The sequence below is a fragment of the Callospermophilus lateralis genome, chromosome 5, assembly GCF_048772815.1.
Source record: "Callospermophilus lateralis isolate mCalLat2 chromosome 5, mCalLat2.hap1, whole genome shotgun sequence".
NCBI lineage: Eukaryota > Metazoa > Chordata > Mammalia > Rodentia > Sciuridae > Callospermophilus > Callospermophilus lateralis.
Genome location: NC_135309.1, coordinates 39,258,171 through 39,330,259, shown reverse-complemented (window position 1 = coordinate 39,330,259; position 72,089 = coordinate 39,258,171). Strand labels below are relative to the sequence as shown.

Below are 72,089 nucleotides of genomic sequence, written 5' to 3'. Positions count from 1 at the left end.
AAAATATATTCCCATTCATTGAGCTCTCTCATAACACTCTTAATTGTTTCCTCTTTTTAATTTAATGCCATCCCATTTATTGATTTTTTATATTTTATTTCTTATACTTTAGGAGTCTTCTGTTAAGGATGTCAGTTTCTGTGCCAAAATGCTGAAGGGTTGGGCCTACATTTTCTTCTACCAATATTTTTGTTTTGTGATTTATCTTCCTACATATTTTTTTAAACTCATAGAACAATTTAATTATGAACTTTCTAAATTTCTTCTCTAAGATTTCCTCCACTCCACTGTGGTGTTAATGAAATCACTTGTTGAAGCTTTATGGACTGTTTGGGATGGTTTGTTCCCTTTTTACGTTATTTTTTGTCTACCCATCTATTGGTATAGCTTTCAATCATTCTTTTAAGCAATAAAAAGCAATCTTTTTAGTTTGTGCACTTCTTTCTCTTAAGAGCCCTGGATTGGGAGAATATCCAGATAATGATATTTTAAGTCAATTGTGACCTTCACTGCCTCCTTTCTGTGTTGTGAGCACACTGAAGCCAGAATTAAAAGGCAGTCAGTATAGACAGGTGAATCCAGTCAGGCTGGATCAAGGAGGCCAATTAGAGTGAGTCTGGGAAGACAGAGACTGCCCCAGAGGCATTGAAATGAGTTGAGAGCCCTTCCTCCACTCTTATCAAGATAACCTGCCCCTGCTCCAACCTGTTGCTAAGGTAATCTGTCCCAGAATTGTCCCTTCCTCCAGGGAGTTATAAAAGTTGTTCATGTGTCCTGGGCTGCTCCATCCACACACCCCCATCTGCTTCTCATCTTTGGCCATCCCACCTGAACATCTCCTGGGCCTAGTCATGTAAGCAGGAAGACGAAAGATAAGGGGAAGAGAACAGGAGAACAAAGGTCCCCAGAACTGTAATAGTGGCCATTCTATTCAGGGAGCTTCATTTACAAGTAAATCCCATGTTAAAGTGGGCATTGGTGTCAGTAGCTGATTAGAAGGTACCTTAGTACACCTGCACTACTAAAGGAATATTCCTTTTCAGACAAAGGGGACATCTATAGTCTTAATCCCTAACTCACACCAATTTGATGGACCTTGTCAAGAGTTAGTCTCAAGATTAGGGCAAAAACCACCAAACCATATGTCCTGACTCTAAGATGTAAGATGTCACTAAGGAACCTGGTAACAGCTGATAGGGACCTGAAGGGTGAGCAGAAGCTCCCAAAATTTAGTATAAACGATGGAGCAAATAAACAGACATTCAGGCCTGCTGACACTGATGCACACAAGCCTGAGAGCCTGATGAGGACCCAGACTGACATCCAACTCTCCTCATCATCTGCCTGATGCTCTGCATCATCCTCAACACTCTCAAGCGGCCTCTTGACCCTGTAAGGATGGCAACATCTCCTTAAGACCATCTTTTCAGCCAGCCTTTAGCTCCACACCAGGAGAAACCTCTATCAGTTCCTGATCCAGTTACTGCAGTGTGAGTGAGTGTGAATCTGCTGGACTGGAGACCTAATTTAAGACCTTAAGTCTAGCACTTAAACTTAGCATGCCAAGGGAATGTCTGTAATAGGTCTAATAGATTATGTATGTTTGCAGTATTTAGAATTAACTTAGAATTGTTTGCTTTGAATTGATCATGTCTATTGCAATGCCTAGCATTAAGGATTGCCATTTCTTGATTAAGAACCTATAGAGTGAAATTGTATTGAGTGATTTTGAATGAATAAAGTATTGAAAAGGACATTAGCGCATGGACATTTTTTCTCTCTGCCCTCAACTGTAGATGTTGCACTTTTGCCCACTGCAACACCAATCTGTAAAGCAGTATGGAGATTGCTTAGGAAACTTGGAATGGAACCACCATATGACCCAGGTATCGCACTCCTCAGTTTATACCCAAATGGAGTTAAGATCAGTATACTATAGTAACACATCCACATCAATATTTATAGCAGTACAATTCACAATAGGTAAATTGTGGAACCAACCTAGAATATCTTCAGTAAATGAACGCATAAAGAAACTGTGGTATACACACACAATGGAATATTACTCACCATTAAAAGAGAATAAAATTATGCCATTTGCATGTAAATGGATGGAGTTGGAGAATATATTCCAAAACAAATGCCAAATGTTTTCTCTGATATGAGGATGCTGATCCATAATGGGGATGGGGGGAAGGGGGTGGGTCATAGGAGGAAGGGAGAAACTTTAGATAAGACAAAGGAGAGTGGAGGTGAAGCAAGGGGATGGGGTTGCAAAGACAGGGAATGAAATGAACTCTGAAGTAATTTAAATAACACTTGTGGGAGTGCCATGCATTTCACTGCTTGTTGCTAGCTACTACTTAGCATGTGGATGTTTAAAAGGAAAGCCAATGGTTCTTTAATGTAATTTCAGATGTGCAGCTGTGTCAACCCTACCAAAAGTAAGTAATTATGGGAGGTTATAAAGGAAGTATTCTTACACATGCATGCCTACAATGACTATTACAAAAGTCTCTGAGGACTAGAGTAGTGCCTCAGTTGTAGAGCATTTCCTGGTGTGTAAGGCCCTGGATTCAATCCTCAGCACCACATATAAACAAACAAATAAAGTTAATAATAATAATAATAATAATAATAATAATAATAATAATAATAAAAAATGTATTATGTCTGACTACAATTAAATATATATGAATATATATATAATTATATACGAATATATATATATATATATACAATTATATATTTAATTGTAGTCAGACACAATACAATTATTATTATTAGTAGTAGTATACATATACAATAATATTATTATATATAAAATATTATTATTTTATATATATAATTATATATATATATATATATATATATATATATATATATATACACACACACACACACACACACATACTTAAAAATGTCTCTGATAGAGTCATGAGTTTGTCCTGAGTCAATTTGAGCCTGATCTCACAAACCTACAAAACTTTCTAACCTAAACTTTTCTTTGTTGGAAGGCATAACATTGGTATGGCAATTTCATTGCTTGATGTTGGTCCATTTAAATTTTCTATATCATCATTGTTCATTTTGAGTAAGTCATTGTCTAGAAATTTGTCAATATATTCTAGATTTTCTAGTTTATTGAAGTAGAAATTTTCATAGTAGTTTCTAATGTTTCTTTAGATTTCAGAAATGTCCACAGTGATATCCCCTCTAATTTCACCTCCAGTTTTGTTTCTGTCTTCTCTTTCTTTCTTGGTTATTTTGGCTAAGTGTTCATCAAACTTATCTTTTCAAAGAGCCAACTCTTTTTTGCCTTGAATCATTGTAGTGCTTTCTTGTCCTCAGTTTTTATCAATTTTGGCTCTGATCTTAATTACTTCTTGTCTTCACCTGATTTTGTAATTAGCTTTTTCATCCTTTTCTAGGGCCTTGAGGTGTAATGTTAGATTATTTATTTTGGATATTTCTATTTTTTAATGTAAAAACACAGTGCTATAAACTTTGCTCTTTCTGTCCCAGATATTTTGATATGTTGTATCTCTTGTCATTTGTTTCTGAAAATTTTTTAATTTCTCCCCTGATTTCTTTTGTGATCCATTCCTCATTCAAAAGTGTATTATTCAATTTTGAGGTGTTAAAAAGTTTTCTGTTTCTGTATTTTATATGGTGTTAATTTCCAATTTTATTCTTATGATCTGATAGCTTTGGAGGACTTATCTCTAGTTTTTTTTTGTATTTTCTAAGATTGCTTTGTGCCCTCCAATATAATAAATTTTGAGAAAGTTCCCTATGCTGCTAAGAAGAGCACAAATTCAGTTTTCAATAGGTAAAATTTTCCATAGATGTCTGCTAAGTTCATTTGATGAACAGTTTTTTAAGTTCGGAAGGGTTTATGTCTGGATGACCTGTCTAGTGGCGAGAGAGGTGTTAAAATCACTCAGTATTATTGCATTAGTGTCTATTTGATTCTTTATATTGAGTGAGTTTTGTTTTATGTACATAGATATTGTTGTTTGAGCCAGTAGTTACAATCATCATATCTTGTTGTTGAGTGATTTTCTTAATCAGTGTGAAGTGTGCTTCTATGTCTCTTCTGACTAATTTTGGCATGAAGTCAACTTTATCTGATAGTAGCTACCCCTGCTTACACTTGCATGGTGTATCATTTTCAATTTATTCATCTATAGTCTTTGGATGTCTTTGCCTGTAAGTTGAGTATCTTGTAAACCACATATGGTTGAGCTTGTTTTCTAATCTAATTTGCCAATCTATGTTTTTTTTGGAGAGTTTAGACCATTTACATTTAGTATTATTGTAGAGAGATGGTTTTTTCCTGCCAGTTTGATTTATTTCTAATGCTTAATGCAGATAATTCTCATTAATTGCATATTTTAGTATGATTCAATCCTATGCTGTTTTTTTCTTTTTATTTATTTATTCTGTCTGCATAAAATACATATTTGAGTATATTTTGTAGTATTTACTTAGTGTCTATAAATTCTTTTCATTTCTGTTTCTCATGGAAGTTTTTATTTCATCTTAAATTCTGAAGTTCAGTTTTGCTGAATAAAGTAATCTTGGTTGGCACCAGATATCTTTCAGAAACCACCTTACTTTTAGAGTCTGGGTTGAGAAATCTGTTGCAGTCCAAATTGATTTATCTCTCAATGTGACCTTCCATTTTCTCTTGTGGCTTTTAAAATTCTCTCCTTCTTATGTATACTAGATATTTTCATTATAATGTGTTTTGGAGGGAATAACTTTGATCTAGCCTGTTCATTACTCTAAATGCTTGTTGTGTTTGAATTTCTATCTTAAACTAAGGTTTGGAGAATTTTATATTATTTTATTGAAAATGTTGTGCATTTCTATAGTTTGTATTTTATTGCCTTCTTCTATACCAATAATTCTTACTTTTGGTCTCTGAATGTTATTCCAGATTTTAAAATATTCTTCTCACGGCTTCTTAACATGTTTTATTTATTGTCAATTTTAGTTTTAGGATATTATACTTTGAGACCTGAGAAAAAGTCATCAAAGTGTCCTAATCTATTGATAATGCTTTCCATCAAATTTTAATTTGTTTTTTTGTGTCTTTTATTTCCAAGAGTTCTTTTTGGTTCCTTTTTCAGAATTGCTAACTCTTAACCAAAATGGCTCTGAATCATCTTTCTGTGCCTTCCTGTGTGTCTTGAGTCTCTTCTCCCTTTAATAAAGACACAGCGTTATTGGATTAGGGCCTACTCTATTCTGGAAGGATCTCATCTTGCAAATTCTATTTGCAACAATTAAGGTCACATTCTGAGGCCCTTGGAAGGACACAAAGTTTGGCAGGACCCCATTCAATCCTGTACACATTTCTTCTAGAACTCCACTGGTGAGTGCTCTACCCAGATCTCTTCAGCCCTGCTACTCCAATGGGTCAATCACTGGCTGTGCCACAGAGCTCCTATAGAACAAAGTTGTCTTCCAAAATTCCATGCTGACCATCCTGACATTTGACCTAATTTTGTCATACATAAGCTTCCATGAAAGCCCTACCCAGATTAATACATGGAACATTCAGACATCCTGAGAGGAGAAAGGCTTTTGAGAATAGGCCAGGGTTTTCAGTTTCACCAAGTCAAGAATCCAAAGTATTACAGCATAAAGCATTTCATACATTAAAATGTCTTCCAAAAGGAGCCAAGTGAGGACATGGCAGGCGGGTGGCTGTCTGGAAGCCTGGAAAAGGGTCCTCACCAGAAATTTTGCCAGCCTGTTCATCATGGAATTGTACTTTCTAGAACTTTTAGAATTAAATGTCTGTTTTTGGTTTTTGTTTTTGTTTGTGGTACTGGGGAGTGAATCCAGGAGCTCTCAACCCCTGTGACACAAGCCCAGCACCTCTTTTATTTTATTTTGAAACATCCTCACTAAATTCCTGAGGCTGGCTTTGAACTCATGATTCTCCTGAGATGCTGGGATTACACGTATATGCCACCATGGCCAGATTCAGTGTCTGTTGTTTAAGCAACCCAGTCTGTACTATTCTGATATGGCAGCCTTAGACTAATACATTAGCACAGGAGCAAAGAAATATCCAAGAAATTTTAGGGGTGCACATATGGTTACCTATGTCCTCTCTAAATTCAAAAGTTTAATTCAATCACCCAAGGTGACAATATTAGATATTAGGGACTGTGGAGATGATCAGGCCTTGAGAGCAGAACCTTCATAATTGAGCTTAGTACCTTTATAAAAGAGACCACAGAGATCTTCCTAGTTCCCTCTGTCATATGAAATCACAGTGAGAAGTCACAACTATGAACAAGGAAATAGACCCTCACCAGACACAGAAATGCACAACTTCATTTGGACTTCTCATCTTTATTGTCTACACACACACACACACACACACACACACACACAGTTCCACTTTCTGTATTTTTGAAATCCATGCTTTACATCTTCTTTTTGCTCACTGAATATTTTAACTGTAATCTTTCTAAATAATTTCTCAACCATTTTCTCTATTGCAGTATCAATGTGATCATTTGTTGAAGTATTTACTGTTTGGGGTTGTTTGTTCCTTTCCTTTTTTGTACTGCTTATGTCCACCCATCTGCCAGCATGATTATAATCTCCACTTGTATGCAAGGGACTGTTTAGAGTTTCTATCCCGTAGAGTCCCAGGCTGAGTGAACATCCAAGGGTTGATACTTTCACTTGTGACTTCTGCTGTTTTCAGTATCAGCACCACTTTGAGAGAAGACACTAAAGTATTATCACGTTGAGCGAAGATACTAAACAGAGCAAAGCCACATATTTATCAACCTTAAGGAAAACAAAAACTTAAAAATGCTCTCTACAATCTCTAAGACAGGTATATTATCATAGGAATGTTCAAGAGTAGGTTGATAGATTGGTTATTAAATCTAGTAAAGTCACTACTATGTTATATAGGGGGAGAAAATTGGAGGAGAGAAAAATTGGGATTTGAGGCTGTTGCAGGTAAGATAAGAGGACAAAGAAGGACTAAGAAGAGCAAGTGTAAGTCTGGGCTTGGAAAATATAGAATTATTCCAGTTAATTCTCTGACAGCTTGGAACAAATGCAATTAAATGGGTTGAGAGTTCAGTATCAATAACTAGGGGAACAACTGTGAAATCAAAATGAAGAGTGACATATATATACACATACATTTACATATATATATCAATACGTGTGTGTGTGTGTGTTGATATATATATAAAACCCAAGGTGGCAATACACTCATTCATAATAATTTATGCCAATGGGGAGACAATACTTTGAGTCTTCCTTCTTCAAGATTTGGGAACTTTGGAAGATGCCTATCACTCTTCATGTTTTGTTCCTCCTAGAGGTATTGAGCACAGCAATCCCTGGTTGCTATTGATTTCCAAACACCCAGTTCTTTTTCATCAGTCCAGGGACCTGAGGCTGCATGCCTGCAGTGTTGTTTTGTTGTCTGTTGGTTATTTCTACTGGGTGCAGGAGCACAGGATGTGGGTTCAGCGTTGTCACACTGCTTATGGCAATGGACACCCAGTTCCTCCTAAGGGCCTTCTTTAAAGTGGCACAGAGTTTTGTAACTGTCTGAAAGTGTGGAATCTGTGATGGTGTGTTACTGTGGGTGGTGTGTGGTGCAGAAGCCTCCCTCCTGACTGTTGTAAATTGCTGGGATACCATTCCTGTAATATAGAGTCATTTGGCCTTCCTGTGTCTGAGTTCCCATTGCCCATGGTTGTTAAACACCAGAACATCCTCCCCTCTGCTGGGTCTTCCCTGGAGTGGTGCAATCAAGCACCTGGGGATTGCCTACAACCATGGGGCCCATGGGTCATCTGTGGAACTGACCCTATACCTAGGCTGATCTAGATTACTGTGGTACTGATTCTTTGACTGGGATAGAGAGACACTTGGCCCAAGAGAGCTCTTAATGCCTGTGAGTATGAAGAGTGAGCTCTGTTCCCCTCTGCTGACTGGGAAAAAGAGTCAGTTGGACAGCCTGCCCCTGGTCTCTTACTATTCACAGTTTTGAATTGCTGTGCTGCTTCCTTCTTCTGAGATATCCTTGATACTGTGCTATCCAAGCACCTTGAACCCTTCTGAAACCATGAGGCCTGCAGGTACAAGCTGTCTCTGGCCTCCTTGTCCTACAGAAGCCTCAGTTCTGGTGGGTACAGCACACTTGGTTTACTCATCACCATGATGGGGTGGGGTGTCAGTTGGCCCATCTCTGTCTGAGCTCCCACAGAGGCTGTGTTGAGTGCTGGGTCAGAGTTAGCAGTCCCTGAGAGCAATTAGCTCTTGGTCAGCTCCACTGCACTCCTCTTGTCCATGGTGAGGGAAAGGGGGTTTCAGTAACTTTCAGTTAGCAGTGATTCCTCCACAGGTAACTTCTAGACAGATTACTGGGGCAACCCATTTCAGAGGTATTCCCTCTAGTTTTATTTGTTGCTATCTGAAGGTGGAGTGGCGCTGTGTTGATGTAATTTCTTTTAGGGAGGTTGGCTAGCTATGAATTCTATAAAATGGCTGCCAGGCCTGGCTTGGCTTTCAGTCCACAGTTTGTTCTAAGCTACTTGATCCCTTTCACTGTCTTTGTTATTATGTCACATTTTAATTCAGCCTGCTTTTCTTTCCAGCTGTTGTTAAGGAAGTAAGCTCATGTGCTTTTCCTCTCCCTTTCTCTTGTTGTTACCCCTTCCCCCAACTCCACCCTGGTCAGGGTTATGGAACAAGGAATGTTGTCCTTATTTTCTGCTCCAGTAACGACACACCAGTCCCTCCAAGTGTCAAATTGTTCAATATTGAGTTTCAGAATATTTACTCTGTCTCCACCCCCTGGTCATTTGCTCTTTCCCTGCTTTCACTCAGGGCTATGGAGGTTCAGGGATTGCAGCCTAGCTCTGCTCTTCCAACTTTGCTCCTCCAAAGTTCTATCTCTATTTGAAGATATATTTAAATGTATGTTATGGGCATGAAATTGTGTCTCATTATTACTGTAATTTGCATTTAATTCATTATGAGTTGGACTCAACATTTTTTTCATGTGGTTTGTTTTAGAACTCATTTTCTTTTTTTAATTGTTCTTAGCTTTTATTTTCTGAATTCCTTTCTTATTATTCATCTCATTTTCTTCATGAATTATCTGCTCATGTACTTTTAGATTCCATTGGATATTTTCTCTTTTCTAAAAGATTTGTAGGATATTTATTATATACAATGCAAATATATTCTAAACTCTAGCCTTTTTTCTCACTTATGAAATATTTGTGTCCTATTACATGGTGCTCACCTATGTGCATTTACTATTTATTCACTTGTTTTATGGTTTGAGTCTTGACAAAAAAATATCTTTAGACTAGAGAGTAGATGGTTAATAGGCACAGATGTCCAGTTGTATAGGATGAATGATTTATATATTTTATAGCCCAGAACACATTTCTGGTTGTTTTGGTGCTCATTTCTTTTTTATCCTCCTCTCTCTTGCATGAAAATATCTCCTCCATGACACCAAGTCACATGACTAAGACTGGGTTCAGCTGACCAGATTTGGATGCCTGTTTTACTCAGTGCTATCCTAATGACTTTGACATTTTCTTCATGCAGGTAAATGACACTGATATCTGAAACTTCATATGTTCAATGAAGTACCTTTAACCATGATCTCCTTCTTTATGCCAAGCAATGGTAACCACTAGAATCCTGGAAGGTTAATCATTGTAAGAGAAATTAGAACACGTACTCAGATATGTGAGGAAGTGACCAGGGGCTATTTATTAGAAATGAAGTGGTGAACTCATGTCCTCCACATTTAAGGACAGTGCCATCTACATAACTCCACATTGGAAGACATTGACTTTGAAAAAGGCATTTTTCACAATTAATTTTCCCCTCACTCTCAGAGAAGTCCAGAACCCCTCCCCTACTCTGTTGTTTACATCTGGCCAGAACACATCCATTTCTCCAGGTTATTGTTGCAGGATGTTGTGATACAGATCAACAGTGACTCCCTTCAGCGCAATGATGGTAGATAATGAGCTACAAAGCAACTCATGAGATTCCCACTTGAAACTTCCCACAAAGGAAGGAGCTAAAACCCAGAGTCCCACCAACACTGTTTTCTAGTGACCGGCTAACTCTAAATAACAGAAAGTGTTTCAGGGAATAAAAGTTATCACAGAAAATGTTCTTTGGCCTCATTACCCCTCCTACCTGGAAATGCTATCTCTCCCTAGGACATTCCACAGAGCCCTCTTAACATCCTTGTTCCTTAGGGTATAGATCAGAGAGTTGAGCAAGGACTAATGACAGTTTAAAAAAAGGCAACAAACTTTCCTTCACTCTCAGAATAACTGCCCTTGGGCTGGAGATATGTGTACATGGCTGAGCCATAAAACAGACAAACCACCAGAAGATGGGAGCCACATGACCCAAAAGCCTTTATGCGCCCAGTCATTGACTTGATCCTCAGCACTGCCTGAGCAATGTGTGCATAGGATCCTAGAATTAGTGCTGCAGGAACAACCAAGATTATGGCTCCAGCCACAAAGAGATTGGCCTCTGTTCCTCCTGTGTCCTCACAAGCCAACTTCAGTAACACAGGCATCTCACAAAAGAAGTGGTTCAGGGAGTGAAGGCCACAGAGCGGCAGGGATGCCACAAGGCTGTCTGAATAAGAGCATTCAGGAGGCCTCTCACCCTGGAAGTGATAGTCAGAGACAGGCAGAGAAGGGGGTGCATGATGGTTGTGTAGTGGAGTGGATGACACATGGTAGCATAATGGTCAAAGGCCATCACCACCAGGAGCACACACTCAGTTCCACCCAAAGCAAGGGCAATGAAGAACTGGGTCACACACCCTCCATAGCTGATGGTCCTGTCAAGTCCAGAAAGATTGATCAGCAGCTGGGACACAGTGCTGGTGGTATAGCAGAGGTCCAGGAAGGAGAGGTGGCAGAGGAAGAAGTACATGGGCGTGTGCAGCCGAGGGTCCAGTTGTGAAAGTGTGATAATGGTGTTGTTGCTAAAGAGAGTCACAGAATAGAATTCTGAAATGAAAGTAAAAAAGGGGAGCTCCATGTGAGGCCAATCTGAGAAGCCCATCAAAATGAAGCCCTCTCCCAAAGTGGTATTGAAACTTCCCATAGCCTTTTACCTGCACAAATAACAGAAGACAATTCAAGGCTCTTGTTAAAAACATATTAAATTTTTATGTCACAATATTTCCTAACACCGTTTTCCTATTCCATGCATTTTGGTCCATTCTTCTTTTCCTAGCTCTTCTCTAAGGAAGATAGCACTGGATTAGAAGTGATAAGAACTTGATTTGAACTCTAGTTTTGCTGCTTGTTTGTTCTATGGCTATAGCAAAGGCCTTGTGTCTGAAGTTCCTTGTGTGAAATATCAAGGATGCATCACTCTCTCACTGCACTGAGGACCTACTGCAGTTATGTGGAATAAGCTTTTAAATTGCAGAATGTGGGTCTTGGGTTGTATCTCAGTTGTAGAGTGCTTGCATAGCACATGTGAGACCCTCAATTGGATCCCAGCAGCACATAAAAAGAAAGAAGTAAACTACAGATATTTTGTTCACATACAACTAAAGATTTAAAAAATTACATGTTAAATGTTTTTATATCCAATAATTTTCTGACATAATAGCTCACAATTCAGAGAAAAGGACATACTTAAAAGAATTCAGTGAATGTAAAACCAATCCTAAATAAAAAATATGCAAAGATGACTGTGCTACAGATAGCAAACAACTATTTCTGGAGAGTTGAAGGATGATATAACAGTTGTATTCTATATTGTTCTCCTTTGCCCTCTTTCTTTATTAGGTAGACTGTTTCATTAGATTAGGATCAAGGTTTATCGAGGATGAGAGCTCACGTTTGAACACAGGTGCTCATCTATTTCTTTCTGCTCAGTGAATATGATCAACTCATCATTAATCGTTGGAAGTCCACCTCAGGACCAGCTGCCATCTGAGTCCAAGAACTGAGAAAAGTCTAGATTCATCTTGGAGAAAAATTATAAAATATCAATTCAGTAGATTGAGTTATGATACTTTGAAATCCTTTTCACTTCTTTGGCTTCTGGTAAGTACATCTCTTAATTTCGAGTTGAGGAAAAGAATTCTGAGATGCAAGTTTTACTGGCCTCCATATTCCTCAACCAAAGGTGACAGCTTGAAAATATCTACTTCCTTTCATATTGCCCAAGTCTTTCATCCCAGTAAAAGAAGGATTATGACATTTAATTTACTATTTCAAAATAGTTAGTAGAGAGTACTTTTTTTGGGCGGGTACCAGGAATTGAACTCCGGGGCACTCAACCACTAAGCCACATCCCCAGTCATAATTTGTGTTTCATTTAGAGACAGGATCTCATGTGCTGCTTAGTGCTTTGACATTGTCAAGGCTGGCTTTGAACTCTCAATCCTCCTGTCTCAGCTTCCTGAGCTGCTGGGATTATAGGCGTGAACCACTGCACCCCCCAAGTAGAGAGGATTTTAAATGTTCCTAACACAAAGAAATGATAGGTGTTTGAAGTGATGAATATCCCAAATACCTTGATCTGATCACTACACATTGTATAGATTATTTCAAGCTGAATCATGAGAGGAAATGTAACTCCAGAAAGGGCAATGTGAGGTACATGGAAGATAATGAAGCACATCTAGCTTTCAACCCTTGATTCCTCTATAGCCCAGAAATGAAGGAGTGAAAGAACAGCTGATCAGAGAGGTGGATGATACAGCAAACACTCCAAACGTTAGTACTGGACAGATTGAAATGTGGAGGGATTTGGAGATTTGTATACTGGAATAGGAAATAAGAATAGAATTTCTTTAACCTAAACACTCAGCATGGTTTAGAGGGATGGGTAACAAGAAAGTGGGAGAGAAAAACCACATAAGCTGATTTAACATTTGGGAAGAAAATCAGACCAATTTAAAATGGGATAGGAGCAGCAAAGACAGTGAAGGAGATCACACACTTCAGCCCACATTGTGGCCTGAAAGCTGTGTTGGACAGGGCAGCCATTTGGTAGAGTTCACATCTATGCACATTCCCTAAAAGCACTTAAATCAGTACAGTTTTTCCCCCTCCTCCTGATAATAACAAATAAAACCAAATAAAATGCTTTCTCTACAAGAAGGAACTTGTAGAGATAATGCTAATAGGTATATTGAAAGCCCTACCCTTCACTGTGGAAAAGGGGAGTGAAGTGGAGCTAATCCCTCCCAGGAGTGTAGCCCTAACTCAGGGCTCTCCCCAGCACAGGAGAAGATGGGCCAATGTACACTTTAAGTGTCACTGAGAGAACTTAACTGTAACCACCTTGGGTCTGCCTACAATATTATAGCCCTTGATCCAAATGATCGTATTTCTTCTAGTGTTTTAAAGCATTCACTGGAATCTTTTTTTCCTAGTCAGGCTTACATTTGCTCCTACTAGTCTTTCTTTTCCCTCTTGAATTAACTGCTCCTCCTTCAAATACCCTCATTTTATTTCATATTTTAAAAAATATTTTCTCTTTCTTTTTTTTCACGTTTTTCACTTCTCCCCTTTGCAAGCTCTATGTAATATAATAGTAATTTTACTATCTTTAATAACTATTTTCTCAATTTTTTAAGAACTTTACTACAATTTCATATTTGGATTAGAGGACTTATGGAGGACATTTTCAATAAGTTGTATTTCCTAATTGGTGATTAGTATATGCTTTTGTAGTTAATAGAGTTTAGTATCTTCTCTCAAAGTGGTACAGATACTGAGCATAGAAGCAGATGCAGGCTGACTGGGAATATTAACACTAGGATATTTTCTCCATCTGGGAAATTTAAGAGAAAGTAGCTTATTAAGTCATTCCTTGCATAAAAGTGGAAGAGATAATGTGGGTGGACACACAAAATAATATGAAAAAGCAAGAAATAGAGCCACACCAAATAGCCCCAAATGCCATAGCTGATCCCATTGACACCACAGTGGAGAAAACATTATATAAAACATAAATATATTTGACAGTTCAAATATTCAATGAACTAAAAGATGATATAAGAAATTATCTGAGAGAGAAAACACAAGAAGTGAAATGTCATTTCAATAAAGACATAGAGATTCTGAAAAAAGAACCAAACAGAAATCCTGAAAATATAAGACTCAATAAAACAAATTAAAATTCCAGTTGAAAGCATTGCTAATAGATTAGACCACATAGAAAACAAATTGACCCCCCCAAAAGTATATAATATTTAAAATAAAGACAAAAAATTAGAAAAGATGTTAAGAGACCATGATCAGAAAATTCAAGAAGTCTGAAATAACTTTGAGAGATCAAATCTAAGAATTGTTGTTGTAGAGGAAGTCACCTAGGGAATAAAAAATGTTTTCAATGAAATAATATGAGGAAAATATTCAAATCTTAGGAATGACATGGAAATCCAAATACAAGAGGCATTTTATTGGTTCTTTTTAGTTATACATGGCAGTAGGATCTAGTTTGATAAAATTATGCATACACAGATTATATCTTATTCTAATTAGGATTCCATTGTTGTGGGTGTACATAATGGTGGGATTAAGTTAGGTATTTTCATATATGTACATAGGAAAAGTATGTGAGATCATTCCACTGTCTTTCCTATTTCTATTCTCCCTCCCTTCCCTTCATTTCCCTTGTCTAATCTATGGAACTTCTCTTCCCCTCACCCATTATTGTGGTTTAGCTTCGACATGTCAACAAAAACATTTGACCTTTGTTTTGTGGGGATTGGCTGATTTCACATAACATGATATTCTCCAGATCCATCTATTTGCCTGCAAATATCATAAAGTCCTTCTTCTTTATGGCTGAGTAATGTTCCATTGTATAAATATTCACCACAATTTCTTTATCCCTTTATCTTTCAAAGTGCAGCTAGGTGGTCTCCATAGCTTAGCTATTGTGAATTATGCTGCTGTCAACATTGATGTAGTTGTGTCACTGTAGAATACTGATTTAAAATTCTTTGGAGTTATGCTGAGGAGTGGGATCACTGGGGAAATCGTGATTCTATTCTTAGTTTTTTTGAGGAATCTCCATACTGCCTTCTGGAGGGGTTGCACCAATTTGCAGTCTCACACACAATGTAGGAGTGTACCTTTTCCCCAACATCTATGCAATGATCTCCTTTTACTGCTAATTTTGTTAGGTGCCACTTTGACCTGAGTGAGATGAAATCTCAGTGCAGTTTATTTTTCATTTTTCTAATTGTTAGAAATGTAGAATTTTTTTTCATGTTTTTGTTGACCATTTACATTTCTTCTTTTGAGAAGGGTTTGTCTAGTTCCTTTGCCCATTTGATTGGGTAATATGGGTTTTCTTTGGTGTTAAGTTTTTTAAGCTCTTTTTATATCCTGGAAATTAATGTGTTACCTGATGTGCAGGTGGTAAAGATTTTCTCTCATTTTGTAGGTTCTCTTTTCATGTTCTTTGTTGTTTCCTCGGCTGTGAAGAAACTTTTTAGTTGAAGGGCCTCTAGGTTGGTTCCATATTTTAGTATTGTGAATTGATGTGCTGTAAACAGTGATGTGTGTGCATCACTGTAATATGCTGATTTTAAGTCCTTTGGGTATAAAACAAGGAGTGGGATAGCTGGGTCAATTGGTGGTTCCCTGTCAAGTTTTCTGAGGTATCTTCATATTGCTTTCCTAGTGGTTGCACCTATATGTAGTCCCACCAGCAATGGATAAGTATACCTCTTCCCCCACATCCTCGCCAACACGTATTTCTTGTATTCTTGATGATTGCCATTCTGACTGGAGTGAGATGAAATCATAGAGTCGTTTTGATTTGCATTTCTCTAATTGATAGAGATTAAAAACTTTTTTATGTGTTTGTTGATAATTGTATTTCTTCTTCTGTGAAATGTCTGTTCATTTTCTTAGTCCATTTATTGATTGAGTTATTTGTTTTGTTGGTGTTAAATTTTTTGAGTTCTTTGTATATCCTGGAGATTAGTGTTTGAGGGGCATGTGGTAAAGATTTTTTTTTCACCTGTAGGCTCTCTCTTTATGTTTTGGTTGTTTGCCTTGTTGAGAAGAATCATTTTAGTTTGATACCATCCCATTTATTGATTCTTAATTTTACCTCTTGCGCTTTTGCAGTCATATTAAGGAAGTCATGGCCTAAGCCAACATGGTGAATATTTGGGCCTACATTTTCTTCTAGTAGGTCCAGGTATCTCTTCTAGTGTCTAAGTCTTTGATCCACTTTGAGTTGAGGAATCAACCTTTTGATTCCTTAATTTTTTGAGTTTTTTAAATTCCTCAATTTCAGTGAGTTTGACTCTGATTTTAATTATTCCATGTCTTCCATTGATTTTGGTGTTGACTTGCTTTCTTTCTCTAGTTCCTTGAGATGTAATGTTAGATTATTTATTTGGTGACTTTCTATTCTTTTAATGAATGAGCTCAATGCTATGAACTTTCCTCTCAGAACTGTGTTTATAATGTCCCAGGGATTTTGGTGTGTTACATCACTATTCTCATTTACTTCTAGGTTTATTGTTTAATTTCATCCCTGATTTCTTTTGCTCTCCTTTAATCAATCAAGAGTGCATTTTTTATTCTCTAGATGTAGAGTTGTGCCTGCTTTTTGTGTTGTAATTGATTTTTAATTTTGTTCCATTAGGATCTGATATAATACAGGGTATTTTATATATTTGTGGGGATTGAACACAGGGCCTCTTGCATGCAAGGCAAGCACTCTACCAACTGAACTATATTGCCAGCCCTATATATATTTTTTGTGTTTGCCAAGATTTGCTTTGTGTCCTAAAATGTTGATTGTTTTAGAAAATATTTCATTTGCTGCTGAGAAAAAGTTGTATTCATTCTTTTTTGGATAAAATATTCTATAGATGTCTATTCAATCTAGATTATTAATTGTATTTCCTTTGGTTCTGTAGTTCCATAAATGGAGTACAATTTCTCATTGGTTTGGTTGTACATGATGCAGCATCACACCGGTCATGTAGCCATGTATGTACATAGGGCAAAAATGCTTGATTCACTCTATTGTCCTTCCTACCTTCATGTGCACTCCCTTCCCTTCTCTCCCCTCTACCTAATCTAAAGTATTATTTTGTTGTGGTCTATTTGATTCTTGATAATGATAAGGTATGTAGATGCTCCATATATCAGATATTTACGGCACAAATATTTGTGACTGTTATTCCTTGCTGGTGTATGACGCCCTAAGCAGTAAGAAATCTTCTTTATCTCTTCTGATTAGCTGTGGCTTAAAGTTCACTTTATCAGATATGAGATTAGAGAGACTTGCTTATTTACAAGATCCATGTCAATGACAAGGTTTTTTTAGTGCCCTTTCATTTTCAATTTGTAGATATCTTTGCCTATAAGGTGGGTCTCTTGGAGAGAACATATTGTTGTGTCTTGTTTTTAATCCAATCTGCTGGCCTATGTCTTGATTGATGAGCTGAGTCCATTAACATTCACTGTTATTATTGAGAGATGATTTTTATTCCCTGTCATTTTGATTTACTTCCAGTTTTTAAGTGGAATTTGATTCTCCTTTGATATACTATTCTTATATTTTAGTATATTCTGCCAGTTTTTATTTGTATTCTCCATTTCTTCTGCATCAAATATTTTATTGTGTGTACTTTATAGTGCTAGCTCTCTAGTGGTGAATTCTTTAACTTTTGTTCATCGTTTTCACTTCATCTTCAGATCTGAAGCTTAATTTTGCTGAAAAAGTATTCACAAATTCTTGGTTGGCATCCATTTTCTTTTAGAGTTTAGAAAACCTTATTTGAGACTTCTTAGCTATTAGGGTTTGGGTTGAAAAATAAGCTTAGGTCTAGATTGTTTTTACCTCCAAATGTGACCAGTTGCTGTTCTCTAGACATTCCTAAAATTCTATCCTTATTCTGTATTTTCATAATAGTGTGTCTAGAAGTGGGATTGTTGTAATTGCGTATACTTTAATTCCTGTATGCATCCTGCATATGATTTTCCATTTCTTCCTTAAGATTTGGAAAATTGTCTGTTACTATTTCATTGAAAAGATTGTGCATTCCTTTGGTGTATCTCCGAGGCTTCATCTACCCCCATGAATCTTGAGTTTGGCCTTTTAATGATATTCCATATTTCTTGAAGATTCTGTTCATGGTCTCTTAACATTTTTCTCCATGACTAACTTTATTTTCAGGATCATGCACTTCATGTTTGTTGCCTGAAAATCTATCTTCCAAGTGATCTAGGGTATTGGTGATGCTTTTTACTGAATTTTTATTTTGCTTTGGGAAAGAAGAAGAGATGGGTGTAAAAAAGGGTTTGTAGATTCAGGAGGTAAATAGGGCAAAAACAAGGTGATATAGGATGTGCTGTTTATGAGGGATGAGGAGAAAAATAGAAGTAAAAGAACTGAAGGAAGATGAATAGAGTTTGACTGTTAGCAAGAGAAAAGAGAGAAATAACGAAGGGAAACAGAGCTGTGATACAGACAATACAAAATTAATCACAAATATAGCAATCAAAACCCTAACCCTCCAAATACAGAGTAAGGAAAAGTAACTACCATCAAGAAAGACTTGAAATGAGAAATCAGAATCAAACATGTATGTGTATAAATGTTGATCATATATCAATCAGGACATATTCCAAAACAAAAACAAAAACAAAAGCAATGTATAGGTATAGGCAATGAGAGTATGTGCTTGCTCTCTGTGCCAAATTGTCTTTCATTTCTCAGCTTCACGTCTCAGAGGATATTTGTGGGGAGCTGTGGAAGACGCAGTTGGCTCCATTCCCAGGGTATCCTTGCCCCTGTGTTCTATGAGATTGTTTTAGTGAGCTTTTTTTGCTGCTGTGACTAAATGCTCCGACCAACACAACTGAAGAGGGGTAAAAATTTACTTAAGAGTTCATGATTTCAGATGTCTTAATCCATACACAGCCAGCTCCATCATGGCAGAAAAGTATGGCAGAAGAAGGTGGCTCACATGATAATCTGAGAGGAGAGGGAGAGGGAGAGGGAGAGGGGGAGGGGGAGGGGGAGGGGGAGGGTAGGGAGAGGGAGAGGGAGAGGAGAGATCTCCACTTGCCAGATACATATTTATACCCCAAGCCAAATCCTCAATTGTCACCCCCTCCAGCCACACCCTAATACTTCAGTTACCACTGTTAATCCCTACCAGGAGATAAATTCACAATCATTTCTCCTCTGAACTTTCTTGCATTGTCTCACAGGTGAGCATCTGAGGAACATTTCATGTCCAAACCATAACAGAGATGACTTTCTGGAAGTGAAGCTCCCAGAGGCAGGGAGTAGGTCAAGTATTGTCCCAGATGTTTTCTTGCATAGGGAGTTATCAGGAATTAATGAATCAGTGCACCTCTAAGACTGTAACCCTCTATTCCCTTTAGGGCTCCACTCATAGGCAGGGAAATTCAGTCCTTTGCCAGTTCTCTTGTTTGCAGATACTGCCCTTTCTGTTCTTCCAAGGACTGTCAGTCCAAACTCTGCTACTCTGTCCATTCAAGTTCTCAAGCCACTGCCACAGGCTTGCACAATGTTTTGTCCAAGGGAGGGGAGGGAGATAGGCATTTCTGGCCTCTCCAACCCATATTAGCCCTAGGCAAAAGGAACTCCATGCCAGAGACTCTCCTGATATGCTAGGGTGAGTTTAGACCTCAAGGCTGGTGTCTGATGGATTCCTGTACTGGACTCAGCTCTAAACTCACAGATCTAAGTTCACAGTCTGAGTTGGCAGCACTGCAGCATGGAGGTACCAGAATGTCTCCAGCTTGTGCTCCCTGTGAACAGCAGGCAGACTCAGTGTGACTTTTGTGCAGCAGTTTTATGAGCTGAATAGATTGAGGACAGGTTGCCCCTCTGATCCTGGGATTATCAAGACTTTTCCAGCACTTTTTAGTCTTTTACAACTTTGTTTACTAATTTCCCCTGCTCTCACCAGGAGCTCAGCTCCAATTCCATTTTATATCCTTGTCTAAGGTACCCCAAATTTCCCAGTCTTCAAGGCTCTCTGTTCAATACTGAGTATCAGTGGAGTGCTCTTTTCACTTGCCTCATAGAGAAGTAGTTTTTTTATCTTTAAATACTGTGTGATGAAGCTGTGAGAAAAGCCACTTCCCACTAATCCACCATCTTGTCTCTCCTATATCTTTTATTTCTTCTTGAAGCATGAACTGAATAAGGATCCAGGTATTTTATTGCATTGCAAATTGTTTGGTGGTGTTGAATCAATATGCTTCTTGAGCCACCCTTCTGTTCAAATTGCAAAGACACTATACCTGCGAGCTATTGGAGTCAAAGAGGTGAAGGGAACCGGGTTCTTCCTGGTCTCTCCCGCTTGTGTTTACCCAGACAAATTGCTCTCTGTGTTTGAATTTCCCCTTTTTTTGCTAGACTCATGTTAGCCTTTGGGGGCTCAGATATGATCTCCTGGACCCAGCTGCAGACCAGATCTTAGTTCCCAGTTTCTGAAGGCATTGCTGTGGGGTAGTCTCACGATGACTCCAGACTTGATTCCCTGTGGATAATAGGTAAATTCAGTCTGTTGTTTGTGGACCATTTAATGAGTTGAACAGTCCCTGAATTGGCTAGGGCAGGCAGCCTCTCCAGTCTCTTCATAGTATTTCTCAGCTTTTTCCATCCCTGTGTGCTATTTTCACTGCTCCAATGAACAGCTTATCTCTATTTTTTGTACCTTTTCCTTGCTTCATATGCCCAAACTTTCTATTTTTCTAAGAGTCTCTGTCCAAAATTGAATATTAATAAAATTATTTTTTGTCTACCTCAGGGAGAAGCAGTATTCCTGCTATTTGAGTCCCAGGTATCTGAAATTCTATCATTCTCATATAAGAGACATTTAGATCTCCAGATAGCATAAAAAAATTTCCTCCAAGACACATCATAATTAACATGTCTATTATACAGGACTAGATAAAATTTTATAAGCAACCAGAGAAAAACAGCAAGTCAAATTCAGAAGTAAGCCAACTTGAATTTGTACTGATTTCTCAGTTCAGACAATTTGAGCCAGGAGAGTGTGGAATAGTGAAAACCAAGCCACAAAAGAAAATGGGTGTCAACCTATATTGTTTACCAAAAAAACTATCCTTTAGAATTGAAGATAAGTAGAAGTTAAAAGAATTTACCATCACCAAGTAAGGCAGTACTATAGAGCATACTCAGTGAAATATTTCATGCAGAAGAAATGAAAAATACATATGAGAGCAAGTGTATTAGTGAATCTCACTAGAAGAATCAAAAGAGAATTATTAATTAAAGGAGAATAATTAAAGGAGAATCATTCTTAATTAAGCATTAGCAATAAATTAAAATGGGAGGAAATTAAAACAATGTTAACAATGTAAATGGTCTAAACTCTCCAATCAAAAGATGTAGACTGGTAGATTGGATTAGAAAACAAGACCCAACCATGGGTGGTTTACAAGTAACTCATCTTTGACTCGAAGATGACACAAGGTAAAGGTGACAGTATGGGAAAATATATGACCTGCAAATGCACACCAAATGCAAGCAGAGGTAGCTACTCTTATAGCATACAAAGTAGATTTCAAGCTGAGATTGACCAAGAGACAAATAAGGACATTATTACTGTTTAAGGGGATCATTCAAGAATAATATACAATAATTGTAAATATTTATGCCCTAAACATTAGTACACCTACATATATAAAACAAATTTTTTTTTAAAAATATTTTTTTAGTTATAGATGGACCCAATATCTTTGTTTATTTTTTATGTGGTGCCAAAGATCAAACCCAAGGCTTCACCCTTGCAAGGCAAGCACTCTTCTATATATATAATTTGATAGATCACAACAAAATAATACTGGATGATTTTAGTCCAATCTATTGTTCTTTCCAAAAATAGTTGGGACTAAGAAAGACTCTTCAGAACTAAAAGATACCATTAATCAAATGGATTTATCAGACATCTATAGAATGTTTTATTCATCAACAACTGAATTTACTTTCTTCTCAGTTTCACAGGGAACTTCTATAAAATACATATTTTAATAAAATGCACATAGCATATATTAACAAATAAAAAATTAGACATAATTTCTTGTATCCTATTAGATCATAATGTAATGAAATTAGAAATCAACAAGATAAAGCACAGAAATCATTTTTACACCTGGAAGTTAAAAATACAGTTTTAAATTGTTTTTATTGGTTATTTTTAGTTATACATAACAGTAGGATTCATTTTGACATAAATTTAAAAGCATGGCATATAATTTGTTGTAATTCAGTCCCCAGTACTGCCTCTTCACCTCTCATTCTCCTTCCCCTGTTTCCTTCCCTCTACTCTACTGACCTTTCTATTATTTACATATAGATTTTTAAAATTAGTGTCTTGTGGATGTACATGATGTTAAGAGTCACTGTGGTATATTTCTATATGTACATAGGAAAGTTGGGTAGGTCAGATTCATTCCACTGATTCCTTACCTATCCAGGAAGGAGAAAGGATAGACTAGGGAATAATACACCTTTGAATGAGGTATGGGTCATAGAAGAAGTCAGGAGGAAATAAAAATCTTCATAGACAAATGAGAATAGATACAACATCAAAATCTCTGGGAGAGTTCTAAGAGGGCAGTTCACAGCATTGATTGCCTCCATAAAAACTACAAAAAGTTTCCAATAGTCTAAGGCCTTAGAAAGAGAGAAACAACTTATCTCAAAATCAGCAGAAGACAGGAAATAATTGAGGTCAGAGTTTAAAATAATAAAATTCAAAATAAAAAACAAAGGATTAATGCAACAAAGAGTAGTTTCATTGAAAGTAAACAAACCTGATAAATCCTTAGCCAAACTAACAAAAAAGAAAACTAGAGAAGACTCAAATCAACAATATTGGAGATGAGAAAGAAGATATCACCACAGACATATATGAAACCCAATGATCATTAGCAACAATTTTCAAATCTATACTACAATAAATTGGAAAATTTAGAAGACACTGACAAATTTCTAGACACATATGACCTACCAAAAATGAACAACAAGCTTATAGAAAACTTGAACAAAGAAATTAGATGCAATGAAATTGAAGCAGCAATTGAAAGTCTTCCAACAAGAAAAGTTCAGCATCAGATGGATTCTCAGTCAAGTTCTCCCAGATCTTTAAAAAAGCACTAATTTTGATCCTACTGAAAATATTCCATGGAATACAAAGAGGAGGAACACAGCCAAATTTATTCTAGAAACCAGTATATACACGATATTAAAACTAGGCAAAGACAAATCAAGAAAAGTAAACTTCAGGCCAGTATCCCTGATGCACAGAGATGTATAAGCAAAGCATATTTAAAACATTATATAAATATAGTGGATTTTACCTGAGGGAAACAAGGATATTTCAACATACACCAATCAGTAAATGTAATTAACCACATAGATAAAGTAAGAACAAGAATCACAGGATCAACTTAATAGATGCAGAAAGTCTTTAACAAAATTCAGCAACCACTTATATGAAGAATGCTGGGAAAGATAGGGATGGAAGAAATTTACCTGAATATTATAAAGATCATATACGACAAACCCAATCTCAATAGCATATAGGATAAAGAACAATTGAAAACATTTCTTCTAAAATTAGAAACAAGACAAGGATGTGCACTCTCACCACTGAGATTCAACATAGTTCCTAAAACTATGCAGAGCAACCAGGAAAGAGAAGGAAATTAAAGGGACACAAATAGGAAAAGAACAAGATTGCTATCTTTCATCCTTCTCAGAAGTCAACTCAAAGTGGATTAAAGACCTAGGAATTAGACCAGAAAATTTGTACCTCTAGAAGGAAACATACACACAACACTCCAACAAATTGACACAGACACTGACTTCCATAAGACCCTAAAGTTCAAGAAATAAATCCAAGGCATAAGAAGTGGAATAGCATCAAATTGAAAGAATTAACTTCCTCTGCACAGCAAAGAATATACATGTGCAAAGACAGCCTACAGAGTGGCAGAAAATGTTTTTCAGCTAGTCCTGGGATTAGAATCCAGAAATGTTTTTCAGATACTCCTCTGGACTAGAATCCAGAATATCTAAAGAATTAAAAAACATAACACACACACAAAAAAAACACACACACACAAACAAACAAAATAATCTAATTAACAATTAATAAAAAACACAAATAATCTAATTAATAATTGGGCAAAAGATCCAAATAGGTATTTGTCAAAAGAGATATACAAATGGGCCAAAAATATATAAAAAAATGTCTAACATCCCTATCAATAAGGAAAATATAAATCAAAATTAAATTGAGATATCATTTTGCTCTTGTTAGCATAGTCTTTGTCCAAAATTGAATATTAATAAAATTATTTTTTTGTCTACCTCAGGGAGAAGCAGTATTCCTGCTATTTGAGTCCCAGGTATCTGAAATTCTATCACACTCATACAAGAGACATTTAGATCTCCAGATAGCATAAAAAAATTTCCTCCAAGACACATCATAATTAACATGTCTATTATACAGGACTAGATAAAATTTTATAAGCAACCAGAGAAAAACAGCAAGTCAAATTCAGAAGTAAGCCAACTTGAATTTGTACTGATTTCTCAGTTCAGACAATTTGAGCCAGGAGAGTTTGGAATAAAGTACACCAAGCCACAAAAGACAATGGGTGTCAACCTATATTGTTTACCAAGAAAACTATCCTTTAGAATTGAAGATAAGTAGAAGTTAAAAGAATTTATAATCACCAAGAAAGGCAGTACTATAGAGCATACTTAGTGAAATATTTCATGCAGAAGAAATGAAAAATAAATATGAGAGCAAGTGTATTAGTGAATCTCACTAGAAGAATCAAAAGAGAATTATTTATTAAAGGAGAATAATTAAAGTGGAATCATTCTTAATTAAGCATTAGCAATAAATCAAAATGGGAGGAAATTAAAACAATGTTAACAATGTAAATGGTCTAAACTCTCCAATCAAAAGATGTAGACTGGTAGATTGGATTAGAAAACAAAACCCAGCCATGGGTGGTTTACAAGAAACTCATCTTAGACGTGAAGATGACACAGGGTAAAGGTGACAGGTTGGGAAAATATATGACCTACAAATGGACACCAAATGCAAGTATGCTACTCTTATAGCATAGATTTCAAGCTGAAATTGACCAAGAGACAAATAAGGACATTATTACTGTTTAAGGGGATCATTCAAGAATAATATGCCATAATTGTAAATATTTATACCCTAAACATTAGTACACCTACATATATAAAACAAATATTTTAAAAAATATTTTTTAGTTGTAGATGGACACAATATCTTTATTTTTTATGTGGTGCCAAAGATCAAACCCAAGGCCTCACCCTTGCAAGGCAAGCACTCTTCTATATATATAATTTGATAGATCACAAAAAATAATACTGGATGATTTCAGTTTAATCTATTGTTCTTTCCAACAATAGTTGGGACTAAGAAAGACTCTTCAGATCTAAAAGATACCATTAATCAAATGGATTTATCAGACATCTATAGAATGCTTTATTCATCAACAACTGAATTTACTTTCTTCTCAGTTTCACAGGGAACCTTCAATAAAATACATATTTTAATAAAATACACATAGCATATATTAACAAATAAAAAATTAGACATAATTTCTTATATCCTATTAAATCATAATGGAATGAAATTAGAAATCAACAAGATAAAGCACAGAAATCATTTTTACACCTGGAAGTTAAAAATACAGTTTTAAATTGTTTTTATTGGTTATTTTTAGTTATACATAACATTAGGATTCATTTTGACATAAATTTAAAAGCATGGCATATAATTTGTTGTAATTCAGTCACCAGTACTGCCTCTTCACCTCTCATTCTCCTTCCCCTGTTTCCTTCCCTCTACTCTACTGACCTTTCTGTTATTTACATATAGATTTTTAAAATTAGTGTTTTGTGGATGTACATGATGGTAAGAATCATTGTGGTATATTTCTATATGTACATAGGAAAGTTGGGTAGGTCAGATTCATTCCACTGATTCCTTACCTATCCAGGAAGGAGAAAGGATAGACTAGGGAATAATACACTTTTGAATGAGGAATGGGTCATAGAAGAAATCAGGAGGAAAAAAAATCTTCATAGACAAATGAGAATAGATACAACATCAAAATCTCTGGGACAGTTCTAAGAGGGCAGCTCATAGCATGGATTGCCTCCATAAAAAATATAAAAAGATTCCAATAGTTAAGGCCTTAGAAAGAGAGAAACAACTTATCTCAAAATCAGCAGAAAACAGGAAATAATTAAGTTCAGATTTTAAAATAATAAAATTTAGAATAAAAAAGTACAAAGGATTCATGCAACAAAGAGTAGTTTCATTGAAAAGTAAACAAACCTGATAAATCCTTAGCCAAACTAACAAAAAGAAAGCTAGGGAATACCCAAATCAGCAATATTAAAGATGAGAAAGAAGATATCACCACAGACATATATGAAACCCAATGATCATTATCAACAATTTTCAAATCTATACTACAATAAATTGGAAAATTTAGAAGATACTGACAAATTTCTAGACACATATGACCTACCAAAAATGAACAACAAGCTTATAGAAAACTTGAACAAAGGAATTAGATGCAATGAAATTGAAGCAGCAATTGAAAGTCTTCCAACAAGAAAAGTTCAGCATCAGATGGATTCGCAGTCAAGTTCTCCCAGATCTTTAAAAAAAACACTAATTTTGATCCTATTGAAAATATTCCATGGAATACAAAGGGAAGGAACACAGCCAAATTTATTCTAGAAACCAGCATATACACGATATTAAAACCAGACAAAGACAAATCAAGGAAAGTAAACTTCAGACCAGTATCCCTGATGCACAGAGATGTATAAGCAAAGCATATTTAAAACATATTATAAATATAATGTACCATGATCAAGTGGATTTACCTGAGGGAAACAAGGATATTTGAACATACACCAATCAATAAATGTAATTAACTACATAGATAAAGTAAGAACAAGAATCACAGGATCAACTTAATAGATGCAGAAAGTCTTTAACAATATTCAGCGACCACTTATGTGAAGAATGCAGGCAAAGATAGGGATAGAAGAAATTTACCTCAATATTGTAAAGATCATATATGACAAACCCAAAGTCAATAGCATATAGGCTAAATATCAATTGAAAACATTTCTTCTAAAATTGGGAACAAGACAAGGATGTGCGCTCTTACCACTGAGATTCAACATAGTTCTTAAAACTATGCAGAGCAACCAGGAAAGAGAAGGAAATTAAAGGGATACAAATAGGAAAAGAAATTAAATTATGTCTATTTGTCAATGACATGATCCTGTATCTAAAAGACCCACAAACCTCACTAGAAGTCCTCTGAAGCTGAAAAACATTGAGCAAAATATCAGGATGCAAGATCAACATACCAAAATCAATAAATCAAAAATTAGGCTCCAGAAATGAATCTATTGAAAAAGAAATATGGATACTTATCTCATTCACAGTCATCTCAAAAAATACTTAGGAATAAATCTAACCAAGGTGAAAGACCTCTACAATGAAACTATAGAAAACGGACAAAATAAATAGAAGATATTTAAAATGGAAAGATCTCCCATGATCTCAGATAGACAGAATTTATATTGTCAAAATAGCCATCTTACAAAAAGCAATATCCAGATTCAATGTAATACCATCAAAATTTCAATTGCATTTTTCATAGAACTAGAAAGTCCTAAAATTTCTTTGAGAGAAAAGAAAAAGACCCCAACTCTCCAAAACAACACTGAACAAGAAGATTGATTTTGGAGGCATCACTGTACTGGATCTCAAATTATACTCCAGAACTGTGATTACAAAATAGCATGTTGGTACCAAAACAGACTTCAAGACCAGTGGAATAGAATAAAAGACACAGAGAAAACCCCACATAGATAGAGTCATCTGATTCTTGACAAAGCTGTGAAAAAACATCTGTTGGGGAAAAGAGAGATTTTAAACAAATGATCTTGGCTACTGGGTATCTATATGTAGAAGAATGAAACAAGATTGCTATCTTTCATCCTTCACAGAAGTCAACTCAAAGTGGATTAAAGACCTAGGAATTAGACCAGAAACTTTGCACATCTAGAAGAAAACATGCACACAACACTCCAACAAACTGACACAGACACTGACTTCCATAAGATCCTAAAGTTCAAGAAATAAATCCAAGGAATAATAAGTGGAATAGCATCAAATGGAAAAAATTAACTCCCTCTGCACAGCAAAGAATATAAGTGTGCAAAGAAAGCCTACAGAGTGGCAGAAAATATTTTCCAGCTAGTCCTGTGATTAGAGTCCAGAAATGTTTTTCAGCTACTCCTTTGGACTAGAATCCAGAATATCTAAAGAATTAAAAAGCATAACACACACACACACACACACACACACAAAATAATCTAATTAATAATTAATAAAAACCCTAATAATCTAATTAATAATTGGGCAAAAAGACACAAACAGGTATTTCTCAAAAGAAGATATACAAATAGGTAAAAAAATATATGAAAAAATGTCTAACATCCCTAGCAATAAGGAAAATGTAAATAAAAATTACACTGAGATATCATCTTGCTCTTGTTAGCATAGCAGTAATCAAGAATACAAACAATAATAAATGTTGGTGAGTTTGTGGGGGAAAAGGCAAATTATATGTTGTTCTTGAGACTGCAAATTAGTACAATCACATTGGAAACCATACTGAGATTCATCAAAAATCTAAAATGGAACCATTCTTATGACCTAGATATTCTACTCTTCAATATTTATCCAAAAGAACTAAAATCAGCATAATGTAAGGATATGGCCACATCAATATTTAGAGCAGCACTCTACACAGTAATCAAATTATGAGATGAGCCTAGGTGCCTGTCAACAGACGAATGAACATGGTGTATATGGGTTATACATACACAATGGTGCTTTACTCAGCCTTGAGGAAGAATGGATTGATGGCATTTGCTGGTAAATGAATGGAACTGGAGAACATTATGCTAAATAAGCCGGACTCAGAAAGTCAAGTGTTGAATACTTTTTCTCAGATGTGAAGGCCAGAGTAAAACAAAGGTGAAAAAGGAGGAATCCCATGAAAATAAAAGGGAGAACAATATAGTAAAAGAAGGGAATAAAGGGAAAAAGTGAGAAATTGTGACATGAAATTGAATAAATTATGCTGTATACATATATGACTATACCACAGTGTATTTCACCCTTAGGTATAAGATAGGAATTTGAAAACGAATAAATTGCTGGGTGCTGTGGTGCACATCTGTAATCCCAGTGGCTTGGGAGTCTGAGGCAGGAGGATCACAAGTTCAATGGCAGCCCCAGCAACTTAGTGAGGCCCTAAGCAATTTAGCAAAAACCTTCTGTAATGGTTAATTTGAATTGTCAATTTGATTGATTGAATTAAGAGATGCCAAAGATTAAGAGGCTTCTAGGTGTGTCAGTGAGGATATACCTAGGAATGATTGGGACATGGGATAGTGAATTTAAGTGGAAACCCTCCCTAGGCATGGGAAGCACCAATATGCTGGAGGCTTGGATGGCATAAGGGTTGGGAGAACAAGGAAGCAGCAGATGCAAGCTCCAATCTTTTTGAAGAGGTTCTTGATTGCTGCTGTGATCACCTGAGGATATCAGACTCTTGCTTTCTCACTCTTCCACAGGGGACTCTGCCAGTGATTCTCCAGAGAGTTTCCAGAAGCCTTTGGCCTCCAACTGGGGTAGCATCATTGATCCTTCTTGCTTTGAGGCATCTTGGACTGTGCAGCTACAGGTTCCTCTAGCTCTCCAAACTACACATGGCCATTGTGAAATATCCAGCCAGTATAATAAATTCCCTGATTATATTCACACTTCCTGTTGATTCAGTTGTTCTACAGAAAACTGACTAATACACTAGCCTCAAAATAAAAAAAAATAGAATTAAAAATAGGCTGGGGTTGTGGCTCAATGGCTAAGCATTCTTGGTATTCAATCCTTGAATCCCAAATAAAGAAAAAAAAATATAAGGATGTCCATTACAGTAGAGGAAGGGGACCAGAAAGAGGGAGTGGAGATTTAAAGAAGTACTGAGGACAGAATTTGAGTAAATTATTTAAATTACTTGGCTCCAGTAGTGTGTGTTCAAAGACAGATAACTCAGGTCTAGGATAGGAGAAAGGTAATCCTGTTTCCCTTGAGGTTAGGGATAGGGAGAGGGAGAAGAGGAAAAGAAAACATACCCATTTAAACTAAACCTCAGTGGCAGAGCAGCCAGGGCTACCTACACAGTATGAAGTGGACAACTGTTACTACAGGAACTTCTCTCTTTTGTTCTGTTTTCTTTCTATCTTTATGATGACACTGGTGTTGAGAATTGGGTTCAAGTCCTCTTCTTCCAGTGTTGAAGACTGAGCCCTCCAGAAATATTGAGGCAAGAGCAAAGAGTTTTATTTAAAGGATAGAAAACACACACGCACACACACACACACACACACGCACACACACACACACACACGGACAGAGGCTCTGCCAGGGGGAAGGGGGGTTCCTAGTTGTTGCCCAAGGGAGTAGGGGCGTCCCCCCCTTTTTATACATTTTAGTTTTCCTTTCTTCTCATGCTCCTTCCTCCTCTTATCTTGCCTACATGACCAAAAAGTGGACCAAGAGAAACCTCCCAGGAGTATGAGCAGGAAGGGAGCAGCCCAGGGGTCATTCATTAACACCTCCTTGCAGGGAGGAACAGTTCCCTGGAGGTAGGGAACCTTGGCAACAGGTTGGAGGTTGTGGTATGCTCAGGAGGTATTAGCATTTTATTTCCTCTTGAATCAGTCCCAAGTTCCTGACCCATTCATTTGTTACCTACACTGACTGTCCTTTTGCTCCTGGCCTAGACAGATGTCATGACTAACATACTTGGTGCAAGTAATAATGTTATGCCAGATTCTTGGGACCCCCCATAGACCTCCAGGAGCCGAATCTGATGCAAGCACACAAGAGTCTTTATTACAAGCTTGAGCCTGGACTCACAACCATTCTGATGCAGAGGTCCCAGGGAGTGAGTCCAGGTCCTTTGTTCAATGAGATTTTATAGGTTTTGGGGGGATACAACATCATACAGCAAATCATTCCATACCGCAGGAAAATCAAACAACAACTCTTAACATTGATTATCACATTCAATGGCGGGAACAAGTTGGGTAGGGGTGATTGGTTAGTACAAGAGGGGGATTCCTTTGAACTGATTGGTTTAGGTCAAGAGGGGTGTACATGCTAAACTACATGGTTTCCCAACATGTTACCAACCACCATAAACTACTGGGGGTCATCTGGTATTCCAGATATTTTTCCTGTCTCATGCTGATTGGAGGTTGCTAGGGGGGGTTGTTATGGTTCCTCACCTAGCCTAACTGAGTCAGGGATATCTGGCACCACAGACCTCTCCTGTTATTTACTGACAAACAACTCAGCAGGGTGGGTATGTGCTTAGGAGTGCTCTCAGGGTTTTTCCCAAGGACAAGGGTCATGCCCCCTTCCTAGGACAGGCCTTGAGGTAGAAGCTGCTGTTATTTATTTATTTTTTAAAATGGAGTCACATTAGTTTGTCAATAAGGCTTTTATTCTCTTCTTTATTCAATGTCATGTTACATATTTTGCCTTTTTCCTTCAGTAGGTAAATGACATTCACTTTGAAACCCTATCTGCTCAGAATAGGGCCTCTGAGCATGACCCCTTATTTGCTAACAACTGTTATGACTAGAAGACTAGAGGAATAACTATTGTTTAAGAAGGTGGAAATAGGTCTGACTTGTGTGGGAGGGTGGTCAGGGCCAGAATTTAATAAAAAACTAGAAGTGAACTTACGGCTTTCTCATTTAGGCACACTGGGAGATACTGACAACAATGGGAATCAGTCTCTTTGGAAAAAGGGTTACCACTTTGAATTAGTCTTCCCTGGCTTTCAGACATGTGCAGACTTCATCCCTATTGTCCACATATGGCAAAACGTACCCTCTTCTCAAGGTCATTTTTTTGGAACATGGTGATACAAGAGAAGACTTACTCCCTCCTGAACAATAATCATAAAAACACTGTATTAGAGATTCCCACTTCCAACTTCCCACGAAGGAATATAGTGAAATTCTGAGGACTCAAGAGGGCTATTCCCTAGTGGCCAACTGCCTCCAAAGAAAAGGCTAGTTTTTAGGAAATGCAAGTTACCATGGAAAATGTAATTTGTTTCCCCTCCTACCTTTAATCTCTGCTTCTCCCTAGTACCTTCAAGAAAGCCCCCTTCACATCCTTGTTCCTTAGGGTATAGATCAGAGGATTGAGAATAGGGGTAATGATAGTATAAAAAAGGGCAGCAAATTTTCCCTCACTCTCAGAATAACTGGTTGTAGGTTGGAGGTATGCATAGATGGCTGAGCCATAAAGAAGGCAAACCACCAGGAGGTGGGAGCCACATGTCCCCAAAGCCTTTCCACACCCAGCCATTGACTTGATCCTCAGCACTGCCTTAGCAATGTGTGCATAGGAGACTAGAATCAGTGCTGCAGGAACAACAACAATTATGGCTTGGGCCACAAACATCTTGGCTTCTGTTCCTCCTGTATCCTCACAAGCCAACTTCAATAATACAGGCATCTCACAAAAGAAGTGATTCAACTGATTTCCACAGAGAGGCATGGCCATCATGAGTCCTGTCTGAATCAGAGAGTTCATGAGGCCTCCCACCCAGGAGACAATAGTCAGTGCCTGGCAGAAATGAGGGTGCATGATGGTTGTGCAGTGGAGTGGACGACACACAGCAGCATAACGGTCAAAGGCCATCACCACCAGGAGCACGGCCTCAGCGGAGCCCAAGGCAAGAGTTATGAGGAGCTGGGCCACACACCCTCCATAGCTGGTGGTCCTGTCAAGTCTGGAGAGGTTGATCAGCAGCTGGGGCACAGTGCTGGTGGTATAGCAGAGGTCCAGGAAGGAGAGGTGGCAGAGGAAGAAGTACATGGGTGTGTGCAGTCGAGGGTCCAGTCTTGAGACAGCAATGATGCTGGTGTTTCCAAAGAGGGTCAGAGAGTAGAAAATTGAAATAAAAGCAAAAAGGATGAGTTCCAGGTGAGGCCAGTCTGAGAAGCCTACCAAAATGAAGCCATCTTCAATACTGGTATTCTTACTTCCCATAGTCTTTTTCTTGCCCAAACAACAGAAAAAGATTGATGCCTCTTCTGAAGAAATGGAATTAAAATATTATTTTCACTGTTGCTTGTGTATTCCTACATGTATTCCCTATGTTTTCCTAAATCATACATTTAATTTACACTTTGATATTTAGTTCAGTTCCATTCAGTCTTCTATTCCTACTCTTCTCTTCTGTAGTGTGGAGATTAGGAATTATGGGCCCTTGTGTGAGTCCTATTCCTACTGCCTGTTTATTCCATGATTTGAGGCTATCTATTCAATCATTTTGACATGATGCTTGCTTGTCTGAACATATACATGATGTATTGCCTTCCTTTACTGAGACAAGAATCCAATGCATTCAGGTAAAAATTGCTTTTAAAAAATCTAATTTGTTGCTGGGAGTGTAGCTCAGTAGTAAAGTACTTCCCTGGAATGCACAGACCCTTGGTTAGATCCCCAGTACCACAAGAGAAAAAAAAATCTAAAGTCTAAAAACATAACATTAGTGTTCTATGTTGTTCTCTTTGTCATTTTCTTGGTGTAGTAGGTAGGATTTTTCAGTGGCTGATGTTCAGGACTTATGAGGCTGAGATCTAAAGTTGGGTTTCTGGGGCTGGGGATATAGCTGAGTTGGTAGAACTCTTCCCACACGTGCACAAGGCCCTCTGTTCAATCCCTAGCACCACAAAAAACGAAAATTGGCTTCTGGTGCTCCTCTGCTCTCTTCTGTTCAGAGAATAACTTCAATACACCAATCCTGAAATCCTTGCTCATGATCAAGTACCATCTATCACTTAGGACCAGGAAGAGTAAAGTTGCATCCCTTTAGAGCAAAAATAATTCATAACAGATACATTCCTTATGCTGAGTCATCATCTTTGGAGTATCCCCAACTTTTTATCTAAGTGATAAAACCATCCTTCCACTCTCGGGGATGAGTTGTTCTCTCCTCTCTAGTCCAATATTTTTTGCAGAGTTTCTCTCTTGTACTTGTCACACTCACTTGACGTCTTTTTGTATCCTACTCCAAGCCTGTGCATAACACAGTCAGTTTAAAAATACTAATGTCCTCTCTTAGGGGTAAATTCACTTTACTTTTGTTCATGATATACACTAGATGTTAAGGAACTGTTTCTGGGTGAAACATTTGACTCTCCTATTACATCTGATGAAGATCTATTTCCTGTAGGAACCCAGAGGATTAATGGTCAACACACTTTAATAAACTATGGCAGTGAAATATGCATACAGTTGCTTTTTACTTGAAAGATTGATGTTTCTTTTGGTTAAAATCTAAATACCATATGAGAAAATTCACCAGAAACCAAAAAAGTGAAAAATAAAAAAACCCTAAACAATAGAAGCTTAGCTTATGTTCAACATGAGTAGTTTTTGCCAAAATACACATTTTTCTTTTCATTAAGCCTGCTGTACTGAAAGATCATTAATAGTGCTTTAGTGCTGGATGACTGATTCCAGTAAAGTATTTAGGTGCCATGGTTCATGCCCTTGTGGAAAAGATGGAGAAAATGTGAATTATAAAGACAAAGTGTTAATACACATGTAATATGACCAACATACTTATGATGGGATTTGGATGAACACCTCAGTAAATTACCTAATAAAGTCTGCAGTCAGATCCATACATATCAACTTTATTACTTCCCACTTCACCTGTTCTGAAATTTTAGTTCTGTGAGTCTCCAATCACTTAACTGTAAAAAAGCAAAGCAAAGCAAAAACAAATCCTTATTTCACAAGATTTTGATTTGGACTAAAGGATCTCATACATTCTGAAGTGCCAAATTATGTAATATATGCTTTTAACACTTGTCTGTCTACACTAGTAATCTTTACATACCATTCATCTGGGCCTGCTTAATTCATGTATCATTATATCCCCTTTTCCCCATGAAATGCCTGGGGAAGTTCTTAGCAAAGATCTTTGAATGAACTGGTGAATAAGTTCTACATCCTGGTACTGTTCCTGGTACACATAAATGTCCCAGAAATATTTATTTTCTGTTCACCAGGAAAGAATCTGCACTTTTTCTCATTTAGTGGCAAAAGGATTTTAACTATTCCTGCTTCTTATGTTTATCAATGATATTTATACTAACATATAGGTATGCTTAAGTAGACATAGAAGATAGTTACATGAAAAATATTGGAAATGTAATCCAAAAGGATTTCAACACCAATAAGCAAAGAGTCATAAAGCAAAAAGTGGACACCATAGTATATAAGTTAACACTGAACAGGGAAAATTGAATCCAGTTTTGGAAGCTTTGAGACTTCAGTTAAACAGTTAGAATGGAGGAAACCACAATTGAAAGCTTGATAGTCATTTCTTTATAGAGTGGATGATACTGGCCAAACTTCAGTGTAAGGCAGCAGTACTTTTGAAATTTACCAAATGAAAGCTCAGACTAGATGAAAATCATGATATATAACCTTCACCACTCTAGTTTCAGATCTAAAGATCGTTTCTGCACAGATTCTTGCACCATCTGCTAATCTCTCCCCTATAAAGAATCTCAAAATGAGAACAAGTTTAATGAAGCTCTTGCCTCATTTCTTTACCTATATTTTTTTCCATCTCTTGGCTCCTGTTTGAATCTTTATGGGAATTTCTGTGTTTGATTCCTTAATCTATCATATTAACTATTTTCTTGGCAATGTCCTTAATATATTTTCACTCTTTCTTGTTCATTCATTTCTGGAAAATTTTCACTAGTTTGTGGTCCCCATAATTAGCAACAGATTCATAGATTGACCTATCTTGTTCAGGTTTGTAGTTTTAGTACTGAGAGAAATGACTAGCTCCATATGTCCCTGAACCTGTAGGAACCCATGTGCACAGTTCTTTCACAGGTCCTTAGAAAGGCATGAAGATTTATAGCAATTTCAGGTTTATTTATAAACTGTGTTGTGGAGGTGTCCATATTTCCTTGGAGTCAAGTGTGAAAGAAGAGTCCCAATCCTATGTAGCTCAAAGTCACTACCCTTGCTCAATCATTTTGACTATTTTCTGCCAGAACAGGAGCTTTTGCTTTGGAGACTGTGTACTACTTTCTAATCTCTAGGGTCCTTCTGAGAATGGGCTGAGGTACAAAACTACAATATCAATAATACATATCCACATGAAGTGTTCTATTAAACTTCTGAGACTGACACTAGTGACTCTGTGTTCTGCATGACTCACCTTGCTCTTCTTGTATTGGCCACACATCTGTCATTCAAGAACCAGTGCCTGCAGTGTGATACTTTCTCCATACTTTATAGAGTATTTCTCATGGTCTTAGTTGCTCAGGATTATCTTATGCCCACACCTGGAAATCATAAAAAGAGAATCTCCCTGGAAACCAGGAGTATGTTCTGTCTTTCATGAACAGTTGGCAGCTCCCTCACACACAGAATCCGGTGATGGACCTCTGTAGATTCCATACATTATTCCTAGTCCTATATCTCATAACTCAGGAATGACTTGACCCTGGAGAGTGGAGGCAACTTATTTGTGGAGCAAAAACAAAATAAACAAAATAAACAAAAACTTCCCAACTGACAGTCCTCCAAATGTTGAGAAAAAAACTAATTACAACAGGCAAGTTTTACTGGCTTCCACATTCCTCAACTGAAGGTGACAGTTTGAAACTATCCACTTCCTTTCACCTTGCCCAAATCTTTCATCCCAGTAAAGAACAGAAATAATGTTAGGCTGATACAATTGTTTCCTAATGATTCACATTTGCATCCCAGACATCACTGTGTTCATGGTTTATCCTTCTACAACTTTGTATTGAAATAAACGTGCAGTACCTAAGACTCTGCACTGATCAGTTAGCATTAGGAGTACCATGCAAGTTCTTGGGGTTAGACAAAATAGAACCAAAGGACAACTGAACCAATTGGACAATTGAACCAAAAGGACATCTATTGCTCTCTTGCATGAGAAACAGGAGGTGTTTTTTGAGTTTTTTGACTAGAAGGGGGAATATTTAAATTCAAGCATGACATTTGTATCTGTGTTTAAACTCCTGTCTTATGGGAAAAGCTGTAAATTTGCTTTGTTCCTCTCAAAAGGCCATCAATCAGGTAAATTTCACAACAGGGCAGATTGTGGCTCAGTGTAAAGAAAACTTTAAAAAGAGAGCCATGAGATAATTAGTCTTCCTGAAAAGGAAGTGATATTCCTGTAACTTGAAAGGTTCCTGCTCTTTCAGAGGTTGAAAGCTGATCTTTCAGGATATTGTAAAAATGTTCCTGAATTATTTTAAAGATGTAATTTGGACAGATGGTTTGTAGCATCCTATCCAGCCCTGATATACATTTTTATAACCTTAAATTATCTTTCTAAAACTTAATCCCTATTCCTAATCTCCTTGACATGCAGCAAAAATTTTGACATTTGCATCTTTGGTTTTCTGTACTATAAAGTTCAGTGATCACCTGTGTTCAACTCTGTGTTTGTGTCTCTGTATGTTTGCACATTCATGTGTCTCTGCATGTTGTGTACAAATAAAACTTCTCCATCAGAAATCCTGTTTAAATTTTTTTCTCAATAATGTTAATATTGCATCCTTCGGCCTAGTCTTCTAATTTAATGCTATTGCCAGACTATAATGGAACCACATTAAAGCCAGAAAGTTGAACCTCTATCTAAGCAAAAAAGGAAATTATACAAATTCCTTCCCCATCACCTTCATAGTTCAACCATGTCTTCTTAAATTTGAATCTAATTTTTACTTCCTCCAATTATGTCTGCATGAGCAGTTTTTGGGAGACTAAACCAGCTATAAAACCTTACTAGACACCAAAGCATTCTTCTACTAGTCTCCAAAACCATCTCCTACACAGACTCAATCATTCTGTGGTCTGAACCCTATCCCTTTCACACAATATTTAAAATTACTTTAAGTCAACAATCATACTCTACATAAAATCTTTTTCTCCTATAATTTATTCAGTTGCAAAGAATGAGATGCAAGTGAGCATCTTTATTCTTGACAAGGTGCTTGTAGGCGGGTGTGTGGATAGATGGATGCATCATAGAAAACAAAAACTTTATCAGAGACAATATGTATTTTTAGCCTGATTTTAACATTTCTTTGTCCTGAAACTAGGTAGCAAACAGAGTGAAATCCAGGGCTAATTGCCTAGTGGAATATTTCTTATTTTGTGTTTTTATTTCCTGTTAAATCAGAGTAGCCCACCCTGTCAATACTCACCCAGACCTCCAGGGAAGAAAACTACTGAATTTACCACCCTCAATTCTATTGATTTCAAAGGTGAGGTGAACCTATTGAGAGTGTTAGCATCTGGAGATGTCTTAGTTAGACATATTCATCTTTGTTGCTGATTTCCTTTGTAGAGTGAGACCTTGGATCAAATGTTCTGTCCTGGAGATGTCATGATTACAGCTTGTTCCTCTTCAGCAGGGAGCTTGCTGAGGCTCAAAACCTAGAAGGTGGGTGCATCCCCACCAGTAAGCCACCCCAGCTCAAGCTAGCCAGCTGACCAGCAAGGAGCTGGTGTATTGTCAGACGACCACTTGACTCTAAGGCTGAAGACACCACTTCTGCCCTTGGGCATTGCCAAGGCCTTCTTTAGAGCAGTGGAGGGAGAGAGTTGTTTACCAAGTACAACCATGGAGATCTTTGGGACCCAATGGGGCAATTATAATCAACTTACTGGCTCAAGATCTGCCTTGGAGCCCTCAGTTCTCTTTCCCATTCTCTGCCCAAACCAAAGTAGTCAATTCATTGTCCTCAGACCACATGTTCTTGCTTGGCTCATGTGTCTCTGCAGCCTGGGATCCTCCCACTTTCCTACTTCAACCCCCATCCTGACAGTCCTTCACCAGCCATGCAATCTTCCATGACCTAATTGAAGCCATCATGTTCTCAACACACCTAAAATTTTTTCCTTCTCTGGAATCTTTATACAACTCTCACATTCTCATTTATGTATATCGTTGATCCAACAAAATTGTTTTTTCTGTCCTTAATGACAAGTTCATTGCTCTTTTTTTCTTTTCTACACTATATTTAATGTATCACATTTTTATACTTCTGGTTTTCTCCACATTATACTTAAATAACTATTAATTTCTCAATGTATTAAAAAACATGTTGAACAATTGACTGATTTATACACTGTAGAAAATAAAAACTATCAGAATAATCTGCATCCACTAAAGAATCATAATGTAATGAAGAGAAAGTATCTCTGCCATTACAAACTTTTCAACTTAGAATAGTTTTCTTGACATGCTTTAGCCTCATTGTCTCACCAGTAGGATGATGTTTATCTGACTGAACCCGTACCACTGCTTTGTGGATTTACACAATGTATGTGATGTGCCTGGCATATGGTGGATGTTCTTTCAGTGGTAATTAGTGGCACTGTAATACAAACATCTGTCCAGGGCCTTCTTTTTGCCTGATGCAAATGAAGAAAATATAATCTCTTATATCAAGGAAGTTGTTATGATTTGGATAACAGGTGTCCTCCCAAAGCTCCCGTGTTAAAGCAGGAATATTTAGAGGTAAATGATTAGATTATAAGAGCTATAACCTGACAGGTCCATCCTAATTTGAATGAACTAATTGACTGGTAACTGTAGGCAAGAGAGTCATGGCTGGAGGAGGTGAGTCACTGAGAGTGTTCCCTGGAAGGGTCCCTTTTCCCAGATCCAGGTTCATTCACCACCCCACTCTCCCTGGATACCTTGAACAGAGCAACATTTCTCCACCATGTCCTTCTGCCACGATGTACTGCCTTACGTTGAGCCTAGTGCAAAGAACTTGGCAGACCATGCAATAAAATCTCTGAAACCATTAGTACAAAATAAACTTTCCTCCTCTAAGTTATTTACTCTTGTCAGGCATTTTGGTCATAGTGACAAAAATCTGACTAACACATAATTGCACACAACTAATGAGAGGTATTAGTAATAAGAGACAGACGACATGTCAAATAATTGTAGCCAAGATGATGAGTGCAAAAGTCTGTCCTTTAACTCAAGGAGCTTGAAATCTTTAAGGGAAACACTGAAAATATTGAGAATGTAATTAACTTCTTGGATTTTATTTTGTATACGATTAATGAAAATGGCATAAAATACTATGCACAATTATAAGAGATAGAGGGGAGGAATAAATTACTTCCAAGAGAGTAGGAAGTGTCCTCTTTGAGAAACTCATGCATAAAAGAAAAATAATAGCTAAACCTTGTAGTGTTTATTCTGTGTCAGGCACTGTTCCAGAACAACTGAGATTATAAAGATTTCCCCCAGGTGCTACGAGACAAAAGAAAGACAAATGGCTCAGTGACAGACTGAGAGAAGTGTGGTTCAGAGTGGCAGCAACACCAGTTGGATATCCCACCATTTGGGCCAGAAAGAGGAGCACATTTATGGGTTAGGGCAAAATTGATTTCAACCTGACTGAAGTGTATCTACTTTATCTGATAATATCAAAGAGACAGGGGCAGCCCTGGAACCAGGTTCCAGTTGTAGAGTCCACTCTGATGGTTTTATTTACTTATGGTTTGCTGAGAAACTATGCAGGAAAACACAGTCAGGGTAAAACACAGCCAGGGTTACTCAGGAGGCATCATGATGGTTATATCTCAAGTCTTGGCTGGAGTCAGGTCAAGCAGAACCCATACAGGCACTCTTCTAAGAAATCTGCACATATTGACCCAAATAATCCTCACAATAACTTATGTGATAATTACCATTATTGTCACAGGACAGTGGGGAATTGAAGCCCCAACCCTTGTTTATTGTATTCCAACAAAAGAAAGTTTAAAGCCAGACACCAAAAGTCATGCAAGGGAGTTTTATTATAGGAGAAATTAATGTGAAGAAAAGGTGAAAGTGAATTAATGCTCAAGCAGAAAGCAGTCTCAAGAGAGACTGGCTGGGTCATCTCTTAGCAGAGTATAACCAAGGAAACAATGCTGCTTCCAAATTTATTTCTGTTTGATGTTCACCTTGAGAACTGGTGTCCTCCTTCTGCACGATGTCAAACAGATGTTCCACTCTTCCTTTCCCTCAGGCTGTGGAGTTTTTGACCCTCATTGTTCCTCTCTGGAAATTTCATGGTGGCCATCCTATGCAGGGAGCTTCATATACAAGTCAATCTTATTTTAATGAGGGTATTTGGGCCAGTGGTCAGTTAGCATTTACTTTGTGTGGCAACCTTACTAAAGAAACTTCCCTTCCAAGATAAATGGAAGTACTTATGTCTTAAATCATAGATGTTCCTTGAGCTCAGTGGATATTATCAACAGTTATTCCTACTAATCTTTTCTTGATGCATTTCCCCAATCATCCATCCCACTTAGTTTCTTTTTTTTCTATTTGATTTTTCTGAAGGTCTGTGTGCCAATGTTTTTTTTTTTTTTTCCTACAGGTTATCTGCTACAAGTTATTTATACATCTGTATTGGCAGTAATTTAAAGAAAAATTTAAGAGTAAATTAAAGACCACATGACCACTCTCTTTCTGCTTCCTAATCATGTGAGCCACTTCCTTCTGCAACACTCTTCTGCCTTCAGGTACTGCCTCACCTCAAGCTCCAAGGAATGAAGCAGGAAGTCTGTGGACTGAGACCTCCAAAATCAACAGCATGATCCTCTCTGCTGTCATCTTCATCACCCTCTTAGAGTAAAAGGCAGGTACTCTGAGAGTGAGGGAAACTTTGTTGCCCTTTTTTATACTATCATTACCCCAATGCTCAATCCTCTGATCTATACCCCAAGGAACAAGGATGTGAAAGGGGCTCTCTTGAAGGTACTAGGGAGAAGCAGAGATTGAAGGTAGGAGGGGAAACAAAGTCAAAATACAGTTTCCATGGTAACTTGCATTTCCTAAAAACTAGCCTGTTCTTTGGAGGCAGTTGGCCACTAGAGAATAGTCCTCGTGGGTCCTCAGAATTTTACTATATTCTTTCTTGGGAAGTAAGGATCTCTAATTCGGTGTTTTTATGATTATTGTTCAGGAGGGAGTAAGTCTTTTGTATCACAATGTTCAAAAGGAATGAGCTTGACAAGCGGGTACATTTTGCCATATGTGGAGAATAGGGATGGGGTCTGTACATTTCTGAGAGCCAGGGAAGACTAATTCAATCGGGTAACCCTTTTCCAAAGAGACTGATTCCCAGTGTTGTCAGTATCTCCCAGTGTGCCTAAATGGGAAAGCCGTATGTTCACTTCTAGATTTTTTAATAAATTGGGACCCTGAACACCCTCCCACACAACTGAGACCTATTTCTACCTTCTCAAGTAATAGTCATTCCTCTAGTCTTCTAGTCATAACAGTTGTTAGCAAATAAGGGGTCCTGCTCAGAGGCCCTATTCTGAGCAGATAAGGTCTCAAGGTGAAGTCATTTACCTCCTCAAGGGAAAAGGCAAAATATGTAGCATGGCATTAAAAAAAGAAAAGAATAAAAGTTTATTACTTGCACCAAGTGTGTTGGTCATGCCGTGTGGTGTCATGAAGAAGATATGTCCATGCAAGAAAATAGAGTAAATGTGAGTAAATAAACAAGAATTATGTCTAGGCCAGGGGCAAAAGGACAGTCAGTGTAGGTAATAAATGAATGGGTCAGGAACATGGGGACTGATTCAAGAGGAAATAAAAAGTTAATACCTCCATAGCATACCCACCTCCTCCAACCTGTTGCCAAGGTTCCCTGCCTTCAGGGAACTGTTCCTCCCTGCAAGGAGGTGGTAGTGAATGCCCACTGGGCTGCTCCCTTCCTGCCTGGACCCCTGGGAGGCTTCTCTTGGTCCACTTTTTGGTCATGTAGGCAAGATAAGGGGAGGAGGGAGCATGAGAAGAAAGGAAAACTAAAATGTATAAAAAGGGGAGGACACCCCCACTCCCTTGAGCAAAAACTAGGACCCCCCCACCCTAGGCAGAGCCTCTTTCCGTATGTGTGTGTGTGTGTGTGTGTTTTCTATCCTTTAAATAAAACTCTTTGCTCTTGCCTCAACATTTCTTGACAGTTTAATCTTCAACACTGGCAAAAGACGACTTGAACCCTATTCTCAACACCAGTGTCATCATGAAGAAAGAAAGAAAACAGAACAAAAGAGAACAGTTCCTGCTTTAACAGTTGTCCACTTACTGTGTATGTAGCCCTGGCTGCTCTGCCACTGAAGCTTAGTTTAAATGGGTATGTTTTCTTTTCCTCTTCTCCCTCTCTCTATCCCTAACCTCAAGGGAAACTGGATTACCTTTTTCCTATCCTAGGCCTGAGTTATCTGTCTTTGAACACACACCACAGGAACCAAGTAATTTAAATAATTTACTCAATTTCTGTCCTCAGTACTTCTTTAAATCTCCACTCCCTCTCCCTGGTCCCCTTCCTCTTCTGTAATGGTCATCCTTCTATATTTTTTTTTTCTTTTTTGGAGGACCAAGGATTGAATCCCAAGGATGCTTAGCCACTGAGCCACAACACCAGCACTTTTTTAACTTAATTTTTTTTGAGGCTAGTGTATTAGTCAGTTTTCTCTAGAAGAACTGAATCAACAGGAAGTGTGATTATAATCAGGGAATTTATTATATTGGCTGGATAGTTCACAATGGCCACCTGTAGGCTGGAGAGCTAGAGGAACCTGTAGCTGCACAGTCCAAGATGCCCCAAAGCAAGAGGGATCAATGATGCTACCCCAGTTGGAGGCCAAAGGCTTCTGGAAACTCTCTGGAGAATCACTGGCAGAGTCCCCTGTGGAAGAATGAAGAAGCAAAAATCTGATATCCTCAGGTGACCACAGCAGCAACCAAGAACTTGATCAAGAAGAATGGAGTTTGCATCTGCTGCTTCCTTGTTCTCCCAACCTTTATGCCATCCAAGCCTTCAGCGTATTGGTACTGCCTGTGCTTAGGGAGGTTTTCCACTTTAGTTCGCTACCCCATGTCCCGGATCATTCCTAGATACCTCACTGAGATACTTAGATACTCTTAATTCAATCAATCAAGTTGACAATTCAAATTAACCATTACAGCAGGTTTTTGCTAAATTGCGTAGGGCCTCACTAAGTTGCTGGGGCTTCCATTGAACTTGTGATCCTCCTGCCTCAGCCTCCCAAGCCACTGGGATTACAGATGTGCACCACAGCACCCAGCAATTTATTTGTTTTCAAATTCCTGTCTTATACCTAAAGGTGAAATTCACTGTGGTATAGTCATATATGTTTACAACATAATTTATTCAATTTCATTTCACAGTTCCCCACTTTTTCCCTGGATATTTTCTTCCCCTTTATCCCCTTCTTTTACTATATTAGTCTCCATTCTATTTTCATGGGATTCCTCCTTTTTCACCTTTGTTTTACTCTGGCCTTCACATCTGAGAGAAAGTATTCAACACTTCACTTTCTGAGTCTGGCTAATTTTACTTAGCATAATGTTTTCCAGTTTCATTCATTTACCAGCAAATTCCATAATTCCATTCTTCCTCAAGACTGAGTAAAGCACCATTGTGTATGTATAACCCATATACACCATGTTCATTCATCTGTTGATAGGCACCTAGGCTCATGTCATAACTTGATTACTGTGTATAGTGCTGCTCTAAATATTGTTGTGGCTGTATCCTTACACTATGCTGATTTTAATTCTTTTGTATAAATACTGAAGAGTAGTGTATCTAGGTCATATGATGGTTCCATTCCTAGGATTTTGAAGAATCTCCATTATTGGTTTCCAAAGTGATCGTGCTAATTTGCAGTCACAAGAACAACATATAAGTTGCCCTTTTCCCCTCATCTTCACCAACATTTATTATTGTTTGTATTCTTGATAACTGCTGTGCTAACTAGAGCAGGATGATATCTCAATGTAGTTTTGATTTACATTTTTGTAATTGCTAGGGATGTTAAAAATTTTTTCATGTATTTTTGGCCCATTTGTATTTCTTCTTTTGAGAAATTCTTGTTTGGGTCTTTTGCCCAATTAGTAATTAGATTATTTGAGTTTTTTTGGTGTGTGTGTGTGTTTAGTTTTTTAATTCTTTAGATGTTCTGGATTCTAGTCCAGAGGAATAGCTGGAAAATATTTCTGGATTCTTATCAGAGGAGTAGCTGGAAAATATTTTCTGCCATTCTGTAGGCTGTCTTTGCACACTTATCTCTTTGGTGTGCAGAGGGAGTTAATATTTTCCATTTGATGCTATTCCACTTATTATTACTTCATTTTATTTCTTGAATTTATGGTCTTTTGAAGGAAGTCAGTGACTGTGTCAGTTTGTCGGAGTGTTGTGTGCATGTTTTCTTCTAGAGGTATAAAGTTTCTGGTCTAATTCCTAGGTCTTTAATCCACTTTGAGTTGACTTCTGTGAAAGATGAAAGATAGCAATCTTGTTTCATTCTTCTACATATAGATACCCAGTACCCAAGATCATTTGTTTAAAATCTCTCTTTTCTCCAACATATGTTTTTTCACAGCTTTGTCAAGGATCAGACGACTCTATCTATGTGGGTTTTTTTTCCTGTGTTTTTTATTCTATTCCACTGGTCTTGAAGTCTGTTTTGGTGTCAACATGCTGTTTTTGTAATCATAGTTCTGTAATATAATTTGAGATCCAGTACAGTGATGTCTCCAAAATCAATCTTTTTGTTCAGTGTTGTTTTGGCTATTTGGGGTCTTTTTCTTTTCTCTCAAATAAATTTTAAGACTTTCTAGTTCTGTGAAAAATGTAATTGAAATTTTGATGGTATTACATTGAATCTGGATATTGCTTTTTGTAATATGGTCATTTTGACAATATAAATTCTATCTATCCAAGAACATGGGAGATCTTTCCAATTTAAAGGTCTTCTATTTATTTCTTTAGTTTTCTATAGTTTCATTGTAGAGGTCTTTCACCTTGGGTGGATTTATTCCTAAGTATTTTTTTGAGGTGAATGTGAATGAGATAACTATCCAGATTTTTTTCCCAATAGATTCAATACTGGAGCATAAAAGGTAATTTATTTTGGTATGTTAATCTTGCATCCTGATACTTTGGTAAATATTTTTCAGCTTCAGAGTGAGGTTTGTGGGTCTTCTATATACAGTATCATGTTATTGACAAATAGAGATAATTTGATTCCATTTTCTATTTGTATCCCTTTAATTTCCTTTTCTTTCCTGGTTACTCTGATTAGTTTTAAGAACTATGTTGAATCTCAGTGGTGAGAGTGCACATCCTTGTCTTGTTCCTAATTTTAGAAGAAAAGTTTTCAATTGTTCTTTATCCTATATGCTATTGACTTTGGGTTTGTCATATATGCCCTATCCCTAGCTTTTTCAGCATTCTTCACATAAGTGGATGCTGGATTTTGTTAAAGACTTTCTGCCTTTATTAAGTTGATCCTGTGATTCTTGTTCTTAATTTATCTATGTGGCTAATTACATTTACTGATTGGTGTATGTTGAAATACCTTGTTTCCCTCAGGAAAAATCCACTTGATCATGGTATACTATAATTATAATATGTTTTAAATATGCTTTGCTTATACATCTCTGTGCATCAGGGATACTGGTATGAAGTTTACTTTCCTTGATTTGTCTTTGTCTGGTTTGGATATCGTGTATATACTGGTTTCTAGAATAAATTTGGCTGTGTTCCTTCCTTTTGTATTCCATGGAATATTTTGAGTAGGATCAAAACCAGTGCTTTTTTAAAGATCTGGAAGAACTTGACTGAGAATCCATCTGACCCTGAACTTTTCTTTTTGGAAGACTTTTAATTGCTGTTTCAATCTCATTGCTTCTATTTCCTTTGTTCAAGTTTTCTATAAGCTTGTTGTTCATTTTTGGTAGGTCATATGTGTCTAGAAATTTGCAGTATCTTCTAAATTTTCCAGTTTATTGTAGTATAGATTTCAAAAGAGTTGTTAATGATCCTTTGGGTTTCATACATGTCTGTGTTGATATCTTCTTTCTCATCTCTATTACTGTTGATTTGGATCTTCTCTAGCTTTCTTTTTGTTAGTTTGGCTAAGGATTTATCAGGTTTGTTTATCTTTTCAATGAAACAACTCTTTGTTGCATTAATTCTTTGATTTTTTATTCTGAATTTTATTAATTTGAACTCTGACCTTAATTATTTCCTGTCTTCTACCAAGTTTGAGATAAGTTTGTTTCTCTCTTTCTAAGTCCTTAGACTATTGGAATCTTTTTGTAGTTTTTATGTAGGCAATCAATGCTGTGAAGTGCCCTCTTCATCCCAGAGATTTTGATTATGTACCTGTTCTCATTTGTCTGTGAAGATATTTTTTTCTTCCTGATTTCTTCTATGACCCATTCCTCATTCAAAAGTGTATTATTCCCTAGTCTATCCTTTCTCCTTCCTGGATAGGTAAGGAATCAGTGGAATGAATCTGACCTACCCAACTTTCCTATGTACATATAGGAATATACCACAGTGATTCTTACCATCATGTACATCCACAAAACACTAATTTTAAAAATCTATATGTAAATAATAGAAAGGTCAGTAGAGTAGAGGGAAGGAAACAGGGGAAGGAGAATGAGAGGTGAAGAGGCAGTACTGGGGACTGAATTACAACAAATTATACACCATGCTTTTAAATTTATGTCAAAATGAATCCTAATGTTATGTATAACTAAAAATAACCAATAAAAACAATATAAAACTTTTTTTAACTTCCAGGTATAAAATGATTTCTGTGTTTTATCTTGTTGATTTCTAATTTCATTCCATTATAATACTATATAAGAAATTATGTCTAATTTTTTACTTGTTTATATTTGCTATGTGTATTGTATTAAAATATGTATTTTATGGAAGATTCCATGTGAAGCTGAGAAGAAAGTGAATTTAGTGGTTGATGAATAAAACATTCTATAGATGTGTGTTAAATCCATTTGATTAATGGTATCTTTTAGTTCTGAAGAGTCTTTCTTAGTCCCATCTATTGTTGGAGAGAATTATGTTGAAATCATCCAGTCTACTGTGTTGTGATCTATCAAATTATATATAAATGTTTGTTTTATAATTGTAGGTGTACTAATGTTTAGGGTATAAATATTTGCAGTTATTATATATATATATATTATATATTATTCCTGTTTCTTGGTCAATTTTGGCCTGAAGTCTACTTTGTCTGATATAAGAGTTGCTATCCCTGCTTGCATTTTGTGTCCAATTGCAGGTCATATATTTTCCCATCCTGTCACCTTTATCCTATGTCACCTTCACCTGTAAGGTGAGTCTCTTGTAATCCACACATGGTTGGGTCTTGTTTTCTAATCTGATCTACCAATCTACAACTTTTGATTGGAGAGTTCAGACCATTTACATTGTTAAGATTGTTTTAATTTCCTGCCATTTTAATTTATTTCTAATGATTAATTAAGAATGATTCTCCTTTAATTAATTATTTTCCTTTGGCTAGTCTAGTGAGATTCACTATTACACTTGCTCTTATAGTTATTTTTCATTTCTTTTGCATGAAATATTTCACTGAGTATGTTCTATAGTGCTGCCTTCTTGGTGGTTATAAATTCTTTTAACTTCTACTTATCTTCAATCCCAAAGGATAGTTTTCTTGGTAAACAATATTGGTTGGCACCCATTGTCTTTTGTGGCTTGGTGTACATTATTCCAAACTCTCCTGGGTCATACTGTCTGAATTAAGAAATCAGTACAAATTCAAGTTGGCTTACTTCTAAATTTGACTTGCTGTTTTTCTCCTGTTGCTTATAAAATTTTATCTTGTCCTGTATAATAGACATGTTAATTATGATGTGTCCTGGAGGAAATTGTTTTATTACGCTATCTAGAGTTCTAAATGTCTCTTGTGTGAGTATAATAGCATTTATCATCACTCAGCTACCTGGGACTCAAGAAGCAGGAATACTGCTTCTCCCTGAAGGAGTCAAAAAAGGAATTTTATTAATATTCAATTTTGGACAGAGACTCTTAGAAAAATAGAAAGTTTGGGCATATGAATCAAGGAAAAGGTACAAAATTAGAGAAAAGCTGCTCACTGGAGCAGTGAAATTAGCATACAGGGATGGAAAAAGCTGAGAAATACTATCAACAGACTGGAGAGGCAGCCTGCCCTAGCCAATTCATGGGCTGTTCAACTCATTAAATGTGTCCACAAAGGACACCCTGAGTTTACCCATCATCCACAGGGAACCAAGTCACGAGTCATCTTGAGACTACCCCACAGCAGTGCCAACAGAACTAAGATCTTGTCTGCAACTGGCTCCAGGAGATCTTGTCTGAGCCTCCAAAGTCTTACCTGAGCCTAGCAAAATAGGGGAAATTCAAATACAGACAGCAATTTGTCTGGGGAAATACAAGCTGGAGAGACCAGGGAGAACCCAGCATCCTTCACCTCTGACTCCAGTAGCTCACAGGAACTCACAAGGCCAGGTATATTGTCTTAGTAATTTGAACAGATGGGTGGCTCAAGAAGCATATTGATTCAACACCACCAAATAATTTGCAATGCAATAAAATACCTGGATCCTTATTCAGTTCATACTTCAAGAAGAAATAAAGATATAGGAGAGACAAGATGGTAGATTAGTGGTAAGTGACTTTTCTCACAGCTCCATCATACAGTAGTTAAACAGCAAGTGAAAAGAGCACTCCACTGATACTCAATATTGGACACAGAGCCTTGAAGACTGGGAAATTTGGGGTACCTTAGAAAAGGATATAAAATGAAATTGGAGCTGAGCTCCTGGAGAGAGCAGGGGAAATTAGTAAACAAAGTTGTAAAAGACTAAAAAGTGCTGGAAAAGTCTTGATAATCCCAGGATCAGAGGGTGACCCTGTCTTTGACCTATTCAGCTCATAAAACTGCTGCACAAAAGTCACACTGGGTCTGCCTGCTGTGCACAGGGAGCCCAAGCTGGAGACATTCTGGTACCTCCATGCTGCAGTGCTGCCAACTCAGACTGTGAACTTAGATCTGTGAGTTTGGAGCTGAGTCCAATACAGGAATCCATCAGAAACCAGCCATGAGGTCTAAACTCAGCCTAGCAAATCAAGAGAGTCTCTGGCATGAAGTTCCTTTTGCCCAGGCCTAATATGGGTTGGAGAGGCCAGAAAGGGCCTGTATCCCTTCCTTCCCTTGGACCAAACATTGTGCAAGCCTGTGGCAGTGGCTTGAGAACTTGAATGGACAGAGTAGCAGAGTTTGGACTGACAGTCCTTGGAAGGACAGAAAGGGCAGTATCTGCAAACAAGAGAACTGGCAAAGGACTGAATTTCCCTGCCTATGAGTGGAGCCCTAAAGGGAATAGAGGGCTACAGTCTTAGAGGTGCACTGATTCATTAATTCCTGATAACTCCCTATGCAAGAAAACATCTGGGGCAATACTTGACCTACTCCCTGCCTCTGGGAGCTTCACTTCCAGAAAGTCATCTCTTGTTATGGTTTGGACATGAAGTGTTCCTCAAAAGCTCACCTGTGAGACAATGCAAGAAAGTTCAGAGGAGAAATGATTGTGAATTAATCTCCTGGTAGGGATTAACAGTGGTAACTGAAGTATTAGGGTGTGGCTGGAGGGGGTGACAATTGAGGATTTGGCTTTGGGGTATAAATATGTATCTGGCAAGTGGAGACCTCTCTCTCTTTGCTTCTTGATTATAGTGTGAGCCACCTCCTTCTGCCATACTTTTCTGCCATGATGGAGCTGGCTGCATATGGACTAAGACATCTAAAATCATGAGCTCTTAAGTAAATTTTTCCTCCTTTTCAGGTGTTTTGGTTGGGGCTTTTAGTCAGAGCAGCAAAAAACCTGACTAAGAGCTCATAGAACCCAGGAGCAACTATACCCTGGGAATGAATCCAATTGCTTCTTCCAAAGTTCTCCACAAACATCCTCTGAGACGTGAAGATGAGAAATGGAGAGACAATTTGGCACAGACAGTAAGCACATACTCTCATTGCCTATTCTTACATATTGTTTTTGTTTTAGAATGTATACTGATTGATATATGATGGGCTTTTATACACTTGTACACATACATGTTTGTTTCTGCTTTCTCATTTTAAGTCTTTCTTGAAGGTAGTTACTTTTCTTTACATGGTATTTTGAGGGTTAGAGTTTTTGATTGGTATATTTTTTTATTGATTTTGTATTGTCTGTTTCACAGCTCTGTTTCCCTTCATTATTTCTCTCTTTTCTATTGCTAGCAGCCAATCTCTATTGTTCTCTCTTTCATCTTCTCTCAGTTCTTTTACTTCTATTTTGCTCCTCATCCCTCATAAATAACACATCCTGTATCACCTTGCTTTTGCCCTATTTACCTCCTGAATTTACAAATCATTTTTTACACCCATCTCTTCTTCTTTCCCAAAACAAAATAAAAAATCAGTAAAAAGCATCACAAATAGTCTTGACCACTTGGAAGATGGATTTTTAGGCAACAAATATGAAGTGCATGATCTTGGAAATAAAGTTAATCATGGAGAAAACATGTTAGGAGATCATGAACAAAATTTTCAAGAAATATGGAATATCATTAAAAAGCCAAACTCAAGATTTATAGGAATAGATTAAGACTCAGAGATACAAACCAAAGGAATGCACAATATTTTTAATGAAACAGCAACAAAGAATTTCTCAAATCTTAAGAAAGAAATGGGAAATCATATACAGGAGGCATACAGGAATCCAAATATAAAAAATTACAACAAACCCACTTCTAGCACATTATTATGAAAACGTCTAAGTACAGAATAAGGATAGAATTTTAAAATTGTCTAGAAAAAAATAACTGATCACATTGGAGGTAAAAACAATCTGGACCTAAGCTTATTTTTCAACCCAAACCCTAACAGTTAGGAAGTCTTGAAATAATGTATTCTAAGCTCTAAAAGAAAATGGATGCCAACCAAGAGTTTGCAAATAGTATTTCAGAAGAATTAAGCTTCAAATCTGAAGATGAGGTGAAAATGATGAACAAAAGTTAAAAGAATTCACCACTAGAGAGCTATCACTATAAAGTACACACAATAAAATGTTTCATGAAGAAAAAATGGAGAATACAAATGAAAACTGGCAGAATACACTAAACTATAAGAATAGTACATCAAAGAAGAATCAAATTCCACTTAAAAACTAGAAGTAAATCAAAATGACAGGGAATAAAAAATCATCTCTCAATAATAACAGTGAATGTTAATGGACTCAGCTCATCAATCAAAAGACATAGGTTAGCAGATTGGATTAAAACCAATATGTTCTCTCCAAGAGATCCACCTTATAGGCAAAGATATCTACAAATTGAAAGTGAAAGGGCACAAAAAAACCTTGTCATTCACATGGATCTTGTAAATAAACAAATCTTTTTAGTCTCATATCTGATAAAGTGAACTTTGAGTCACATCTAATCAGAAGAGATAAAGAAGGTCATTTCTTACTGCTTAAGGGCGTCATACACCAGCAAGGAATAACAGTAGCAAATATTTGTGCCCCAAATATTTGTGACGCAAATATGGAACATCTACATATCTTTCTCAATATCAAGAATCAAATAGAACACAACAAAATAATACTTTAGATTAGTTAGAGGTGAGTGAAGGGAAGGGAGTGCACGTGAAGGTAGGAAGGACAATAGAATGAATGAAGTATTTTTTCCATTATGTACATATATGGCTGGTGTGATTCTATATCATGCACAACCAGAAGAATGAGAAATTATAGTCCATTTATGGAACAACAGAACCAAAGGAAATACAATTAATAATCTAGATTGAATAGACATCTATAGAATATTTAATCCAAAAAAGACTGGATATAACTTTTTCTCAGCAGCAAAAGAAACATTTTCTAAAACCATCAACATTTTAGGACACAAAAAACATATATAGGGCTATGGATATAGTTCAGTTGGTAGAGTGCTTGCCTTGCATGCACTAGGCCCTGGATTAAATTCCCAATCATATTCATTCATTCATAAAATATATATATCCCTGTATTATATCAGATCATAATGGAATGAAATAAGAAGTCAATTATAATACAAAAAGCAGAAACTACTCTATATCTAGAGACTAAAAAATGCACTCTTGCATGATGAAAGGAAAGCAAAAGAAATGAGGAATAAAATTAAACAATAAACCTAGAAGCAATGAGAATAGTGATGTAACATACCAAAATCCCTGGGACATTATGAACACAGTTCTGAGAGGAAAGTTTATAGCATTGAGCTCATTCATTAAAAGAATAGAAATTCACCAAATAAATAATCTAACATTACATCTCAAGAAACTAGTGAAACAAGAGCAAGTTAACATCAAAATCAATAGAAGACATGGAATAATGAAAATCAGAATCAAACTCACTGAAATTGGGACTTTAAAAAATTCAAAAAATTATGGAATAAAAAGGTTGATTCATAAACTCAAAGTAGATCAAAGACTTAGACACTAGAAGAGATTCCTGTACATACTAGATGAAAAAGTAGGCCCAACTATTCACCATGTCCTCTTAGGCCATGACTTCCTTAATATGACTGCTAAAGCACAAGAGGTAAAATTAAGAAGCAATAAATGGGATGGTATCAAACTAAAATGATTCTTCTCAGCAAGACAAACAACCAAAATGTAATGAGAGAGCCTACAGGTGGGAAAAATCTTTACCACATGTCCCTCAGCACACTAATCTCCAGGATACACAAAGAACTAAAAAAAATTTAACACCAACAAAACAAATAACCCAATCAATAAGTGGACTAAGAAATTGAACAGATACTTCACAGAAGAAGAAATACAATTGATCAGTAAACATATAAAGAAGTTTTTCATGTCTATCAGTTAGAGAAATGCAAATCAAAACGACTCTAAGATTTCATCTCACTCCAGTCAGAATGGCAATCATCAAGAATACAAGAAATAAGCATTGGCAAGGATGTGGGGGAAGAGGTATACTTATCCATTGCTGGTGGGCCTACAAATTGGTGCAACCATTAGGAAAGCAATATGAAGGTACCTCAGAAAACTTGACAGGGAACCACCATTTGACCCAGCTATCCCACTCCTTGGTTTATACTCAAAGGAATTAAAATCAGCATACTGTAGTGATGCAGCCACATCAATGTTCATAGCAGCTCAATTCACAAAAGGTAAACTATACAACCAACCTAGAGGTCCTTCAACTAAAAAGCAGAGGAAATAATCCAGAACATGAAGAGAGAGCCTACAGAATGAGAGAAAATCTTTACCACCTCTAAAACAGGTAAAACATTATTTTCCAGGATATACAAATAGCTTAGAAATCTTAACACCAAAGAAGACCCATATTAACCAATCAAATGTGCAAAGGAACTAAAGAAACCCTTCTCAAAAGAAGAAATATAAATGGTCAACAAATACATGAAAAAAAGTTCTACATTTCTAACAATTAGAGAAATGCAAAATAAAACTGCACTGAGATTTCATCTCACTCCTGTCAAAGTGGCACCTAACAAAATTAGCAGTAACAGGAGATGTTAGCATAGATGTGGGGGAAAAGGTACATTCCTGCATTGCTGGTAAGACTACAAATCGGTGCAACCACTCCAGAAAGCAGTATGGAGATTTCTCAAAAAAACTAAGAATAGAATCACAATTTGCCCAATGATCCCACTCCTCAGCATAACTCCAAAGATTTACAATCAGCATCTACAGTGACACAACTACATCGGTGTTTACAGCAGCATAATTTTCAATAGCTAAACTATGGAGACAACCTAGCTGCACTTTGAAAGTTAGAGGGATAAATAAATTTTGATGAATATATAAAAGATGAAATATTACTCAGCCATTTATGACATTTACAAGCAAATGGATGGATCTGGAGAATATCATGTTATGTGAAATAAGCCCATCCCCCCAAAACACAGGTCAAATGTTTTTGTTGAAATGTTGAAGATAAGCCACAATAAATGGGGAGGGGGAAAACAGAAGTTCCATATATTAGACAAGGAAATGAAGGGAAGGGAGGGAGAATAGAAATAGGAAAGACAGTGGAATGATCTCACATACTTTTCCTATGTACATATATGAAAATACCTAACTTAATCCCACCATCCTGTACATCCACAACAATGGGATCCTAATTAGAATAAAATATAATCTATGTATGCATAATTTTATCAAGATAGGTTCTACTGCCATGTATAACTAAAAAGAACCAATATAAATGCCTCTTGAATTTGGATTTCCATGTCATTCCTAAGATTTGGATATTTTCCTCATGTTACTTCATTGGAAACATTTTGCATTCCCTTAGGTGACTTCCTCTACAACAACAATTCTTAGATTTGATCTCTCAAAGTTATTTCAGACTTCTTGAATTTTCTGATCATGGTCTCTTAACATCTTTTCTAATTTTTTGGCTTTATTTTAAATATTATATGCTTGAGGGGGAGGTTAATTTGTTTTCTATGTGGTCTAATCTATTAGCAAAGCTTTCAACTAGATTTTTAATTTGTTTTATTGATTCTTACATTTTCAGGATTTCTTTTTGTCTCTTTTTTCGGAATCTTGATCTCTATTGAAATGACATTTCATCTCTTGTGTTTTCTCGCTCACATAATTTCTTATATCTTCTTTTAGTTCATTGAACATTTGAATTGTCAATTATCTTTATGTTTTATAAAACATTTTCTCCACTGTGATGTCAATGGGATCAGCTAAGGCACTTGGGGCTATTTGGTGTGGTTCTATCTCTTGCTTTTTCATATTATTTTGTGTGTCCACCCACCTTCCTGCATGATTATCTCTTCTCTTCCACTTTTATGCAAGGAATGACTTAGTAAGCTACTTTCTGTTAAATTCCCCAGGTGGGGAAAATATCCTAGTATTAACATTCCCAGTCAGCCTGTGTCTGCTTCTATGCTCAGTATCTGTACCAATTTGAGAGAAGATACTAAACTATTAATTACAAAGCCATGTACTACTCATCATTTAGGACACACAACTTATTGAAAATGTCCTCCACAAGTCCTCTAATCCAAATATGAAATTGTAGTCATGTTCTTAAATATTGAGAAAATAGTTATTAAAATTACTATTTCACTACATAGAGCTTGAAAAGGGGAGAAGAGAAAATAGTGCAAAGGAAAAAGAGAGAGAGAATTTTTAAAAAAATATAAACTAAGACAAAAATAAGAATAATGAGTGTATTTGAAGGAGGAGCAGGTAATGCCAAGGGAAATAAAAGACTAATAGGAGCAAGCATAAACCTGACTAAAGAAATAAAGATTCCAGTGAATGCTTTAAAACACCAGAAGAAATACAATCATTTGGATCAAGGGCTATAATATTGTAGGCAGACCCAAGGTGGTTATAATTAAGTTCTGTCACTGACACTTCCAGCAAGCAGTTTTTAGTATGTAGTCAAGATCACAAACACACTGATTCAGTATATGTACTGAAGGTCCTAAACATCTGCTGTCAACATCCACTCATTTATGTAACCTGTTGGCAATGTGCCATCTTGTTTGGCCTACATATTTTTAAAGGTCTATGCAAAGACACAGGGGGCTGCTGCCATCTCTAAATAAAACATGTCTGCCATCCCAACTATTCCTTGCTCCTTCTTCTTTCTACTGCCAGAACATCAAACCTTCTTCCCAGGGCCTAAGCCACATGCAAACAAATATCAAATAATCAGGGAACGTCTATGAATTTAATATCAAAAATATTTGTAAGACCAAAATTGACATTAGAGCTATTTTAGATATTCCATGCTGAGGTAAGGAAATTACTTTTCAAGTCTCATTGGTTTGAATTTTATCAGGATTTGAGGACTTTAGAAGTTGCTGACCATTCCTCAGTTTTACCTCTGTATCCCTGGATGTGAGGATAGTCATCACACTACCTCCCAATCCTAGGAAGTACCTCTCATTTTTGATGTGTCCAGATATCTTCTAGCTCTCTGATGGGTCAGAAGAAATGCTCCCTAATTGTCTGTGATTTAGCAGCCAGGTTACTCCCTGATAGGGGATGCAGTCCTGTATTTCCTCCTGAAGAAAAGCTGCATGTATCCATCACTGTCAAACTCAATGTGGGCACTCTCATGCGTATTTCAGAGTGGGCAGGGTATCATGTTCTAGGGTAGAGTTATTGTAGACAGGTTGATGTGTATTGTGTAACTCATGGGAGGTGGTTGGCTTAGGATCCCTCTGGAATGTAAGGTCACAGGTTAGTGGACTTGCAGCAGGGCATACCAGGCAGTGGCTGATGTCTGTGGATGCTCCTCTGCAAGCCCCTTTGTGAGGTGTAGTGCTGTTGTGTGTGCTCTGAAGTTTTCTGCTGGCTGATAGAGGTTTCTTAAGCAAATGCTTTCAGTGGGTCATGTGACTGAATGAGAATTGAGTTAGCTGACCATTCTGGGACTTGCAGCTGTGAACCCTCTTACAGGGAGGTGCTGGGGCACAGAAACTACTTACCTGGTTGCTATGATTTTCTTGCCAACTGGTACTTGTATGTCAGACCAGAGGGCTTAGTCTTCATGGTTGGAGGGTGCTTCATCTGATGCTTGTTTCAATGGGTGCAGGGGTGAAAGATTCCTGAGTGGACCAGGGTGCACGCTGTCCCATCTTCTCCTGTGCTGTGAGATCCCTGGGTTAGGGCTGCACTCCTGGGAGGGATTAGCTCCACTTCACTCCCCTTTTCCACAGTGAAGGGTAGGGCTTTCAATAGCCTACACCTAGCTGCATTCTCCCTACAAGTTCCTCCTAGATGAATTACTGAGACCACTCATTTCTAAGGCATTTTCTTTGGTTTTATTTGTTACTATCAGGAGGAGGTATTGATTTAAGTGCTTTTAGGGAATGTGGATAGATGTGAACTCTACCAAATGGCTGCCCTGTCTAACACAGCTTTCAGGCCACAATGTGGGCTAAACTGTGTGACCTCCTTCACTGTGTTTGCTGCTCCTATCCCATTTTAAATTGGTCTGCTTTTCTTTCCAACTGTTAAGTCAGCCTATGTGGCTTTTCTCTCCTTCTTTCTTGTTACCCATCCCTCTAAACCATGCTGAGTGTTTAGGTTAAAGAAATTCTATTCTTATTTCCTACTCTAGTATACAAATCTCCAAGTCCCTCCACATTTCAATCTGTCCAATGCTAACTTTAGAAGTGTTTGCTCTATCACTCATCTCTCTGATCAGCTGTTCTTTCACTCCTTCATTTCTAGGCTATGGAGGAGTCAAGGGTTGCTTCATTATCTTCCATGTACCTCACATTGCCCTTTCTGTGGCATTTATAACAATGGAGTATTACTCAGCACTAAAAAATGACAAAATCATGGTATTTGCAGGGAAATGGATGGCATTAGAGCAGATTATGCTAAGTGAAGCTAGCCAATGTCTAAAAAACAAATGCCAAATGTCTTCTATGATATAAGGAGGGCAACTAAGAACAGATCATGGAGGAAGAGCATGTGAAGAAGATTACCATTAAACAGGGACAAGAGGTGGGAGGGAAAGGGAGAGAGAAGGGAAATTGCATGGAAATGGAAGGAGACTCTCATTGTTATACAAAATTACATATAAGAGGAAGTGAGGGGAAAGGGAAAAAACAAGAGAGAGAAATGAGTTATGATAGATGGGGTAGAGAGAGGGGAGGGGAGAGGAGGAGAGGGGAGGGGAGGGGGGATAGGAAGGGGATAGGAAGGGCAGAAGAATACAACAGACACTAGTATGACAGTATGTAAAACATGGATGTGTAACCGATGTGATTCTGCAATCTGTATACGTGGTAAAAATGGGAGTTCATAGTCCACTTGAATCAAATGTATGAAATATGATATGTCAAGAGCTTTGTAATGTTTTGAACAACCAATAATAAAAAAAATTAGATAGGCTATAAAAAAATTCTATTTTTATTTCCTACTCCAGTATACAAATATCCAAGTCCCTCCACATTTCAATCTGTCCAATGCTAACTTTTGGGGTGTTTGCTCTATCACCCACCTCTCTGATCAGCTGTTCTTTCACTCCTTCATTTCTGGGCTATGGAGGAGTCAAGCGTTGCTACCTAGATGTGCTTCGTTATCTTCCATGTACCTCACATTGCTTCTGGAGTCACATTTCCTCTCATGATTCAGCTTGAAATAATCTGTACAATGTGTAGTGATCATATCAAGGTAATTTGGATATTCATCACCTCAAACATTTATCATTTCTTTGTCTTAGGAACATTAAAAATCCTCTCTACTAGGGGGTGCAGTGGTCCACGCCTATAATCCCAGCAGCTCGGAAAGCTGAGACTGGAGGATTGAGAGTTCAAAGCCAGCCTTGACAATGTCAAAGCACTAAGCAGCTCATGAGACCTTGTCTCTAAATGAAATACAAAATAGGGCTGGGGATGTGGCTCAGTGGTTGAGTACCCCTGAATTCAATCCCTGGTACACACCCAAAAAAGTACTCTCTACTAACTATTTTGAAATAGTAAATTAAATGTTATCAACCTTAGTTGCCCTAGAACATAGAAATATTTCCTCCTATCCAAAACATATGTACCTATTAACTATCTTCTCTCCATTCTCCTAGAGTTAGTCAAGACTCAGACTAAAAAGGGCACATATGTGAGCACACATGATTCATAAAATGAAAAATTAAGCTAGAAATTAGGAGATATTTTGCAATGTACTTCCTACAAATATTTTAGAAAAGTGAAAATACTACAATGAAATACAAATTATAGGAGCAAATAATCCTAAAAGAAAATGAAATGTACAATTAACCATAGAAAAAACTTTTCAGTCCTACTCATAATCAATGAAATGCAATGAATTTCAAGTTTGAATAACAGTGAGATACAATTTTATACTCATTAAAGTTATTTAAGGTAAAGGTAGGAATGAGACAAAAGGTAACAGCTTCAAATATCTTTTATTTTCCTTTTAACCTGTAACTATCCAGTATAGACACCATTAACATTTTTGGATAATCTTTCAGTCTTTTTTCTATATCACCTTACATAGTATTAGGAGTACCTTATATTAATTCAGTGTTTACTTGGTGCCAATCATTATACCATTTTCTTTTTAAAAATTGCAGGTAAATGGATGCAGTTGGAGAAGATAATGGTAAGTGAAGTTAGCTAATCCCCCAAAAGACAAATGCTGAATATTTTCTCAGATATAAGGTGACTAACTCATAGTGGGGTAGGGAGGGAGAACGGGAGGAATAGACCAACTCTAGACAGGGTGGGTGGGTGGCAGGTGTGGGAAGGGGCAGGGGTTTAGCAATGATGGTGGAATATAATGGACAGCACTATCCAAAGTACGTGTATAAAGACATAAATTGGTGTGATCATACTTTATATACAAACAAAGATATGAATAATTGTGCCCTATATGTGTAATAAGAATTGTAATTCATTCTGCTGTCATGTATTTAAAAAATAAAAACTATTTAAGAAAAAAACCAAAATGCTTATCTCCTCTTTTCAAGGTCAATACTATCTCCCCATCTTTCTGGCAAAAAAAGGAAATTAAAAATTTAACTGCTCTCCAAAATAAGTAAGTAAGTAAATAAATAAATAAATAAATAAATTTTGTTTTATTTGTTATAATATGTACAAATTATACACACTGATGAAGTTCCATTTAATGTTTTAGCACATCCATGCCACATGCACAAACAGAATACAGCTACCCTGTATCCATCCCCTCACTCCTCTCCCAACTCTGGTAATCACTATTCTACATTCAATAGACATTTAGATTCCATATATGAAAAAGAACTGGGACCAACATGTAAACTGTGAAGTTATTTAGTTCATTTATACCTAGGTTTAGAGTCCCATGTTGGCACCGAATGGCTGTATAACTGTGGAAAATTCCATGAACCTATGCATCTTAGTACTTTCTTCTGTAGGATAGAAATGATAATGGCAACCACCAAGAGCTTATCATGAGGATCAATAGGTTTAGTGTGTGTAGAGTTCTTAGAGAAGTGCCTGGTTCATCATAAGCACTATATAACACTTACCTCTCATTTTTCTTTCACAAAACAGAACATTTCAAACTTTCTCCATCCTCATGGAAGTTAACTCTCCTATAAAAGTACATATCATACAGTCCCACGTGCATTGATTGTAAACAGAGTTATACTCAGTAAGGTAATTATGTTCTAAGTATTTTTTAACATTTTTATTAATGGTTTTACGAGCTCTGAATGAAAAAGAAGAATGCAGCACTTACCATTTTAAAGGCAATTATTTCAGTTCATAGCGGACTCTCCTTGCAGATTTCTTTGGAGTCCAATATCATGTTTTCTGAAATTTTTCAGGCAAAGGAAAGGTACCAAATAAATGTTTGTATTATGTACCACCACCTCTGAATACATGTGTACCACACATCAGTCACCTCCCATACAATGTGCCATTAATGATACTCAAACAGTTGTGCTAGATAGGACACATAAACAGAATCTTACTGATGGGGAGACTGAAGCTCAAGTATATCAGGAAAGTTTTTCACAGTCATACATCTCACAATGGCAGAGCTACTTCCTTGTATTATATAATGATTCTGTAAGTGAATGATGATAATTTTGAATATTTACTTTTTTATTCCTGGTAAACAGGTACTTTGTCAATCTACAGTGTGTAAAAAAGTGTCATTTGCTCAATATAAAATTTCAAGCAAGTAAATTCATTTTAGGTCTATTAGAAATAAAAACAGTATATTTTAACAAGAAATATTAATACATTATGAAATAAAAGCATCAAACTTCATATCAAAGAAATAATATTTGCTTGTATCAATGATACACATATTCTCTCTTTATATAAGCATTATATGAGGAATCCAGGGAAGGAAGATATGAGGTATGGCAAACATGGTGGCTTCAAGTGAAACATGAAGTCTGATCCATTTTGAGTCAAAATAAGAGAAGTGAGAGGAATCCCAGGCTGCAGAGATACATGAGTCAAAAGAGAACATATATTCTGAAGACACTGCATGGAGAAGTGTGTTAGGCAGAGTATGGGGAATAGTGAGAGCTGAGGACTGCAAGGTAGATCTTGGAGGGCCAGTCAGTTGGTTATAATTATGACATTGGGGCCCAGAGGTCTCCAAGGCCACACACCTGGTGAGCAACACTCTCTCTGCTGTTCTTAAGAGTCTTTGGCAGTGCCCCCAGGGAAGAACTCTGTTCTTAGCTGTAGGGCCAGGAGATAGTTTAATACTACACCAGCTCCTTCCCAGTGTCAGTTGGTTTGGGCGATCAACTGGGGTTCAGTGAGAAGATTCTCCCACCTCCTATATTGGGAGTCTAAGCAATCTCTTCTACTGAAGGAAGGAACCATAAGAAAGTAAGACTTCTCACCACAGATGAAATCAGGACCAAAGAGGAAAGAGTCTTTTTCAAACATCATTAGAGGCCACCAATCTGCAATGGGTTTCACATATCCTTTGAAACTATTTGAGTTGAGAGATGTAAATACAGTAGTTTTCATTTCTTGAATTTCAAGTGAGTGATGACTGAGTGGGCAAATCAACTTCCAGGTAAAATCTACAGCACAAGAAATATTCTCTATATCAAATATGTGTGTTCAGATAGTAAATTATATATTATGTCTTTAAAATGTGGCTATAAAATCAGTAGACTAGACAGAAAGATGCAGTACCACAGATGATTATAAAAAATTAAAATAATTTCTGATCAGGAATTTTATTATTTATAGAGGTGATACATTGACACACATATGGACACACATTTGGACACTAACACACAGAGAATTGAACACAAATAGTCATTGATGGTTGAATTGCAGAAAACCAAATATGCAAATGTAAAATGCATTTTGTGCACAAAAAAGATCAGGAGTAAGGATTAATTTTTTTGAAAAATTAAGGTTAGAATATTAAAGAAAATAATCCTACCTATTTTACATTTGATGCAAGAACATTTTTATAGCATTCTCATGGGTCAAATTTCAGTTTTTGAACAGGAAGCATTCATGGTACAAGAATATCAATTCCTTTCCAGGTATTCAATTTTTTACTGATTTTTTTTCAAGTTCTCTCTTTATTGAGTCACAACTGTCCTCTCATAAATTTCAGTACATGTTCTGAGTTTGGTCTTTTGATAAAAACAAAGAAAATCTACCAATTTTCATATGACAGATCTTTAAACATTCATATAAACCATACTGTTTGTCTTTAACCATTTTCATTTCTAATCTAAAAGCTGTCAGGAACACTTGTTTCTCATGCAGGGTGTTTAAAGATGTCTTATTAGCTTTGTTGACCTTTTAACCTATTTTTTAAAAGGTTATAATTCATGTCTATGGCCAACAACTTGCAAAATACCCCATGTTCTTTCTGTAAGTGCAGATTGTGGGTTACCAATACTGTTGTTTGAATGTGAGTTACAGAAGGATAATTTGTGAAAATCCAGCCATGCCTGGGATGAAAGTGTCAACCAGCTGTACCAGCCTAATATCCTCTTTTATTGGGATGAAAGACTTAGGCAGTATGAAAGGAAGTAGATATTTTCAAGCTGTCCTTTGGTTGAGGAATATGGAGGCCAGTAAAACTTGCATGTCATGATTATTTTCCTCAACTCGAAGTTAAGAGATGGATTTACAGAAGCAAATGAAGTGGAAAGGATTTCAAAGCAAATGAAGTGGAAAGGATTTCAGTTCATTCTAATGAACTGATGTGTTTATAATTTTTCTCCAAGATGAATCTAGACATTTCTCAGTTCTTGGAGACAGCTGGCAGCTGGTCATGAGGGGGATTCCAAGGATTAATGTTGACTTGACCACATTCACTGAGCATAAAGAAATAGATGAAGCACCTGCGTTCAAACTTGGGCTCTCATCCTGGGTAAACCTTGATCCTAATCTAATGAAAGAGTCTACCTAATAAAGAAAGAGGGCAAAGGAGAACAATATAGAATACAACTGTTATATCCATCCTTCAACTCTCCAGAAAGAGTTGTTTGCTACTTGTAGCACACAACTTTGCATAATTTTTATTTAGGATTTTTTACATTCACTGAATTATTTTAAACATGTTCTTTCTCTGAATTATGAGCTATTATGTCAGAAAATGTATTGGATGTAAAAATATTCAACATTTACAATTTTTGTAGTTAGTTGAATGTGAACAAAGTAACTTTAGTTTATTTATTTCTATTTATGTGCTGCTGGGGATCAAACTGAGTGTGTCACATGTGCTATGCAAGCACTCTACAACTGAGACACAACCCAAGCCCCACATTCTACATTTTAAAAGCTTGTTTCCACATAACTGCAGTAGGTCCTCAGTGCAGTGAGGGAGGCGATGCATCCTTGATATTTTCACACAAGAAACCTCAGACACAAGGCCTTTGCTATAGTCATAGAACAAACAAGCAGCAAAACTAGAGTTCAAATCAAGTTCTTATCACTCCTAATCCAGTGCTATCTTCCTTAGAGAAGAGCTATGAAAAGAAGACAGGACAAAAATGCATACAATAGCAAAACAGTGTTAGGCAATATTGTGACATAAAAATTTAATAGGTTTTTAACAAGAGCATTGAATTGTCTTCTGTTATTTGTGTAGGTAAAAGGCTATGGGAAGTTTCAATACCACTTTGGGAGAGGGCTTCATTTTGGTGGGCTTCTCAGATTGGCCTCACCTGGAGCTCCCCTTTTTTACTTTCATTTCAGTATTCTACTCTCTGACTCTCTTTAGCAACACCACCATTATCACACTTTCACAACTGGACCCTCGGCTGCACACGCCCATGTACTTCTTCCTCTGCCACCTCTCCTTCCTGGACCTCTGCTATACCACCAGCACTGTGCCCCAGCTGCTGATCAATCTTTCTGGACTTGACAGGACCATCAGCTATGGAGGGTGTGTGGCCCAGTTCTTCATTGTCCTCGCTTTGGGTGGAACTGAGTGTGTGCTCCTGGTGGTGATGGCCTTTGACCGCTATGCTGCCGTGTGTCGTCCACTCCACTACACAACCATCATGCACCCCCTGCTCTGCCAGTCACTGGCTATCACCTCCTGGGTGGGAGGCCTCCTGAATGCTCTTATTCAGACAGTCCTTGTGGCATCCCTGCCACTCTGTGGCCTGCACTGCCTGAACCACTTCTTTTGTGAGATGCCTGTGTTACTGAAGTTGGCTTGTGAGGATACAGGAGGAACAGAGGCCAATCTCTTTGTGGCTGGAGCCATAATCTTGGTTGTTCCTGTGGCACTAATTCTAGGATCCTATGCACACATTGCTCAGGCAGTGCTGAGGATCAAGTCAATGACTGGGCGCAGAAAAGTTTTTGGGACATGTGGCTCCCATCTTCTGGTGGTTTGTCTGTTTTATGGCTCAGCCATGTACACATATCTCCAGCCCATGGGCAGTTATTCTGAGAGTGAAAGAAAGTTTGTTGCCCTTTTTTATACTGTCATTAGTCCCATGCTTAATCCTCTGATCTATACCCTAAAGAACAAGGATGTTAAGAGGGCTCTGTGGAATGTGCTAGGGAGAGATAGCATTTCCAGGTAGGAGGGGTAATGAGGCCAAAGAACATTTTCTGTGATAACTTTTATTTCCTGAAACACTTTCTGTTATTTAGAGTTAGCTGATCACTAGAAAACAGTGTTGGTGAGACTCGGGATTTTAGCTCCTTCCTTTGTGGGAAGTTGCAAGTGGGAATCTCATGAGTTGCTTTGTAGCTTGTATTTACCATTGTTGTTCAGGAGGGAGTCAGTGCTGATCTGTATCACAGCATCCCACAAAAATAACCCTGAGAAATGGATGTGTTCTGGCCAGATGTAGAGATTAGAGTAGGGAAAGGATTCTACACATTTCTGAGAGTGAGGGGAAAATTAATTGTGAAAAAATGCCTTTTCCAAAGTCAATAACTCCCAGTGTGGAGTTATGTAGATGGCACTGACCTTAAGTGTGGAGGACATGAGTTCACCACTTCATTTCTAATAAATGGCCCCTGGTCACTTCCTCAAATACCTTAGTACCTGTTCTAAGTTCTCCTACAATGATTAATCTTCTAGGATGCTAGTGGTTAGCATATATATGAGTGTCATTTATCTGAATGAAGAAAAAGTCAAATTCATTAGGATAGCATTGAGTAAAAGAGGCATCCAAATCTGGTCAGCTGAACCCAGTCTTAGTCCATGCAACTTGGAGTCATGGAGGTGATATTTTCATGCAAGAGAGAGGAGGTTAAAAAAGAAATGAGCACCAAAACCACCAGCAATGTGTTCCAGGCTATAAAATATAAAAATTATTCATCCTATACAACTGCACATCTGTGCCTATTAACTATCTTCTCTCTAGTCCAAAGAGATTTTTTGTCCAAACTTAAATGATAAAACAAATAGATTTATAGTAAATTCACATATGTGAGCACCATGTAATGGCACACAAATATTTCATTAGTAAAGTGAAAAATCAGACTAGAGATTAGAATACATTTGCATTGTATATAACAAACAACCTACAAATCTTTTAGAAAAAATAAAATAGTCCAATAGAATGTAAAAGTATATAAGCAGATAATTCATGAAGAAAATGAGATGAATAATAAAAAAAAGGAATTCAGAAAATAAAAGCTAAGAATATTAAAAAATTTTCAAAAATGAGATGAACAATAAACCATGTAAAAAGATGTTGAGTCCAACTCATAAAGAATTAAATGCAAATTACACTAATAATGAGAAACAATTTTATGCCCATAACATACATTTAAAAGTATCTTCCAATAAAGATAGTAATGAGCTCCTGGAGTCCTGGACCCTGCTTAGTGATCATGCTGCCCAGGCCAGCTGCGCTGTGGGGCGGGACTTGGTGCCTCCAGTAGAGCCAGTGTGTGTTGGCTCAGGCATCTGGCGGGTGCTGGCTGAAGGGCCTTCGCGCCTGGGGCAAGCACCCCTGGGTTTCTCTGGGGTTTAGCGTTCAGCTCTCTGCAAATAGATTGGATGAAAAAAAAGATATTGACCATGAGACAGTGGTTGAAGAACAGATCTTTGGAGAGAACTCGCCTCCTGATTATTCAGAGTATATGACAGGAAAGAAACTCCCTCCTGGGGGAATCCCTGGCATTGACCTCTCAGATCCAAAACAGCTGGCGGAATTTGCTAGAATGAAGCCAAGAAAAATTAAAGAAGATGATGCTCCAAGAACAATAGCTTGCCCTCATAAAGGCTGCACAAAGATGTTCAGGGATAACTCTGCTATGAGAAAACATCTGCACACCCAGGGCCCTGGAGTCCACGTCTGTGCAGAATGTGGCAAAGCTTTTGTTGAGAGCTCAAAACTAAAACGACACCAACTGGTTCATACTGGAGAGAAGCCCGTCCAGTGCACATTCCAAGGCTGTGGGAAACGCTTTTCACTGGACTTCAATTTGCACACACGTGTGAATCCATACCGGAGACAGGCCCTATGTGTGCCCCTTGGATGGATGCAATACGAAATTTGCTCAGTCAACTAACCTGAAATCTCACATCTTAACACATGCTAAGGCCAAAAACAACCAGTGAAAAGAAGAAAAAGAAGACCCTTCTCGGCTGCAGGAAGCATCTTCCAGGAGTGTGAATGGGAGTAAATATGCCTCTCCTTTGTATATTATTTCTAGGAAGAATTTTAAAAATGAATCCTACACACCTAAGGGACATGTTTTGATAAAGTAGTAAAAATTAAAAAAAAAATTAATAAGATGACATTGCTAAGATGCTCTATCTTGCTCTGTAATTTTGTTTCAAAAACACGGTTTTTTGTAAAGTGTGGTCCCAGCAGGAGGACAATTCATGAACTTAGCATCAAAAGACAATTCTTTATACAACAGTGCTAAAAATGGGACTTCTTTTCACATTCTTATAAACATGAAGCTCACCTGTTGCTTACAATTTTTTTTTAATTTTGTATTTTCCAAGTGTGCATATTGTACACCTTTTGGGGATATGCTTAGTAATGCTATGTGTGATTTTTCTGGAGGTTGATAACTTTGCTGCAGTAGATTTTCTTTAAAAGAATGGGCAGTTACATGCATACTTCAAAAGTATTTTCCTGTACAAAAAAAGTCATATAGGTTTGTTTGCTATCTTAATTTTGGTTGTATTCTTTGATGTTAACACATTTTGTATAATTGTATCTTATAGCTATATTGAATCATGTAGTATCAAATATTAGATGTGATTTAATAGTGTCAATCAATTTAAACCCATTTTAGTCATATTTTTTTTCCAAAAAAAAAAACCCCACAAAACTGCCAGATGGTGATGTTCAGTGTAATTTCTTTGCCTGTTCAGTTACAGAAAGTGGTGCACAGTTGTAGAATGTATTGTACCTTTTAACACCTGATGTGAACATCCGGTGTAACAGAAAGGGCAACAATAAAATAGCGATTCTAAAGAAAGAATATGGCAGAAAAAAAGATGTGTAAAAAAAAAAAGATAGAACTTTGGAGGAGCAAAGTTGGAAGATCAGAGCTAGGCTGCAATCCCTGAACCTCCATAGCCCTGAGTGAAAGCAGGGAAAGAGCAAATGCCCAGGGGGTGGAGACAGAGTAAATATTCTGAAACTCAATATTGAACAGTTTGACACTTGGAGGGACTGGTGTGTCGTTACTGGAGCAGAAAATAAGGACAACATTCCTTGATCCATAACCCTGACCAGGGTGGAGTTTGGGGAAAGGGAGAGGAAAAGCACATGAGCTTACTTCCTTAACAACAGCTGGAAAGAAAATCAGGCTGAATTAAAATGTGACATAAATAACAAAGACAGTGAAAGGGATCAAGTAGCTTAGAACAAACTGTGGACTGAAAGCCAAGCCAGGCCTGGCAGCCATTTTATAGAATTCATAGCTAGCCAACCTCCCTAAAAGAAATTACATCAACACAGCGCCACTCCACCTTCAGATAGCAACAAATAAAACTAGAGGGAATACCTCTGAAATGGGTTGCCCAGTAATCTGTCTAGAAGTTACCTGTGGAGGAATCACTGCTAACTGAAAGGTACTGAAACCCCCTTTCCCTCACCATGGACAAGAGGAGTGCAGTGGAGCTGACCAAGAGCTAATTGCTCTCAGGGACTGCTAACTCTGACCCAGCACTCAACACAGCCTCTGTGGGAGCTCAGACAGAGATGGGCCAACTGACACCCCACCCCATCATGGTGATGAGTAAACCAAGTGTGCTGTACCCACCAGAACTGAGGCTTCTGTAGTGCAGGGAGGCCAGAGACAGCTTGTACCTGCAGGCCTCATGGTTGCAGAAGGGTTCAAGGAGCTTGGATAGCACAGTATCAAGGATATCCCAGAAGAAGGAAGCAGCACAGCAATTCAAAACTGTGAATAGTAAGAGACCAGGGGCAGGCTGTCCACCTGACTCCTTTTCCCAGTCAGCAGAGGGGAACAGAGCTCACTCTTCATACTCACAGGCATTAAGAGCTCTCTTGGGCCAAGTGTCTCTCTATCCCAGTCAGAGGGTCAGTACCCCAGTAATCTAGATCAGCTTGTAATACTGTAATACCACATTAATTTTGATCATTTCAGGTATGTATATCTCTTGTTATACTATGGACTTTCTTAGAATCAGAGATCATGTTTTTTTGCATTTTTTCAGACAAATAGAAGGCACTAAATCAATGTTTTTATCAGAGTAACACTAACTACCACTGAATGGATGTCTACCATACACATGCATTTCCTATCCAATTTGTCATTAATCCACAAACAGTAGTACAGAATAGGTAACATCGCAACATAACACTGGTGGAGAAACACTGAAGCTCAAGCAAGTCAAAAACTTTGTCGAGGTAAAGTTAGTAATAACAGACCTATTCTCTTACATTGCATTATAATTCCTTAACTGACGGCACATAATTTTAAATATTGACTTTTTTGTTTCATAGAGTATGTAGAAAGGTTATTTTCTCAATGTATGATTTTTAGTGAATAAGTGCATTTTAAATATATTGGAAATAAAAGCAGAACCTACAAACAAGAAATATTAAAACATTAAATTTTGTAACAGAGAAATAAAGCTTCAAACTTTTTCACATCAAGGAAATAAGTATTTAGTTGCATCAATTATTCATATATCCTCAGATATATGAATATTATATGAGAAATCAAGGGGAAAATAAGATATTTCAGATGTATGGTGACTATAGTAGGCTTAAAGTGGAATGTGGAATGTTTGGAATCACCACGCTGGGACTCCGAGTTCTCCAAGGCCACACTGGTGAACAACTCTCTTCACCACTCTTAAGGAAGCCTTGGTAATGCCCCAGGGAAGATTGGGTGCTCTCAGTCCTACAGTCAGAAGATGGGTTAATAATATACCAGCTCATTGCTGGTCTCAGACAGTTAGGGTGAGCAATGGGGTTTGTTGTGGGGCATGTACCCACCTCCTAGGTCATGAGCCCCAGCAATCTTTCCTATTGTGGGAGGGAACCATATCTAGTCATTACTTATCAAAGACAGGAATTCTAATCTGATCACTCCCCACAACAAATGAAATCAGAACCAAAGAAGATGGTATTTCCAGATATCACCAAAAATATCCAGTGTTTCTCATATCTGCTTGGAAACCGATAAAATTGAGAAAGATAAATGCAGCAGTTTTCTCTCCTTGACCTTCAAGTGAGTAATGACCAAGTGGTCTACTCTGGCTCCACAGGTGAATCTAGAATATAAGAAATAGTCTCTTAAGCAATTATCACTGGTTTCCATTATACTAGGGCCCCAGTTTGAGGCAAAGAAATTTTAAATTCATACAAAACATTATATCAATGATAGTCTTTTCTTCTCTATTGTCTATCCATCCATCTACCTATTATACATACAACATGTCAAAAAAAAAGTTAGCTACATCTCTTTATTTTCAACTGTGTGCACTTAGAAAAATAAGCTCTTTTTTAATGGGTACTGTGAGGGCTGACTTAAAATCCTTTTGCAGTCCCATCTGTAACTCAAATCCTATGATGCCAAGGCTTTCATTTCCAAAGTAAATTGAGGACATCAGGGGCATGGGCAGAGTTGCTGAAGTAAATCAAGGAGGGCTTCTTGAAGGACAAGATGATGGGATGAAATTCATCCTAGATGGAGACAATGTTCTGGGCCAGAAGTCAGAGTTAAAACAAGAAACTTGCTAATTCAGTCTTTGAATATCAACTAAGCTCTCAGGATGCAAACCTTGTTTTTTTAATTTTTTCAACTTACACTAGAAAATATTGGTGTATTATCTTTGGGAATTTGATAAAAGAATCTTGAAGATCACCCTAAATAGTTGTGGCATAATGTGGGATACTGTGTGATTTCCAACATGAAAGGGTAAGGGTCCAGACAGAGAACGATGGGGGCTATAGAAGAGCAGATGTTGATGGAGGACCGGTAGAAGGATGTTTCAATACTGAACAAGATTTTTGATAGTGAAATTAATCTCTCAACCCCTAAAGAAAGAGCAGGTATACTAAGAGAAATTAGATTCAAATTTTAAAATACATGACTGAGCTATGAAGGTGATTGAGAAGAAATTTGTGGAACCTTCTCTTTTGCTTAGATTAAATATTATGATTTCAATGTGGTTCCATTATAGTCTGACAATATCATTAAGTTGATGGAATGGCATGAAGGATGTAATAGTACATGCTCTTAGAAATATTTTCAAACATGATTTCTGGTCAATAAGCTTATTACTTATAGAGGTCATGCATAGACACACAGATGTGCACACATTTAACCACAAACACATAGAGTTGCACATACATAATCATTGATTTTGGTATTGTAGGAAACCAAATCTGAAAAAATGCATTGTGTATGCATAGGTG

The 72,089-nt window shown here is 37.2% G+C and overlaps 2 protein-coding genes and 2 pseudogenes across 2 annotated transcripts; 2 read left to right on the top strand and 2 right to left on the bottom strand.

Annotated features, from left to right (window-relative positions):
• Positions 1 to 10,226: 10,226 nt before the first annotated feature.
• Positions 10,227 to 11,163, bottom strand: LOC143399097 (olfactory receptor 2Y1B-like; annotated as a pseudogene).
• A 21,211-nt stretch (positions 11,164 to 32,374) lies between these two features.
• On the bottom strand, positions 32,375 to 33,304 carry LOC143399095 (olfactory receptor 2Y1B-like). Its single transcript, XM_076855814.2, has one exon. It carries the CDS (start codon positions 33,302 to 33,304, stop codon positions 32,375 to 32,377), a length of 930 nt encoding a protein of 309 aa, XP_076711929.2.
• Positions 33,305 to 64,859: 31,555 nt separating this feature from the next.
• LOC143399094 (olfactory receptor 2Y1B-like) lies at positions 64,860 to 65,798 on the top strand. The gene has a single exon (XM_076855813.2). The coding sequence runs from the start codon at positions 64,860 to 64,862 to the stop codon at positions 65,796 to 65,798; it is 939 nt and encodes a 312-aa protein (XP_076711928.2).
• A 1,408-nt stretch (positions 65,799 to 67,206) lies between these two features.
• Positions 67,207 to 67,795, top strand: LOC143399093 (transcriptional repressor protein YY1 pseudogene; annotated as a pseudogene).
• The last annotated feature ends 4,294 nt before the right edge of the window (positions 67,796 to 72,089 follow it).

Coding starts and splice junctions, on each gene's coding strand:
- LOC143399094 (XM_076855813.2), top strand. CDS start 64,860: ATGGGAAGTTTCAATACCACTTTGGGAGAGGGCTTCATTTTGGTGGGC.
- LOC143399095 (XM_076855814.2), bottom strand. CDS start 33,304: ATGGGAAGTAAGAATACCAGTATTGAAGATGGCTTCATTTTGGTAGGC.